The sequence below is a fragment of the Staurois parvus genome, unplaced genomic scaffold (genome assembly GCF_062004578.1).
Source record: "Staurois parvus isolate SC_StPar_1 unplaced genomic scaffold, SC_StPar_1.0 ptg000886l, whole genome shotgun sequence".
Classification (NCBI taxonomy): domain Eukaryota; kingdom Metazoa; phylum Chordata; class Amphibia; order Anura; family Ranidae; genus Staurois; species Staurois parvus.
In genome coordinates this window covers 1,079,026-1,151,114 of record NW_028318682.1, presented here as the reverse complement: position 1 = coordinate 1,151,114, position 72,089 = coordinate 1,079,026, and the positions used below count along the sequence as shown (strand labels likewise).

General features: G+C 41.4%; 1 long non-coding RNA gene across 1 annotated transcript; it reads left to right on the top strand.

Moving 5' to 3' along the window:
* The first annotated feature begins 40,361 nt into the window (after positions 1 to 40,361).
* LOC149442425 (uncharacterized) lies at positions 40,362 to 63,303 on the top strand. Its single transcript, XR_016307190.1, has 3 exons — positions 40,362 to 40,610; positions 40,735 to 40,892; positions 62,853 to 63,303. It is a non-coding gene; the product is annotated as an uncharacterized LOC149442425 (long non-coding RNA).
* Positions 63,304 to 72,089: the final 8,786 nt, after the last annotated feature.

Below are 72,089 nucleotides of genomic sequence, written 5' to 3'. Positions count from 1 at the left end.
TCAGTAGAGAAAGGGTAAGTAATTACTATCTTCATGATATGGGTACTGTAACTGTTATGTGCTAATTTCTCTTTAACCACTTCAATACCGGGCACTTTCACCCCCTTCCTGCTCGGGCTAATTTTCAGCTTTCAGGCCTGTCACACTTTGAATGACAATTGCGCGGTCATGCAACACTGTACCTATACGAAATTATCAATTTTTGAGACAGATAGAGCTTTCTTTTGGTCTTTTGGTGGTATTTAAACAACTGTTTTTTTTTTTTTTTTGCTAAACAAACAAAAAAAGACCAACAATTCTGAGAAAACGTTTTTCTTATATTCTGTTAAAAAATGTACAACTTTTTCGTCTTCACTGATGTGCTCTGAGGCTGCACTAATGGGCACTGATAGGCTGCACTGAAGGGCACTGATGAGGCTGCAATGATGGGCACTGATGAGGCTATACAGATGAGGCGGCACTGATGGACATTGATAAGCTGCACTGATGGGCACTGATAGACACTGATAGGTTGCACTGATGGGCACTGATAGGTGGCACTAATGGACATTAATAAGCTGCACTGCTTGGCACTGATGGGGCTACACTGATAATCAGGGCACTGCCGTCTATAGACGACCTCCCAGAACTAGATGACCATGCTGTAGCCGTCTTTTGGCTATGGCGCAGTCAGAAAGTGGTTAAACCCTACAATTTAAACTAAATGTCCTGGTCCCTGACCCTAGCACCAATGTAACCCTTAAAGGGTTAGTTCACCTTTACCAAAAACAGGCAATCCAAACCTGCATAGGCAGTTTTTTTGGTAAAGGTGAAATAACCGTTTAAATTAAGCCCTAACACTAAACTTATTTCATATATTTACCTCATCCTGTAGTGGAATCCGAACACTTTTCCTGAAAGTCTGCACTGAGAACCACCGATCTATACCTCATCAAGCTTTTTAACAGTTAAGGTATGATGCATATGCAACAATGATGTCATTAATTGAACTTCAACCATGGAATCACATTCAAAGATTTCCTCATTGCAGCTAAAACTAATGTTACCTCTGCCATTCTGTGTTTTGATGTTGTTACACTGTGTTGGAGTTGGAAGGAAAGCCTACATAGCCATGTTAATCCAGAATTACATAGTTGGCACAGTCAACAAAGTGCCCACTCATAGAAATCCTTACGTTTCCAAATCCCAGGGATGAGGAATAAGAAGGAGGCATGCAAGAACATTTAACCAAAAACCCTCTATAGCCTTGACAACTCAAAATGATGTCTAAATGGATGGATACCAAATATCCTGCTGTACAGATGCCTAATGTGTTAAATTTCCTTCTTGGCAATAAGGATTACTTGACTATAAAGTTTAAGTAAGTGTTAGAAAGAGATAGAATATTCCACTAAATTTCTGTTGAGGATAGAAATTTTATTAAATGTCAGAACTCAAAATGATTCCCATGGAGTCGTTTTATGGATTTGCAGAAATGTGCCACTTCATAGACTTAGGAATTTGCAACGTAATTTGCTAGGCGTCGGTCCAGGAAATAAAGGGTGAGGATGGCTTGTCGCGTTACATGTACTTTCTTAGGGACAGCTGAAGACGACAAGGCAAGGAAAATGTTCCACTGCCTAATCTCCATAACTTTGTGTTATGCTTGGTCACTGCTCACTAGGAAAAAGAAAGCACAATTAATTGTAAAAATAAATAATACTTATTAACAATTGCAGAATTACTGTATCTGCTTTAATAATGCTTCTTTGTATACATACTGTGAAAGTCTGAGCCACACCTCCATGTTTTCATGTGCAATTTATTAGGACTTTGCAAATGATCAGGCATCTTGTTTTTAGAACTGCTATAGTCTTAAAGCCTGATCTTCTAATACACAGCCAAGCATACAATTTGCAGCTTTTGCTGTAGTAAACAGCTGTAGTCCATGTAGTCCATGCCCCATTAAATGCTATGGACCACACTATCTATGGGACTACATATCCCATGATCCTCTTGTCCTCCTGATTAGTCCCTTGCTTCTGCAAGGATGGGGGAAGAAATAGAGTGGGCAGGGAGCCGGGATAGTTATATGCAGCTGACCGCCGATCACTGTGTCCTGCTTCGGTCCTCTTTCTCTTTTCTTTATTTTTGGCTTCCCATGCTGGCAGGAGGAGGGAGGTGTGGAGTATACAGACAGCGTATTTGCTCATATCTATCTTTTCTCAGCTCCAACTGCCTCTCATACTGCCCAGCCATGGAACATAAGCGGGGGGGGGGCAGAGGCTGCAAGTAGCCTAGGTACTACCTGCTCTGTCCACAATGTGTTTGATTACAATCCCAGCATTTCCGGGTCAATTCAAGCAAATTTCCAGGTATGAACATGGCTTGTTCTGCATTGTCTCTCTGTGTGGAGGCAGCCATTTTGGTAGAGACAGGGCTTTTGCATCCTCAGCCTCCAGAAAGAACACCAGTGAGCATCATAGTAGTGACATCATTCAATCTCACTCCTAGATTGTAAGCTCGAAAGAGCAGGGCCCTCGAACCCCTCGTGTAGTGTATTGTTACTGTCCTGTCTCATGTTATGTCCCCCTTGCTACTGTACAGCGCTGAGCATACCCTTTGGCGCTATATAAATACTGTATAATAATAATAATAAAGTGACATGTGCTTTAAAGTCAGGATCTGTAGTCACAGAATTCACAGTCGCCTTTTAAAGTTCCCCGGTTGAGGAGACTTAAGGCAGGAAAATAAGCAGGCCATGATGACGTAAGCCGCAGGGTGCTCAGGGCATGTGCAGACCAACTGGGGGGTGTCCTTCAACAGGTATTTAAACTGAGCCTGAGTCTACGAAAGGTCCCCGTGTTGTGGAAGATGTCTTGCCTTGTTCCTGTGCCACAGATAATGTGTCCTTGTGGTTCAAAGGATTGCAGACCAGTGGCTTTGATATCCCACATTAGGAAGACCTTGGAGAGGCTTGTTTTACATCAGTTACAGTTCATGGTTAGTAAATATTTAGACCTTTTGCAGTTTTCCTACCAGCCAAGACTGGGAGTTGAGGACACTATCATCCTCATGCTAAATCGCATGTATATACACGTGGATCAACCAATGAGCATGGTCATGTCTGTTTACTTCTCTAGTGCTTTTAGTACTGTCAGGCCATATCTTTTGGGCGAGAAGCTAGTAGTGATATAGATTGATGTTTCCCTTGTGTCATGGATTGTAGACTGCCAGACATGAAGACCACACTATGTGCATTTGCAAAACTGTGTGTCAGATAAGGTGATCAGTAATATTAGGGTTCCACAGGGGACAGTTCTCTCTCCCTTTCTTTTTACTGTCTATATCACTGAATTCAGCTTTCAGACAGAGTCTTGCCATCTTCAGAAGTTTTCTGATGACACTGTGGTAGTGGGATATATCAGGATTGGGAAGAAGATTGAGTATAGGACTGTGATGGAGAACTTGGTCACGTGGTAAGAGGATAATCATCTGTATTTAAATGTGACTAAGACAAAAGGAGCAGGTTGTGGATTTGAGAAGGAGGAAGGCACCTGTGTTCTCTGTCTCCATCAGAGGAGTATATGTAGTAGTATAGGATTATAAGTATCAGGAGGATGCACATAGATATTAAGCTGGACTGGAGCAAGAACACTGAGGTGCTCTATAAGAAGGACCAGAGCCACCTCTATTTTTTGAGGAGGTTTAGGTATTTTAACATCTGCCAGATGATGCTGAAGATGTTTTATGAGTTTGTGGTGGCCTGTGCTCTCCTACATGCACTTACATGCTAGGAAAGCAGGTCTAGGTTGGCTGACACCAACAGGCGCAACAAACTGATTCACAAGGCCAGTGATGTTGTTGGATTGGAGTTGGAGTATTTAACCACTTGCCCTCTGGAAGCATTTACCCCCTTCCTGACCAGGCCATTTTTTGCTATTTGGCACTGTGCTGCTTTACCTGACAATTATGCAGTCATGCAACACTGTACCAAACCAAATTTATACAATTTTGTTCACACAAATAAAGCTTTCTTTTTGTGGTATTTGTTCATCTCTGGGTTTTTTATTTTTTGTGATATAAATGAAAAAAGACTGACAATTTTGAAATAAAAAACAATATTTTTTACTTTCTTTTATAAAACATATCCAATAAATTTTTTTTTTAAAAAATTACATCTTTTCATAAATTTTGGCCAAAATGTATTCTGCTACATGTCTTTGGAAAAAAAAAATCCCAATAAATGTGTATTGATTGGTTTTCATCAGTGGTCTCCAAACTGCAGCCCAGGGGCCTGATGTGGCCCTATGCTTGCATTTATCTGGCCCTTGGGCCTCTATTCCACCAACTGACACCAATGATGATTCACCATTTCCCTTACTGATACCATCAATGGGGCATTATTCTTCTCATTGATATCAGCAATGGGGCACTATTCCTCCCATTAAAACCAATGATGGGGTACTGATGCCGGGGCATTTTTTTATACTTTCACTGGCCACAGCCCTGCCCCCCTAAAGCCTGAAGGACAGTGAACTGGCCCTTTGCTTAGAAAGTTTGGAAACCCCTGGCTTATGGGATATTCTACTGGAATTTTTATTTATTCTTTTTATATACTACTGATGGCAGTGATCAGTGACTTATAACAGGACTGAGATGCAGTTGGTAATCAGACACTAACTGATGCTGGGGGGAACTGACTAACTGCCAATGACATCACCAGTGACATTAATGCAGTGATCAGTACTAATAAAATTCACTGTCACTGTAAATAATCACAGTGGGTATGAAGGGAGCAGAGGCGGACTGACAACTCATGGGGCCCCCGGGCAATAGGGGAACATGGGGACCCTGTGTCCTTGCCCAAACTCAAACAATCCTATGAAAAAGGTACCAGGGGCATCTCATGGGGCCCCCTACTGACCCCAGGCCCTCGGGCAGAGCACGAGTTTCCAAATGGTCAGTCCACCCCGGGAAGGGAGTTAACATCTAGGGCGATCAAGGGGTTAACTATGTGCCTAACTATGTCTAATGTGAGTAATGTGTGCTGCTTTTACTAAAGATCTTGTTGTTTTATCTCCTGCTTAGCAGGGAATAAAAAAACAACAAGATCCTCTGTTACTGAACACAGCTCTGTATTGAATCACAGCACAGCCGGGCTGTAATAGGTATGTGATCCAGTACAGGAGAGCTGCTCTGCCACCGTATATGTAAGTTATATGGTTGGCAAACGGTTAAACACAGTGTTGGAGAGGAGAATGTTGTTCAAGGTATATTCCATCTTGGACGACTCCTCCCACCCACTCCACAAATATGCTGGTCAGTCTGCAGAGTACCATCAGTGACAGATTGTTACAACCACGATGCAGTACAGAGAGACACAGGAAATAATTTTTGCCTGTGGCCATCAAATTATATAATTCATTATTGTGATCTTGTGTTGTCTTTGTGGAATGTAACTGGAGTATTGAGTGGGAGTCAGTAAACTCCTTGTTTTGCCACTAAAAGTGACTGGCGCCCTGTACACATTGCTCCATTATTGCCTGAGAAATCCCCCCTGAGGTGAAATGCTAGTCCACCCTGTCCATGAAAGGGTGGAGGGGGTGTCCATTAGCCTTTGGGGGTCAGGTTGGTGCAATATATGTTTTGGGTACTTAATTAGTAAAATCTTTTGCAGGTCACACTGTTGGAGATTTTTCGTGTTGTATACACTTTAACAGTGCCTTAACGTACTTTAGAGGAGTGTGGTGGAAACAGCTGTATATCCTATCCTGGTCTCTATAACTGTGAAAAGAGAGTGACTTCTAGCAACTCTGGATTAGGAGGTGTTGATTTCCTGGATAGGTTTATCTATCTGCTTTTAGGCATGTGCAGGCAGGGGCGGACTGACAACTCATGGGGCCCCCGGGCTAAAGGGGATCATGGGGCCCCTGTGTCCTTGCCCAAACTCAAAAAAGCCTATGAAAAAGGTACCAGTGGCATCTCATGGGGCCCCCTACTGACCCCGGGCCCTCGGGCAGTGCCTGATTTTCCAAATGGTCAGTCCGCCCCTGTGTGCAGGTTATCCTCCATCCAGTAGGTAGCACTGTCCCACTTTATAGATGGGGTGGAGTCTTTAGAGGGAATTGTCCCCTCAAGGACTCTATCAGTGTCTCAGAGGTATCAGCTGTAGGACTGGATTCTGCAACCTCTGGTGACTTTTGATAGCCATCTTAGTGTAGGACCTTATACGAGTATCCGCATCATTCAAGTGCACCTGGAGCAGATAGTAGGCCAGGAACAGAGTTCCCACTTGTTATGGGAAGTAAATATCATAGGGAAAGGTTAGTGGTGAGTAGGGTCAGTAAAGGGATAACGTCTGCCTTCAGGAAACATTCCAGTATCTGGAACAAGAACATGGGGCTTTTCCTAGCAGCCCAGTTGTGCCGTTCCAGTGCACCGCCAACCACCATTCTGTTACATCCCAGTGCTTTTCCTTACTGTCATACTAATACAATATGCAAGATACTCAAAATCCCTCAATGGGTACCTTGGAGTGATTTAATGGATTCCACAGTGGTATACTTGCATCTGTATAGAAACTGTTATAACTTAAGAAGAGCCACCTACATGTTTTGATCATTTGCTAAAGTGAGGTATGTAATGTAATGAAAAAGTTTTAATTAACAATATAATGAGCTTGTTAATAAGGGGGGAAAGAAGAACCCATGGAAGGCAAAATTTAAGCAGATTAAACTTCAGTTTTAATATTGTTTTACTATTTCCATTTTTTCAAACTGGATTAATCCTTGAAAGCTGAGGGATTTTCCAACAAGGCGACTAACATCAGGCAGAAATAAACCTGATGAAATAAGAATTTGCACTCTATGTCACTTCTTTTATAGCCATTTATGCGCATTTATATTTTCTCAAACTGGTCTCCGACAGGCTACTTGGCTGCAGTGACTGAACCACCTCCTTGCCTTACCGGTTATCTAATATAAGTTCCTGTTTAGACATATTTGCATCCAGCTGTTCTGGAAATTGATGTTTTGAAGATTAAAGTGCAGCTGTCTCTGGAGATTATTTATTTATTTAAATCCTGCAATCTTCAAACATTAACTTGTCATTTTTACCAGTATATATTAAACTTTGACTTAATATTGTGTCGTGCCATAAAGGTGTCAAAGAGGCTGCAGATGTCCAATGCTGTTCAATGCTGTTAGCTGTCAGTCCACCCATTGTAGTATTGGGACAATGGGAACATCTGGGAGGGGACGGGGCAGTCTTTGACACTATCACCACCTGTGCTAGATGTACAGGTTGGGATTGATTTACTAAAGGCAAATAGGATGTGCACTGCAAGTGCACTGAAAGCGCAGTTGCTCTAGATCTGAGGGGAACATGCAAGGAAATAAAGAAACAGCATTTTTGCTTGCACATGATTGGATGAAAGAAATCAGCAGAGCTGCACCTCATTTCAGAGCTTCCCCTCGAATCTAAAGCAACTGCACTTGCAGTACACAGTATATTTACCTTTAGTAAATGAATCCCTATGTGGCAGCATTGTGCTGGTAAAACATGTTCAGTACCTCTATGGCACTAGCATGTTTGTTTTCAAGAAGAGTTAGTTCACCTTTTAAAAAAAATATAAAAAGATGAACCAGCACCCTGCAACCTCACCCTTTCCACCATCCCCGCTGCATTTACCTATGTGGGTAACCGTGGACAGAACAGAACAATTCTGATTGGCCAGTGCTGGCTCATGACAGCTATGACCAATTGGAATTGCTGTGATCCTTCATGGAAGCGCTACACCAAGAAGGGGATGAAGCATTGATTTCAAATCCCTGGCCCACTATGCCCAATGCGTGGGCACTGACAGCTACGCCATGAAGGTAAGTGCAGCGGAGACCAGGGGAGTGGGGAGGGTGTAGGGTGTTAGTTAGAACTCCATTTGTAGACCACTTTTGGTCGCAGCACATCAACTCCTGCAGCACTGGAAGGTTACCGATTTGATTGTGTGTGTAGGGGCCTCAGAGGATGGAAGATTTTAACTAGGCCCTGAGCCACCAGCACAACGGACAGTTCTCATTAAACACTACCTCCCCGCTCCCACATCCTGGTCCACCCCCCATCCCACCTGCAGCCTCCTGGAATATAACACATCCCAGGAGACTGCAGGACTGGTTTCGCAGTAGACGGTGGTCTCATACATGAGCAATATAAGACCGGTTGTGAATGATCAGGAAGCAGGGGCAGACTGACCATTTGGAAACTTGGGCACTGCCTGAGGGCTCGGGGTCAGTAGGGGGCCCCATGAGATGCCCCTGGTACCTTTTTCATAGGCTTTTTTGAGTTTGGGCAAGGACACAGGGGCCCCATGATCCCCTATTGCCCGGGGGCCCCATGAGTTGTCAGTCCACCCCTGTCAGGAAGTGACAGTTTGCTCCCAAAACCAAGATAGCGGCATAAAGGAACCTGCACCCTGAGAAGAATCAGCTGCTTAGAAGACAGGGCTGGAGCTCTTGGACTGGCAGGTATCTATTTCTTAATAGTCAAGCTGCAGTAGCTTTTCCCATTTCCTGCTGAACTTGCTCTTTAAATAGATTTGGACAACTCCTCTAAAGCCAAAAATACTTTTTTTAAAATTATTTTAAGTAGAGTAGTCCTTTACTTTGAATGACAAACTTGAAGTGAACATTTTTTTCAATGAATAAACTCTACGTACCATTTATGTATTTATACACGGTTATCATATCCCTCAATAATTGTCTCCTCTCAAGGTAAAATAAATTAAATTTAGTTGCTCTGTCTTTAATTCAGTTAATTTCTCTTCATAGTTGAGGTCCTCCATGCCCCTTATTAGACCAGTTGCCCTTCTCTATACTCTTTCCATTACATATTATACTTTTTATGAACTGGGACCAAAAGGTACACATTCAAGATGATGTCTCACTAATGCTGACAACTCTTTCCTCCATTATGGTAGACAGCCATCTGAACCTGGACAGGTAGTAAAGGTTCAGTTCACCAAAACATAAACACTGTGCATTTAAAGAGGTTAGGGTACTTTTCATCCTGACCTCCAACCGTTATCAAATACTTGCTGATATCCTTATACTGTGGTCAAAATAACCAGAGAAATGCATATGGGAAGTTTTGCTTTTCTGCTCAGTACATTAGCTTCTCATCCAGATAATGCTGTACTGCACCAGTCTACCTTAATCCATTTTTGGTAGTTCAGGGATCTGAGAACACCTGTTTGTGCTGCAGAAATGCAATTCCCAAACAGACCCACCACAGGCATCTTTGCTCTCTTCATAAAGAGAACCTGTCACATGTTAGTCCCCTTGTTATGGAAATAAAATTTAAATGAGAAAAATGTTTTAAAAAGCATTAAAAAAATTGTAATACAATAAATAAGGCAAATAATAATAAATAAATAACAGTTGTGCCACACATGTGAATGTTGGAGTGAGAGCAATAAGTCTAGGGCCATAATTCATGGTCATTAAAGACATTCTTCAGTTTGAAAAAAAAAAAATTTAAATCAGCAGCTACAAATACTGTAGCTGACTTTTAATAAAAGGAAACTTATCTTTGCAGGCATCCTGGATACCTATACTGATATGGACTGGGTAATGTGTTAAGAACGTAAGGATGCCCCATCGTTTGATGGAAATGAAAATGATCAACCTACAGAGGACTGAATTCAAAGACAACCCAAAAATCAAAGTGAAAAATATTGCAGCAGGCTAGCCCATTTTGCTGAAATTTCATTGTAGCAACTCAAAATGGTACTCAGAAGTTTGTATTGCCCCCACGTGCTTGTATGCATGCCTGACAACATCAGGGCATGCTCCTAATGAGACAACGGACGGTGTCCTGGGGTATTTCCTCCCAGATCTGGATGAGGGCATCTCCTGGACAGTCTGAGGTGCAACCTGGTGGTGTCGGATTGACTGAAACATGATATCCCAGAGGTGTTCTATTGGATTTAGGTCAGACGAGTGTGGGGGCCATTCAATGGTGTCAATTCCTTCATCATCCAGGAACTGTCTGCATACTCTCGCCACATTGGCCGGGCATTGTCGTGCACCAAGAGGAACCAAGGACCCACTGCACCAGCATAGGGTCTGACACTGGATCCAAGGATTTCATCCCGATACCTAATGGCAGTCAGGGTGCCATTGTCTAGCCTGTAGAGGTCTGTGCATCCCTCCATGGATATTCCTTCCCAGGCCATCACTGACCCACTACCAACACGGTCATACTGAACGATGTTACCGGCAGCATAACATTCTCCGTGGCTTCTCCAGACCCTTTCACGTCTGTCACATGTGCTCAGGGTGAACCTGCTCTCATCTGTGAAAAACACAGGGCACCAGTGGTGGACCTGTCAATTCTGGTGATCAATAGAAAATGACAATTGAGCTCTAAGGTGCTGGGCAGTGAGCACAGGGCCCACTAGAGGACGTCAGGCCCTCAGGTCACCCTCATGAAGTCTGTTTCTGATTGTTTGATCAGAGACATTCTTACCAGTGGCCTGTTGGAGGTCATTTTGTAGGGCTCTGGTAGTGCTCATCCTGTTCCTGCTTGCAAAAAAGAGCAGATACCAGTCCTGCTGATGGGTTAATGACCTTCTACTGCCCTGTCCAGCTCTCCTAGAGCAATTGCCTGTCTTCTGGAATCTCCTCCATGCTCTTGAGACTGTGCTGGGACACAAATGAAACCTTCTGGCAATGACACGTATTGATGTGCCACCCTAGAGGACTTGGACTGCCTGTGCAACCTCTGTAGGGTCCAGGTATCACCTCATGCTACCAGTAGTGACACTGACCCTAGCCAAATGCAAAACTAGTGAAAAACAGTCAGAAAAGAAGAGTAGGGAAAAAAATGTCAGTGGCCTCCACCTGTAAAACCATTCCTGTATTGGGGGTCGCCTCATTGTTGCCCATCTAGTGCACCTGTTGTTAATTTAATTAACACCAAAGCAGCTGAAACTGATTAACAACCCCCTCTGCTACTTAACTGACCAGATCAATATCCCAGGGGTTGAGCTTACTTGATTCTATACCCTGATTAAAAAGTGTTCCTTTAATTAATTACTCTATGCAACCTAATTTTTTTTTATAATAAACCAATATGGTAGTGTGACAAGAGCACCCCTACCTGAAAACAGAAGGTTACTAAATGATCCACGCGGAGTAATATGAATTCAAAAAATTCAGACAATACTTTATTTGATCACATAGATCATAAGGAGGTTAAACATGAGCACGGTGAACATGTCAAACAAATAAAATCATGTTAAAAAGCACTAGGCGTCTTCATTGTAGGGTCATTTTAGCAAGTAGAGCACCATATATGGCAATATAGGGTAATGGTGAGGTAATTCTCCTAGATTTCCATGAATTTCCAGCTTATATTAGAGTGAGCCATGTATACAGCAGATATATTCCCAATATACGTCAGGAACCTCCTGGTGTGTGAAGGCTGGAACACAAAAAAATACACAATGTATGTATGAGAATATAGGAGCTAAATCGCATCCAGGCCTCACCAAACCTCCCTCTACAGCAATAAGTGGACACTTCAATTACCTTCTCAGTTGTAAGACTGTCATACCCGCTTCTCAAGTATAGGGACTTCCTGGGTAGCCACCCCAAGTGAAACAAAGTTCACAGTACCAAATGATTCTGGGGATATATATATATAGAAATAAATATAAATGTATAGATCACAGGCATCAAGTAAACCCTGAAAACAAGGAACACAATATGGGTATATTACCATCAATGAAGATCAAGAAGACTCCCGTCGACTTGAAATAAGATCAGGTCCTTGATGCTTGTTCAGAGGTGCATATGGGGGTGGGAAGCCAGGTAGTCACAGTACGTAGATTCCAAACACATATAGTATGTATGTAGCAGGCCGTGAGAACCTGAGTCTATATACCCAATAAAGGGTTTCCAAAAATTACTCAATCTGAGAAAATTGAAGCGGTTTCATTAGGATATGGCTATGTCACAGCATACAATGCCTAAATAGGATAGCGTGTATATATGTATATATATGTTATCCTCTGAAGAGGATTTCAAAACATTCCCCGTGTATACAGGGTAAATTAGGCCCATATGAGATGCCTTCTTAACTCCATATATGCTCTATAAATCTAGACAGCTGTAAGCTTAAATAACTTGCCACCGGTGGAAGATATATTCCCCTAGGGGATTGCCGTTTGCGAACCGCTGTAATAGTAGCCTTATGGTAGTTTTTCAGAGGGCCTCATGCCTTCCTAGCAAGAGCTGTGACACCGCCGTTCCTTCCCACCTCATGGGCGCCGCACCCTATGAAGACACCGAGCGTAGTGACGTCAATACGTTGACGCGTTTCGTCCGCCAATCACCGCAGACTTCGTCAGAACTGGGAGGGGACTTCAGTCCTTTGCCTTATATGGTGCACTAATTGCATACCAAAGAGTCTCCACCTCGCCATCTTGTGTTGAAAGAGTATCACTACATTTGAAATATCCAAAGTGAATTAAAACACAAATATTAAATATAAATTGACTGCTGGCAATAAAAAAGGAGAGACCATATTACTGTAAATCAGATCATCTTTAAAGAGGATAATGGAGAGGAATTATTATTATAGTAATTATCATTCAAATAGGGAGACATCAAGACAGGGTTCAACTTCCTAATTTTAATATTAATCTAGTTATTATAGGAGTTTAAAATATAATGGGAATAGGAAGAATCACAGTTAGATTCATACTTTGTCCAGATAGATCCATATTTCATTCCCATATATAGTTCCCCAGTACAGGTTATAACTCAAGATATGTTAAAGGTTCCAAAAAAATTAAATTAAAAAAAACCCCAAAATTGAGTTCTGTGTTTAGTCCATATGGGACAAGTGCACCCAGGGTATAGGTCCAGAACTTTTCTTTTTGTAGGAGGACTTTATCAAAGTCCCCCCGACGAGCTGAAATATTCAGCAGGAAAATCCCTTTCACTTTCAAACCTTCTGTTTTACCCCCATGTACTTCTTTAAAGTGTTGTGCCAGTGGGTTCTCTTTCTCTCCCTTTCTTACATTCCTATTTTTGTTTCTGATATCTCTCAGATGTTCACCAATCCTAGTCCTGAGGTTCCTTTTCGTTTTTCCTATATACATCTTCTTGCATGGACATTCTATCATGTATATTATTCTGCTGCTGGAGCAATTAATAAAGCTCCGTATCTGGAATGCCTTAGATTTATCATTATTAAAGAACTGATTAGACTTATGTACAAATGGACAAATTTGACAGTGGCCACATGGGAACATACCACATAGGCCGGTCCTCCTAGTTAACCAATTTCTTTGTGGTGCCCTCTGAAACTCTGATTGTACTAGTATATCATTTAAGTTCCGAGCTCTTTTTGCTACCATTTGGGGGCTCTCCCCTACCACTCTTGCTATCTGTGGATTTTGAGTTAGTAAGTACCAATGAGAGTCCAGGGCCTTCTTGACTTCACCCCATTGTTGTCCAAATTTAGTTATGAATCTTACCGGTTGATTTACCAAATTCGCCCCTACCTTTGATTTTGATTTATTTATAAGCTCCTCTCTTGTTCTACCGAGGGCTCTTCTTTTTGCTCTTCTTAGGGTTCTGTGTGAATAACCTCTTTCTCTAAACCTCTTGTAGAGCTGAATAGATTCATTTTTATATTCAGCTTCTTCTGTACAGTTCCTTTTTATTCTCTGAAACTGACCAATGGGTATTCCCTGTTTTAAACTCCTTGGATGATAGCTATTAGCATGTAAAAGTGTATTGGCCGCTGTTTCCTTTCTAAACGTTTTAGTGACTAATTTATTTCCGTAGATAGAGATTGATAGATCCAAAAATGTTATTACCTCTCTATCTGCTGTATAGGTGAGTTTGATATTCCTATCGTTCTCATTTAGGAATTCCATAAATTTTTTTAGGTCATCTATACCTCCATCCTAAACCATCAGGACATCATCAATGTATCGCAACCATTTTATTGCATGTTGCTTATAGGGAGTGGAGGGATATACCAACTCCTCTTCCCACAGCCCTAGATGTAAGCATGCAAATGCCGGGGCCCAGGGTGCTCCCATGGAGGTGCCACATATTTGCTGATAGAAGGAACCCAGAAACTGAAAACAGTTATGGGTCAGCATAAATTCCAACAAATCCAATATAAATTCATTTTGAGCCTCCATTTCAGGGAAATATGTCTCCAAAAAGTGGGCCACAGCTCTCCGTCCCCAGATGTGTGGAATAGAGGTATATAATGATTCCACATCAATGCCCACCAGAAGTGCATCCTTAGGTACTTTTACATTTAGAATCTTTTTCAGTACATCTCCCGTATCCCTCACATAGGATCTGAGTTCCAAGACCAGATCCTTAATTAAATCATCTACAAATTTACCTATTGGTTCCAACGGACCTCCGATAGCCGATACTATAGGGCGTCCCGGTGGTTGAGTAGGGTTTTTATGTATTTTTGGAATTACATAAAAGGTGGGGATGTTATAAGCATCAACTGTCAACATGTCACATTCCTGTTTAGTTAGTAAGTTTGCTTCACGTGCCAATTCCACTTTTTTATTTAGGGCAACCACAAGTTTGGGGAAAGGATTATTCTGTAGTTTACGATATGTATCCGGGCTCTTCAGCTGTCTAAGTACCTCCTTTTCATATTCCACACTCTCTAGTAATACTACATTTCCCCCTTTGTCACTTTTTTTAATCACAATGTTTTTAGCATTCTTAAGTTCCCTAAGGGCTGTTCTTTCACCCCTAGTAAGATTATCGGTGTTCCTCATTGTCCAGTCTATCTTTCCAAGATCATCATGTACTAGATCTAGAAAAGTACTTAGCCATTTATTTTCCCTAATATTAGGCATTCTTTTAGATGGAGTTTTAAGTCTAGTGTGTCTTTTCCACTTATTTGAGACATCCACCTCCCCAGTCTCACCACTTATGGGAGTCTCCTCAAGAAGACTAATAAGATCACTTAGTGCCTGTTGTTCCATCTCTGAGTTAAGGTCACAGGGATTTAGTTCTTCTCTAGGTAGATATGGAATTCTTAAAAGGATCTTTCTCAGGAAAATATTTAGATCTTTATAGACCTCAAAAAGGTCCATTTTATCCGTAGGAGAAAAGGTCAAGCCTTTCCGTAGTAAATCATAATGTCTTTTTTTCAACGCAAAATTGGAAAGATTTATTACCTTAAGATCATTGGTTCCCTCCTCTAGGTTAGTCTTTACCTCTTGTGGCTTCTGGTTCGATTTTGATTGGGTGGTTTTAGGACAGCTATGATACTTCTTTCTTCCTTTGTCCCATTTATTTGTTTGTTTGTCTGTTTTAGTATCCCCTGATTCTCGCCAACCGTTTTTTCCTCTAAAAAACTGACAGATCTCTTATTACTTTCATCATCATCTTCGCTCATTGACGAATATCGTCTATTGTTCCTAGAGAAATGTTTTTTGCGTTTTGATCGACTCCTTCCTCTGCTATTTGTTAGATCAAATATCTCGCCTTTCTCCCAATCCTCTAGATCTCTTCTAAATTTTTGTTGTTTTGTAAATTTCAGATTTTTTTGTATTTTTTCTATCTCTTTTCTAAGGAAGTCATTATGTTTATCAAACTCAGGATCGTTCTTCAGGGGATCAAGTGATTTTGCACTCTCATTAATTTCATTAGAGAGTTCATTCAATTGAACCTTCTCTTCTTCCACAATCAGTCGCATGATCTCTATGCCATGCTTTATACAGGCCTCTTTCCACCTTTCCAGAAATCTGGGGGTGTGAAGATGTTCAGCTGGAATTACTCTTTCCCTTAATCCCCTAGGAACAATTCCTCTCTCTATATACGATTCAAGGGACGTAATATCCCACTTTCTATTCAAATATTTGGTAGTAAGCTTCTTATGTAGTTTAAACCTAGTCTTGATGTCTCCCTCATTTCCCTCTACCTGAGGGTCTAAATTCTTTGTGAATGCAGATCTAATTTCAGCATCCATCTCCTCATTGATCTGATAGGCCATTTCCCCCCCTAATATTCTCCCTTCCCTCGAAAGGGAGGGGAATACAACCTATCTTATGGATTTAGTCAAAGAATATTAATTATCCAGCAGTCAATGTACACCGTGCATATGTTTAAGTAAAATCAAAACCTCCAAGGTGGCAGAACAGGTTATAAGAACCTTTCAGAGAGTATGTCACAAAAATAGAACAGAAACAAGCCACCTGAAATGACACGAATAACTGGTGTCATTATCACATCTCCGACTCACTTGTATAAGTGTGGATCCATAAACCCAGAAAATGCATACTAAACCAATATGGTAGTGTGACAAGAGCACCCCTACCTGAAAACAGAAGGTTACTAAATGATCCACGCGGAGTAATATGAATTCAAAAAATTCAGACAATACTTTATTTGATCACATAGATCATAAGGAGGTTAAACATGAGCACGGTGAACATGTCAAACAAATAAAATCATGTTAAAAAGCACTAGGCGTCTTCATTGTATTGTCATTTTAGCAAGTAGAGCACCATATATGGCAATATAGGGTAATGGTGAGGTAATTCTCCTAGATTTCCATGAATTTCCAGCTTATATTAGAGTGAGCCATGTATACAGCAGATATATTCCCAATATACGTCAGGAACCTCCTGGTGTGTGAAGGCTGGAACACAAAAAAATACACAATGTATGTATGAGAATATAGGAGCTAAATCGCATCCAGGCCTCACCAAACCTCCCTCTACAGCAATAAGTGGACACTTCAATTACCTTCTCAGTTGTAAGACTGTCATACCCGCTTCTCAAGTATAGGGACTTCCTGGGTAGCCACCCCAAGTGAAACAAAGTCCACAGTACCAAATGATTCTGGGGATATATATATAGAAATAAATATAAATGTATAGATCACAGGCATCAAGTAAACCCTGAAAACAAGGAACACAATATGGGTATATTACCATCAATGAAGATCAAGAAGACTCCCGTCGACTTGAAATAAGATCAGGTCCTTGATGCTTGCTCAGAGGTGCATATGGGGGTGGGAAGCCAGGTAGTCACAGTACGTAGATTCCAAACACATATAGTATGTATGTAGCAGGCCGTGAGAACCTGAGTCTATATACCCAATAAAGGGTTTCCAAAAATTACTCAATCTGAGAAAATTGAAGCGGTTTCATTAGGATATGGCTATGTCACAGCATACAATGCCTAAATAGGATAGCGTGTATATATGTATATATATGTTATCCTCTGAAGAGGATTTCAAAACATTCCCCGTGTATACAGGGTAAATTAGGCCCATATGAGATGCCTTCTTAACTCCATATATGCTCTATAAATCTAGACAGCTGTAAGCTTAAATAACTTGCCACCGGTGGAAGATATATTCCCCTAGGGGATTGCCGTTTGCGAACCGCTGTAATAGTAGCCTTATGGTAGTTTTTCAGAGGGCCTCATGCCTTCCTAGCAAGGAGCTGTGACACCGCCGTTCCTTCCCACCTCATGGGCGCTGCACCCTATGAAGACGCCGAGCGTAGTGACGTCAATACGTTGACGCGTTTCGTCCGCCAATCACCGCAGACTTCGTCAGAACTGGGAGGGGACTTCAGTCCTTTGCCTTATATGGTGCACTAATTGCATACCAAAGAGTCTCCACCTCGCCATCTTGTGTTGAAAGAGTATCACTACATTTGAAATATCCAAAGTGAATTAAAACACAAATATTAAATTTAAATTGACTGCTGGCAATAAAAAAGGAGAGACCATATTACTGTAAATCAGATCATCTTTAAAGAGGATAATTTATACCTCACCAAAAAAATGGGTATTATAATGTATTTGTGTGCACTAAAATTAATTGTATCGTATTTTCTCCTAAAAATATGCATTTGATAAAGAGTTGTGCAAATATTGTGTCACATAAAAATATCCAACTGCTACCATTTTATTCTATAGGGCCTCTGTAGCACTGCCTCTGTGCCAGGTTGACAAGGCAAAGGAGCGAAGCGATGATCCTAGATTGCTAAATCATATTATGGCATGGAGGAATGGGCTCCCTCCAGGCATACCTGCCCTAGTTTATCCATTGTTATAAATGCTCCAATATGGAGACACCCAAAGATTAAAGTTAAGACCAAACGTTACAGAGGGGCCTTGACCAGGCAGTGCAGCTTTTTCATATCTTTGCAAATGTGTGCAAACTAAAATTTAACACAAATTGTTAGACAGTGTTACGTCATGATGTAAGTGTTCATAGTATAATTGTGCCCCTTTGGGACTTCTTCCCTAGACCTTTGTGAAGCAGGATTGAGCTGTCAGCTATACCCTGGAAATTTAGAGCTAAGGGGGCCAAATGAAGAAATTTTTGCCAACTTTGATGAGCACTAGTGGAGCAGTTATTAAGGAAACTTAGCTTGTGACAGGACAGTTGTGAATGCTGAAAATCTGTTTGTTGGAAACAATATAAGTAGTAAAGGAACCCTTGTTAAGCAAGTGCCCTCCAGTCTGGTCATATTGTCTTCCAAGGAGATCCTGTGTGGGAAGACAATTGGTGACAAGCACTGTGGAGGGGATTTCATTAATTGGTATCTGCCATGACTTGGTTAGCTACCCTGTGGTGTCTTGGAGGCTCCAGCTTTAAATACTTAGAGATCATGTTGTGGGTCCTGGGGTGTGAGCTCCCCCCCTTCCTCAGTGACCAAGTTTATGGAGAGTGCCGAGTTCAGACACGCAGTCTCAGACAACCTTAAGCTGAAGCATTATTACATATATCTTGTGTCTTAAGGGGTTTGTGGTATAAGTAAATCCCCATTACATATAAATGTGTCTCCCCCTCATTCATTCTTACAATGCAGTGCTCTGCACATATGTGATTTATTGCTAGGACCAAGCACTGACACATAGGAGGGGAGGGTGGTAATACGTTACTAAACCCAGGACAATGCATTCAGTATATCTGGTCTCCCACAGTACACAGAACATGGAAATGCAATTATTTTAATAAATATAAACTGCTAAATACTTTTTCTACTCAGCAGTTAGAGCAGTCTTGTGACTTCTATCAGTATCCAGATGAGCACTGGTTAAAGCTTGTAGGAAGAGTTTTCATTTTGCTCTAGGAGGATGCAGAACCCCTGACCTCTGTCTGGATAGTGCTGATTGGCCCTGAGCTGATCACATACACTCTCCCAAGAGAAAAAATAACTTCTCTAGCACATGCACTCTCCCAAGAGAAAAAACGAAAAACCTCTCTAGCAATACACACCAAACTGAGCATATGCAGAGTGACTCGAAACGATATGTCTTATCAGGAAGTAAAAGGGGGACATTGGAAGAAGGGGAGGATCAGAGAAGTCAGGGTCAAACAGCCTTTTCACACAATGCAGAGGATTAACCCCCTAGGTTCCACAGTGAGTATAACAAGCATGCTTTACTTCATATACAGACTGATTTTACTGTTGTGGGTTTAGTAACACTTTAAGTCTGTATTTGGGTAGTATCCTTGAGGAGAAATGGAATGGACAACAGGAGTGCCAAAGATATGTGGCAACTGCAAGGTTACTATTATTTGTGTGATCCTTTGATGGGTTTATGCTAAATATTGAACAAGGCGGTGAAAATTCCAACCAATGTGTTCACTGATTCAAGCCCAGACCCTTCTCTGAGTCCATTGCATCCTCTCCTACCCACATTGGTGCATGAAAGGGATGCATTAAAATACAGAACCATGTGACAAGAGTCTGCAGTACTGTCTAGGTTTGTTGTGGTAATTCTATAGAATTAAGCTGGTAAACTAAATATATTTTCTGACTTTAGCACAGCTACAGAGTTTCCCAGATACCATGAATAGTTTGCTGAAAATTTCTGTTTTGCACTATATGCACTATATACTGATTACTTTTACTGTCTTGTGTATCTTCCTTCTATGATGCCACAGGTAGTCTATGTGATGGATTTACAGAGCTGGTGGGTGGTTGTGGAGATTCCAAGGTGCATGTTTTAGAGGTTAATGAAGTGAGATGAGCTCAGTGTGAAAGAGTCATCTTAGGACAGGTGAGACAGTTGGAGACTGACAGAGGAGAGACTGACAGAGGAGAGACTTGGAGAAGCCCGGGTCAAGTTACAATCTTCTTCGGTCATGTTACAATCTTGTACTCCTAAATATGCAACTGCATACTTCAGACATGCGTGTGTTGGCTAAGGAACACAAGTTTATTCAAGTGGTAAGGGAAGCTGTTGTGAACTGTCTAAACATTTCAAATGAATTTTTTTGAGAGATATAATTAACAAGCCGAAAGTGGAACAAAGCTCTGACAAACCTTTTTTGCCAGAATGGGAAGGGTTAAGACCTTTAATATGTAACTAAGAGATAACCTCCCTGAAATCAGAGACAATGTTAACCAGGACAGAAAGTGCAACTGAATGTTGAAGTGAGCTATAAAACCCAACAAAGGATTTAACTTTTCCTGGTCTTAGCTAAAACTAGAAGAAAACTGGAGTTAAAACCTTAAGCTGTGCCCAAAAAAATCAAGTAGAAAGCAAAGGACTGGTTAAAGGTATTGCCAGTGGGCTCTTTGCAGCTAAACTTTTCCCCTTTACTGGCAAATCATGCTTTGTTGTGTACTGTGTCTCTGTGTGGAGGTGGTCATCTTGGTAGATGCAGGAGAGGTAGAACACAGATCCATAGAACTGATGAAGCAGGAGTAGGAACATCCTTTCACTGCTGGTCAATAGGTATAGCTTCCTCTCCAGCAAGGAGAACAGTGAACAGCACAGCAGTAATCTCAATCCAAAATCTCATGAGACTAGCAGTCAGAGGCACAGTGCCTTAGATGATTTGCCAGGACATATGAACTGCACTGCTAACTTTCAGAAATTGAAGACTAAAAGTAAATATTTCAGGACATTGTTTAAATAACATCTCTTCCTCATGTATCACCGATTTACTAACAGACATAGCAAACTGGATGTCAAACCACTTCCTAAAACTCAATCTATCCGAAACTGAGCTCATAATTTTTCCTCCCCAAGTGCCTCTTCCCCTTATTTCTCAGTCAGGATCAATAGCACCAATATCAACCCATCCCTGCATGCCAGAGTGCTAGGGGTAACCCTGGATTCTGAACCACCCTTTCAGGCCCACATCCGATCCTTGTCCAAATCATGCCGCCTCAACCTCCGCAACATCTCCAGAATATGCCCCTTGTTAACCAATGATACCACAAAGCTCCTAATTCATTCCTTGGTTATCTCTCACCTCAACTACTGCAACTCCCTCCTCATTGGCTTACCTTTACATAGACTATCCCCCTCCAGTCCATCATGAATACTGCTGCCAGGCTCATCCACTTTACCAACCGTTCAGTGTCTGCTACCCCTCTCTGCCAATCCCTTCACTGGCTTCCACTCGCCCAATGAATAAAATTCTAAATACTAACAACAACTTAAAAAACCATCCACAACCCTGTCCCCAGCTACATCACCAACCTGGTCTCAAAATATCAACCAAACCGCACTCTTTGATCCTCCCAAGACCTTCTGCTCTCTAGTTCCTGTGTCATCTACTCCCATGCTCGCCTCCAGGATTTCTCCCGAGCTTCTCCCATCCTATAGAACTCCCTACCCCAATCTGTCTGGCTATCTCCTAATCTATCCACCTTTAGACGATCCCTGAAAACCTTTCTCTTTAAAGATACATATCCTGCTTCTAACTAGTAAATTGCATTTAATTTCCTACATCAGCTCACCCCCCCCCCCCCACAGCTATTACCGGTTGTATCACTCAACCCTTCCTCCTAGATTGTAAGCGCTAACGAGCTGGGCCCTCTGTTTCCTTTCACACCAAATTGTATTCTAACTATAATGTCTACCTTCATTTTGTAAAGCGCTGCTCAAACTGTTGGCGCTATATAAATCCTGTATAATAATAATAATAATAGATGTTTCCTGTAAGATAGCAAATCTTCAGGCTTTGGGTTTACATTAAAATTTAATTGTTTACTTTGTGATAGCTTGTGTACAGGTATTTATTAAGATTAATATTTTTTAATATGTCACATTCAGAGGGCCACTGTGGATGCAGATATTCACTATAGTAGTTTGTGCTACAGCACTGTGGTGTTCTGGGTGCTGCTGGAGCACCTTGCCATCTGTACACTGAACATAGGGAGTAGCCTGTACCTCTGCTATTGAGCAAATGTTTTGTATTTCTTTCAGTGAATATAAGATATGCTCTGATTGGACAAAGCACAGGGCAGAAGCGGATGATGTCACAATCATCACCTTGTCTAACTAGAAAAATCCTGGAGTTCAGCTTTAAAGTGCACATCAACTTTTTATAGTGAGTTCAGCTGAAAAGGGTAGGTAAGCGTTCCGGGAAATCTGCTTATAATCCTAAATATCCATTAAAAAAAGATATAAAGCCCATTTCCAGACATTTTAACGTTAAAAAAAAATAACACCAGAACAGGAACTAAAGGAAATGCAATTACAGAGACAGGGAAACAAACAAAACTCAACCAGAACCCAACAGTTTTATCCTTTCCCAGCTCTCCTGAAACATGTTTTTGTTGCTTTCTCTAGCTCTATTGGAGAGATTTACCATGCCTTTCTTTCCCTCTAGACCAGGGGTGTCCAACCTTTTGACTTTCCTGGGCCACATTTGAAGAAGAAGAGTTGTCTTGGGCCACACAAAATAAACTATCAATAAGGAGAGCTGATGAGTAGAAAAAGTCAGGCAGATCACAAGTTAACGATCACTGATATAAATAATGTATCTATTTGATTAAAGCGGTTGTAAAGGCTCAAGGTTTTTTACCTTCATGTATTCTATGCATGAAGGTAAAACACCTTCTGTGTGCAGCAGTGCCCCCAGCCCCCTCAATACTTACCTGAGCCTAGGGGCAGACTGAGCATTCAGGCATTGCCCGAGGGCCCGGGGTCAGTAGGGGGCCCCGTGATAGGCTCACTGGGCATGATTCACTAAGCGGTATCTTACTGTATCCGAGTATGCGGTAGGATACCACATAGCATTTAAAAAAAAAAAACGTTGAATTCAGCAAAAATGCTACTAAAATACCGCATGAGTTATTTTATCAACTCATGCGGTATTTTAGTACTGAAAACCATGCGTTCATGTTTCAGTTGTCAGTGGGGTTCTCCACTGACAGCTGAATGTAAAAGAAAGAATTGCCGGCACTTAAAAAATAATTTAAAAATGGAGTGGGGTCCCCACTCCATCCATACCAAGCCCTTCGGGTCTGGTTTGGATTTTCAGTGGAAGCCCCACACCAAAATTTAAAAAAGTGGTGTGGGGGTCCCCCCAAAATCCATACCAGACCCTTATCCGAGCATTCAGCCTGGCAGGTCAGGAAAGGGGCGCTGCCCCTTCTCAACCATACCAGGCCACATGCCCTCAACACGGGGGGGTGCTTTGGGGCACAGGGGGCTCCTCCCCAAAGCTCCTTCTCCCCATCAAGGGCCTCTTCCCCACAACCCTGGTCGGTGGTTGTGGGGGTCTGCGGGTGGGGGCTTATCAGTATCTGGAAGCCCCCTTTAAGGAGGCCCCCAGATCCCACCCCCCAGCAGTGAGATGACCGGAAGCCAGCGTCAGAATGGATACTTTTTTTTTTCTTCGGGTAGCGGCAGTGGCAGCCATCGTGATTGGATCTACTTCGGGGGACATTCTTTTATTTTTCTTCTTTTAATAAAGGACTTGTCAAAGCCTGTCTCCTGTCTTTTTTCACACTATACTTTTTTGTGAATGGGTAGCGGTACCATGTACCCCGTACTCATTCACATAGGGGGGGCCGGGATCTGGGGGCCCCCTTGCTAAAGGAGGCTTCTAGATTCCGATAAGCCCCCCACCCGTAGACCCCTACAACCACAGGCCAGGGTTGTGGGGAAGAGGTCTTTGTCCCCATCAACATGGGGACAAGGAAGGTGCTTTGGAGGGGAGAACCCCCTCAAAGCACCCCCATTTTAAGGGAATTTGGCCTGGTAGGGTTCAGGGGGATGTGGGGGTTCCCCTCAAAACCCATATCAAACCCGAAGGGCTTGGTATGAATGGAGTGGGAATCCCAGAACGTTGTTTTATTATTTTTTAAATTTTGTTTAATGCCCTGTCTATGCAGCTGAGCTGCAATATGTAGGTGGGGTGTTGTGTGGATGTGGTTTTGGCTTTAGTGTAGGCTGAGACACAGGGGGCCTCATTATCTCTTATTACCGGGGGCCCCATGAGTTGTCAGTCTGCCTCTGCCTGAGCCCCATCCAGATACAGCAATGTGCATGACAGCCCCGGCTGTCCCGGTTTCTGTCTCCTCATTGGCTGAGACAGCAAGTGGGAGCCAATGAGGAGAGAGAAGGGGCAGGGCCAAGTCATGGCTCTGTGTGTGAATGGCACCCAACAGAAAGGAGGAGCCAGGAGAGCCTGTGGGGGACCCAAGAAGAGGAGAATCCAGGCTGCTCTGTGCAAAACCACTGCACACAGCAGGTAAGTATGACATGTTTGTTATTTTACAAAAAAATAATGAACATTTAGTATCACTTTAACCTCCCTGGCGGTATGATTATTTCAGATTTTTGGTGCTGAAAGCGGTACCATTTTTTTGCATGGAAATATGTATTTTTTTTATTGTAGGCTGTAATTTTTAGGAAAAACTCACTGAAATCTGTCCGAACAAGAGTCTAGTAAGCATCCCGGGTATGATAAAATTTGAAACACAAAATCATAAATTATAATTTAATAAATAATCATAAAAATAATATAAAAATAATAAAAAATTTAATTCAATAATATAATCAAACCAAAAACACTGAAATGTGAAATAGAGCGCCAAGTTCGCACATTGCTGAGCTCAGTCGCAAAATCGTTTTCAGTGTCTGATGACAAATTTCCCCCACGAATCATTATCACTCAATTCTGCAAGTGGTTCTGATTTACTATCGCTGTTCTCTAGCTGATCTAAACCGCTTTTGACCTAAAGGGACACTTTTTGGACGCCGTGGACATTTCTCAGTTTCCAGGCAGAAAGAACAGACAAAATGCAGGCAGGGCGCAGGACAAAGCACTAGGGACAATATGTATGTGAAATTGGTTGAGACAGCAATGTTTTACTATGTAAAATGTAAAAAAAAAAAAATGACATTTTTTAAAATTTTTAAATTTCCCGCCGCCGGCGGCGGCGGCGGCGGCGGCGCCCGTACGTCCCGACGTCACAGGGACAGGACACAGAAGCCGGATGCCGGCATCGGCCGAAGGAGATGGCCGGGGACGCTGCAGGGGACACATCGTGGGAGCGCAGGGTAAGGTAAGTGAAGAACACTTGCCGGAGCAGTGCCGCAGGGTAAGCCCGAGTGTAGCTCGGGGTTACCGCTTTTGGTACTGAAATGTTACCCCGAGCTACACTCGGGAATACCGCCAAGGAGGTTAACTAAGCCATTTCATGAAATAATTTGCAAAAAGCTAGATCCATTTGTTGATAAGAACTAATATTTGGACTCAAACCAAAAAAAAAAAAAAGTTCTTATTCAGATGATACAGGCAATTAAAAACATGGGACAAATACATCCCTTGGTCCTCAAAGGGTTAACCCCTTTACGCTGGCATCTCCCGGCCCTTTAAGGGGTTTCTGATGCCAGGAGTCAGGGCAGGGTTTAGGGTCATGTGACTGTCACGGCAGTCACATAATCGGAAGGGTCCCGATCCCAAGGAGAGTGGGACACCGACATGTGCTAGGACCATGCAGGGCACGCGCTCTCAGCACGTTTGTTTACAAATGGTACGCAAATATGCAGCCGTTCAGCGTCAAGGCCCAGCCACTGAGAGGCCGCATATTTATGTACTGTTGGAATGAAGAGGTTAAATAGGCCATCTGGTGCCAATAAGGACCGTGGATGCGCTCCTGTGCACAAACATTTCTGCACGCAGGAATGCTCCTGGTCACCAATCTATGGAAAATACCATGCGCATACACATGCCTGCATGCCAGGCAACTCACAGCAATTCCCTGATACTTGCTCTCTAAATGAAAGCAGTGGTTTGTCTGTAGAGGCTCAACATGCTCCCTGTTGAGTCAGACCTATAGTTCTGCAATCAACAAGCAACAAAAACTTTGCTAAATGGAGAACACTAGTTAAATGAAGAGCTCTAGGCACAGTAACCCATGTTTTGACACCTATTTGGTGAGTGCTTACATCTTTGATATTAGTATTTTTTCTTATGTTTGAATTTGTCTATGCTTTTTCTTTCACAAAATTGTACAGCATTGCAGAATGTTCAGGGATACCTCAAATTTATTTAACTCAATTCAATCTATAAGCAGGTGATTTTGGAAAGGGGTGAATCATAAGACCTTTGGTCATTGCCGACATTTTACTTTAAAATTTCTTTAAAAAAAAGACTAAAAAACTGCCAAATTCTTTCTATCACAATGGATAAGATAACTTTACAACAGATGGATTTTATATTAAAAGGTAAAAATATGTATTCCCTTTGCTGTCATTTTCATTTCATCTATCAGAGATGCTCGTGTCATGGGTTGTCACCTCTTTCTTGCCTTTGCATTTAGTTTGATTGGACAGTCTTTTCTCTAAAATGTTTTCATAGAGGTTTCTGATTGACAGTCGTAATGTAGAAGTAACTCACCAGTTCATTGTGTTCTTTTACTTTGTCCATAAAGTGCATTATCTTTCTTTTCTGAGAAGTCTGCTTTCACAATGATAAGTACACACATCTTTTAAATTTAAATGTACTGTGATCCCATCAAATAATAAAAAAAAGGAGAAATCATCCCATCAAATCATGAGAAGAAAATAACGGCCAACAGTTGTTAAAAAAACCTGGAGTTGTGAACTGACTAATTTTTGAATGAAATCTCAGATCCAGGATCCCCAAGGCACAAGGCCCCAGGCGCCCAAAAATGTGATTATATTTTACCATACTAGCCGCAGAACAAGAATCTGCAAATGCTTTTTAGAAACAACCTTTCTAGGTATCCTTTATTCTAGGTTGAAATCTGCCATTGCTTTGGAGTCCCGCTATCATTCACCGTAGAAGGGCAAAGGGGCGTGTCAGTGACCGAGCTGTCAGCAGTGATTAACTCTAAAGAGAGAAGCTGTAGGGACGCTGGTGGACAAGAGGCCGTTACGGTAGAATTAGGTGTTTGAATTTCTCAATTACCGTGCAGCTGCAAGCTAAACCACATGGTTTTCCTGTTAACTAAACCACATAGCTTTCCTGTGATTACAGGGAGCATGCTTTATGTTTTTACTGTGCCTGGAGCTGGGATGTAACTGAATAACAGGTGATCTTTAATTGTTTAACTGCTTCCATGCCGCCCTATAGCAGAAATACTGCTACAGGGCGGCACGGGTGCGCAAAATCACATATATACATACGTGATTTTTCAGTTGTTGGTAGGCCTTGCCATTCGTGGCCTCGACTGTCAATCACTGGGTCCCTGTCAGTGATTACTCGCCGGCACCCGGTGATCGCCGAATATCTCTGACAGGTGAGAGACTGTCAGGGATCCGGGTATGACCAGAAATGTGTGGGAACACAGGTGTAGTCAGGGCTGGAGAGGTGGAATGGTCAGGCAGACCGTTTGGTACTGTTAAGCACCACCTGGTGGCATCTCTAGCAGCCCACAGCACGGGGTTCCTCAGGGCGCAGGGTCTAAGTCCCAATCTGCTTATTCACCAGGGCCCCTGATGGTGGGGATGAACTTGGAGCAGACTGAGACCAGGTCGCGACCCCTGAGTACATCCGGCAATGGTAGAGAGCGTCATCAGAGGTGTGCGGGGAAAGGAGCCTGATGTGAAGAGGCTGGCAGACCTGGTAAAAGGGACAGATCCATGTGGGATGGATGGATTGTCTGGGTAGCGTAAGGCGTAGTCAGGCAGGCCAGGTCAGCAACGTGCGGGCAGCGAGGTACCGGAGGAGCAGGCAGAGAATGGTCAGGGTCACAAGCCGGGTTCAGTAACTCACAGGCAGCGCGGTACAGAGGATCAGGCAGAAGGATGTTCAGGCAAGCCAGGGGTTAAACAGGAGACGGTCAGCAGGGTCAGGAACAATGCAGAGGTCAGCAACAGAAGATTCACAGGATACCAGGTACAGGGGCTCATGGGAAACAAACACCAAGGCACTGATTGTAGGCCTGGTCCTGCTTAACCTCCCTAGCGGTATTCCCGAGTGTAGCTCGGGGTAAAATGTCAGTACCAAAAGCGGTAACCCCGAGCTACACTTGGGCTTACCATGCGGCGCTGCATAGAGATTCCCTGCAGAGCTTACCTTGTCCTTCGCTCCCGCGATGTGTCCCCTGCGGCATCCCCGGCCATCTCCTCCGGCCGATGCCGGCATCCGGCTTCTGTGTTCCGGTCCCTGTGACGTCGGGACGTACAGGCGCCGCCGGCGGTGGGAAATTTGAAAATTTAAAAACATTTCATTTTTTTCCAAATTTTACATAGTAAAACATTGCTGTTTCAACCCATTTCACATACATATTGTCCCTAGTGCTTTGTCCTGTGCCCTGCCTGCATTTTGTCTGTTCTTTCTGCCTGGAAACTGAGAAACGTCCATGGCGTCCAAAAAGTGTTCTTTAGGTCAAAAGTGGGTTTAGATCAGCTAGAGAACAGCGATAGTAAATCAGAACCACTTGCAGAATTGAGTGATAATGATTCGTGGGGAAATTCGTCATCAGACACTGAAAACGATTTTGCGGCTTTGCTCAGCAATGTGCGAACTTGGCGCTCTATTTCAAATTTCAGTGTTTTCGGTTTGATTATATTATTGAATTAAATGTATTATTATTATATTATTATTTTTTATGATTATTTATTAAATTATAATTTATGATTTCGTGTTTCAAATTTTATCATACCCGGGATGTTTAATAGACTCTTGTTCGGACAGATTTCAGTGAGTTATTCCTAAAAATTACAACCTACAATAAAAAAACTACATATTTCCATGCAAAATAATGGTACCGCTTTCAGCACCACAAATCTGAAATAATCATACCGCTAGGGAGGTTAAAGCAACTGAAGTGTACGAACTTTAAAAATAAAAAAATTATTTTTTTGGCGTTCCGTAATCTTATGGTCCTCAAAAGGTTAAAGGATGCTCTTACCATGCTCATTGCTGACTGGTCTTCAGCTGCTCCTGTGTCCTGCTTGCATCTTGTGTTTGATCTCCGTTGCTGACTCAGCTTGTTACTGACCTGACCCTGGATCCTACTTACTCTTCTGCCCACTCATTCCTGACCTGCCTATGCTTCTGTCCCTTGCTGCCCACTCGCCTCTGACTTTGGCTACCCCTGTGACCACACTTCTGTGTACAATTTGGCTCCATGTTTCCTGCGAGTGCTTGCTCTAGCTGTCATCTACATCAGCTCCAATCATTGCAGTATGTTCCTGTCTTAAGCCTGCTGGGCCACAGGTCCAGAACCTGTGGTACATTTGGAATGCCCCTTTAAGCTCGGCTGGTCCATCTTGCATAGTTTCTGTTCCTGACCCGATGTAGGAACCAGATCATCTGGGCCTGTGTCTCCTAATATAAACACCTGCTGGCACCCATGTTCCTCCTGACCATTGGCACCATCTGTTCCACCTTCAGTGAGGCCTGGACTGGAGATACAAGAGAGCCAAACCTCATCATTTCAACCTCCTATCAGGTATGTGACAAGAAGGGCTTTACCCTACAGCTTGCTTGCTGGATACAGGCTATTCTATTAAGGGTGTGGCCGCTTTCAAATGAAAACAAACTGTAAGAGCTCATGCACATGTCTGAACAGGGTCATGCACAGTAGGATGACCAGTTGTCCCTGGTTTCAGGGGGCAGTAACCAATTTTCACTTTCAAAAGAAGTGTCCCAGATTTTTTACCCCAGTAAGAAGAATATATCCTTGGTTTCTTTCAAGTTTTAATAATGGTGCCCCTGGCTCAAACAGCTGCAGGGTAATCCATTTTAGCTACAGTTCTCAGCATAAATGAGTACATCCCTTTTGAAAAGTAACATTTTAATCAATATCTCAATGAACACAAGATTGTTTACAAAACAATTGTTTAGCTCATTACAAGAAAGTAAGGTTAATAATATAACTTAAATTACAAAATCTTCAGTTTTACTCAAATTAATTGATATAAAAATGAATACACCCCACAAGAAATACTACTACATCTAGTATTTTGCATGACCTCCATGATTTGCACAGCACCAAGTCTTCTAGGCATGCAATGAACAGGTTGGCAACATATTGCAACATCTATCTTTTTCCATTCTTCAAGAATGACCTCTTTTAGAGCCTGGATGCTGGATGGAGAGTGATGCTCAACTTGTCTCTTCAGAATTCCCCATAGGTGTTTGAAGGGGTTCAGATTAGGAGACACACTTGGCCACTGAATCACCTTCACCCTTTGAAGTGGCCTTAGACGTGTGCTTTAGATCATTGTCATGTTGGAAAAGTGCACGATGGCCAAGGGCACGGAGTGATGGTAGCATCTTCTCTTTCAATATAGAGCAGTACATTTGTGAATTCATGATACCATCAATGAAATGCAGATGCCTGACACCAGCAGCACTCATGCAGCCCCACAGAAGGACACTGCCACCACTATGTTTCACTGTAGGCACCATGCATGTTTCTTTATACTCCTCACCTTTGCGGCACCAAACAGTTTTAAAGCCATCAGTTCCAAAAACATTTATCTTGGTCTCATCACTCTAGAGTACAGAGTCCTAGTAGTCTTCTTCTTTTTCAACATGGGTCCTGACATATTCTAGGTGGGCTTTTTTGTGCATGGGTTTGAGGAGAGCCTTCCTTCATGGACGACACCATGCATGCCATTCCTCTGCAGTGTACGCTGTATTGTGTCACAGGAAACAATCAGCCCAGTTTGGGTTTCTACTTCTTTAGATAACTGCAGTGAACTTGCATGGTGATTTTTTTCAACCCTTCTCATCAGAAGATGCTCCTGTCGAGGTGTTAATTTCCATGGACAGCCCGGATGTCTCTGTGAGATGGTTGGAGTTCCATCTTTGTTAAATTCTTGTTTCACTTTTGCTACAGTATTCTGTAAAGAAAAATTGACAGTATTTTGTAAAGAAATTATTTTATTTCTCAGGCCTTGTGGCATTTCTCTTCCATGTGGTGCCATTGCTGACAGCATGAAATGGCAAGGGGTTTTCTTTGTTAAGTAATGCCCTTTTATAATCAACTGTCTGCTGGACACCTGTAGTCAAATTCTTGTTAATTAGGATTTTGTTGTCTAAAATTTAGCTTTGCTCCTAAGACTTTCATTGGGGTGTATTCATTTTTGCAACATAGTCTTGAATACATTTGTGAGGGAAAAATATTTTGTGTGTGTGTGCAAATTAAAAAAATCTTGTTTGCATTCAATGGTCCGCATTTGTGGGAGTAAGTTGCAGTATAATGTGCCATAGAAAATGTTGATTCTGAAACGAAAGTAAAGGTTTTCTGACAAATCTGTTGGGGCGTACTCATTTATGCTGACCACTATACATTTCTTTAATTGGCCTGAAGCAGGAGGAGTGAGGGGAGCAGTGTGTCTGCTCCTGGCTGTGTCTGAGATTATTGATGATGTCACATGCTGATATATTATGGTCTATCTATGCAGTCCCTGCCCTGAAGACATTTCTGTGGGAGGTAAGAATATGAATTATTTGCTGCCTTCCTTTTCTTCGTGATGATCTCTTGCAAAACATATCTGGGTCTGCAGCCGGTAAGTCAACACTACAGTATAGTAAACGGCCAGAACAAGGGGGTAGGTAGGTTTCCAGGGGGAGCAGCTTCCCTGTGCATATTGTTGTAACTTGGGGGCATGGTCAGTAGGGTGTCCCCGGATTTCATTTTGTGCAAGTGTCAAGATATCAGTAAAAATGAACTCTAAACAATAAGTAAAATCAGCACTGAGAGTGCATTCAGGTTTTTTTGTCCTTTGAAGTAATTCAATTTGAATAATTGGAATTAATTAATTGACTTTTGCATTTTTTGCTTGTTTGTTTTAGAGCAGGATTAAAAAGAGATGTGCATCCCTGTTACCAGTGATGGAGGTGCCTGCATTACATTGATATCAGTGGTGAAGTGCCCCCATTTGGTTATCATCAATGATGACAAAAGCCCTATTAGGTTGCTATGAGTAGTGAATGGACCTCATTATGTTGGTATCAGTACTGTCATGTTCTTATTAGGTTGGTGTCACTGGTAATGTCAGAGGACATCAGAAGATATATAGGGCTAGTTGGGAAGGCAAGAAGACTTCTAAATTTGACAGCTCTGGCACTATTCCTGATTATTACCAAAACACTGGTGCCAATGTTTTGGGATGTCTTATCTGCAACAATTTGCTCTGATTCTAGAAGGCTACTCAGTCGCCCAATGTGAGCAGGCAACATCTAAGCTGTGGTCATTCTGGCACACATGAGTGGCCTTCAGTCTTCAAAGGCTTCTTGAAAGGCTAGAATGCTTTACATTGGAAAAACAGCTGTACACCTTCCTGGAGTTATGACCCCTCTGTACTTAGCCATCATTTCCGCCAACAAATGCACATCAGTGACAAAGAAAAGATGACCCATCAGCAAATACCTGTCTGCTTTTGCTTGGAAGGGGCTACGTATACCTTCAAGAACTTTGTTGCTCCTTCTGTGGCATCATCAAAAGTAGCAACACCATCTGCATAAGATCCAACTGCGGCATCTAGTACAATCTCATCAATGATTTACTTATCGCTACATTATCTGCCTAAGGAGGTGCTGAACCAGAGCCATAGGCAACGGATAGACAAGATGGTGTCTGTTTACCCAAACTGCTCTATGTTCTCTAAAAACATAACCAATGACCTTGTATGCAGTTTTTTCATAGCCCAACCTGGCCCAGTTCACCATGCAGTCTAAATTCAAAAGAAGTCTTTAGTGTGACAGCTGGTAATTTCATTGATAAAAGCAGCACATGTAGAAAGTCTTACTTATATAATAATGAATGAAGCTTGGTTCATACCACAGTTTTAGTCGCCTATTTCAGAGCAGATATAATAGACACTGCAATCATGTCAACTTGTCACAACAATGTGCCAGGTAAGAAAAAATAAGTATTTCTTTAAAAACTGTATTTTTTATTCACATTTATCCTCAATGCCACTCTGCTCACTGGTTGTTGAAGGTGCTACTGCTATCTCACTAGCGGCACCACTGTTGTCACCTTTGACTGCTCTGTGATCCATCCATATATATAAAAAAAAGAATTCTGCTTTTCTGCTTACTAGCTGCTGGTTCTAACACCACTAAAACTATATATACTTTACAAATAATATTTACACTGTATGTAGAGCCAAAACTTTTTTTGTGGGATAGAGTATGGAAAAGTTAAATTCCTTATCAGATTTTATTTCTTTTGCCAGTGTCCCTCACTTCCTTTCCTGGATATACAATAGGAATTAAGACAAATCTCTGGTGTCAGAATTCGAGACTTATTCCCAGTTCACATATATACATTCAATTCGCATAACAGGTAAACCAAACCAGATTTCTATGGAGCTGGTTCTAATATCTGTTGGCCGGCCACAGTGTGTTTTTAAAAAGACTCAGGTATGTTTTTCAGTCTGGTTCAGGTGCGATCTCAAGTGTCATACACTTAAAAATTCGCACCTGGATTGCACCTGAACTGCTGAACGAAACCACGCCGGACGCCTTTTACAAATTGCATTGAAAGCAGTCCCGCACATATGTGAACCCAGTGCTGTCATCGAAACATTTGTTCCAGCTGGAGGATTTTCCCTTACTTTTTGCTCTAGCAATAACTCTAAAATTCTAGATTTCCTAACACTTCTTATCTCAGTGACAGTCGTCATCAAGCTATATAGAGGGGTATTTCTTGTGCGGACAGCAATAAAAACTTGACAGAGAGCCTGACTATTCCCCATTATATACAATGTACTTCCTTTCTTGAATATGCAATAGAAAATAAGGGAAATCTCTTCAGTGTGAACAGAATTTCGTTCTTTGAGAATTGTCTTTGGTGTGTACCAATTGGAGGATTTTTCTTTTCTTTTTGCTCTGGTGACAATGCTAAAATGTTGGATTTCCCTACTCCCTCCCACTCCACATATACTCGAGTGAGTACAGATACTCAACAACATTATGGCAAGACCCTTGCGGTGGAAGAATGTACTGACCCAGAAAAAGGTCCAAATTAGGAGAGCTTACATTAACTTTAATTTCTGTAGCTCCTTTATTCAGCCCAACTCCCTCTCTCCTATGTTCAGAAAGATTTGGGATTCCAACCATATTCCAGATCGCTTTGAATCTGCTCCAGACCACTTCTTCTGGTTTCCTTCTTTCTGCCTCTGAACTCCTTCTTTCCTTCTGTCCTCCTTAAAAAAACATGACTTCCTAACTACCTGATACTGTTATTATTTAAGGGTTTTTTTGTGCCTTTGACTATATTTTGGTTGCAACATCTTTCTATTATGTTGCACTACGACAGTGGTCTCCAAACTGTGGCCCCGGGGATGTGGCCCTTTACTTACTTTTATCTGGCCCTTGGGACATTACTTCCCTCACTTCAGCAACAGTTCCTGCCACTCTATTCCTCCTAACACCAATGACGGGGCACTATTCCTCCCACTGACACCAATGATGGGGCACTATTCCTCCCACTGGCACCAATAATGGGGCATTATTCTTTCTACTGGCATCAAAGATGGGGCACTATTCCTTCCACTGACATTAATGATGGGGCACTATTCCTCTCCTAATACCAAAGATGTTGCAATGTTTATGCCCACTGACACCAGGACATTTTCTACTTCCACCCGCCACAGTCTGGCCCCCCTAAAGTTTGAAGGACAGTAAACTGGCCCTTTGTTTAGAAAGTTTGGAGACCCCTGGTCTACGATATGATGTTCTCTACTTCCAAACTGTTCTGAATAACATAAAGTTATTTGACTCAAAATTTTGGATTTCCCATCACTTTTTGTTTCTTTGACAGTGGTCATAACACCAAATAGAGGAATGTTTCTCCGTAGTGACAACAGTAAAAACATTGTGGGGAGCCTAAATGTCCTCCACTTTATTCAACACTAAAGATTACCTTTACTCTTTTAAATTTTGTCGAACTACAAAATTAAAAATAACTGTTACCAAATATTTATTTTTTTTTATCAAGAAGGACTAAACCAACAAATGTTTATGTAGCACTACCCCCTTAGGGACTGCTGGTGAATTTAGGTCCCCCTATAGTCCTGCACAGCCAGTCAGTTAGCATTTTCCACACAAACTTTCATCTGTAGACAGAAATCAGACCTTGAGCATTGGTTTTGTTATTTTATTGAGGAGATTAAACTTGGGTGGGGTAAGAGGTGCGCAAGGGAACACAAATCTGAGGACAACTTCCTGAACTATTCACAGCTTCTTTTCTCTGACACAGTCTCTGTTGGAGTGCTAGTAGTTGTACTACCCCAGATCCTAGATGAACTCCTCTTCACTCCTCCTTTCCAGCTCCATCTCACTAGGTCTCCTGGCAGCCTTCCTCCTCCAGCCTCACATCTTCCTACTTCACACTCCTCCCCCACCACCACACACCCTGCTACTTATCAGGCTCTTACACTTTTTTAAGGGAGTCCAGCCCCTTGCCAAGCCTCCTGTTTGTTATTGGCTGAGGTCCCTCTAAAGTGCAGCCAACCACTCCTCAGATCCACCCATTGTCTCCAAGGCCCTCCTCCAAAAACCTCAGAGCAGGGGGAAATTCCTGAGGGGCTGGCCTGCAAAGTCTTTCAGTCCTGACCAGAATCTGACCCCTCTGGCTATCTCACCTGAGCTGATAGCTCCTAACTAACCATCAGGGCTTAGCTCCTCCTAGCTAAACTAGAAGGGTACTACACTTATTTTTATGAATTTTGTACTGTAATTTTGCCATCGATCTGTAATAATTGTAGGCGAACTAAACCAGGACAAATTGCTCAGGTCCTTTTCTAGCTGAAAACTCTGTGACTGTGTTTTTACACCGACACTGGTCTACTTCTTACCCTTAACATCATATAGACGGCTAAAAAGCAATTATCTTGTATCACCAAATGCACATTGATCAGATAGTAAGTGTGATATTGCATTAACCGCTACACCACACAAAATCAATTGATTATTGCTGCTGTTTGCTGACTTTTGATTACAAATACACTGAAGTGCCCTGCTTATCATGCAATACTTCTGCAGTTGGTTGGACTCCTTTTCATGCTGTGTTAGAGCCAATGTGGTTTGCTGCAGCCCTTAATTATTTGGTGTGACAAATCTTATGTTGCATGGTTTGACATGAGCAAATTGGAGAAAATCTGCCCATCCAGCAGTTTGCCTGCTTTTCTTCTGAGATCTAGTTCACACTTAGGATTTGAAAGTCCTTACAGTTTTGAAAAATTTTAAAAAAATAAAATCGCAGCAAAACATGAAAGATGCATTCTTAACACAGAAAACACTTGGGTTGATATCACAATAGTTAGAGGGACTTCTATGCTGACATACAGCTTTTAGCTATAGATTTGTGTCTAGAAAAGGTTGCTTACAGCATATCTAAACCAAGAACAAACAAATATATATATTGCAGCTTACAGATCCTTAATTGTGGTGGATGCATTAGTTCTCCTTTTTTCAGTACATTTCATGTAAGTATTTAAAAATATCTGGTGATTTTACCAGAAATTAAGTGTCTTTTCATTTTTTGTGCACTGAATTGATATTTCAAACAATGTTATCACCTCTCAGCAGTTGTCATCTGTGAACTTAAGAGCACCTCCCCCTAAGTCCTCATGCACACAGGGTGTTTTTGAAGCCACTTTTAGAGCCATCACGTGTTTTTTTTACAGCTTCCAAACGCTCCTCCATGTTATCCTATGTGTCCATGCACACAGAGATTTTTTGAAGCTTTTAGTGGCAGAGGCTTTTTGGAGCTGTAAAAACCCCCCCACTGCAAGTGAAACCAGGAGCAGCAGCATTTTGGCAGAAAAAACGCTTGAGGCATGTAAATGTGTCTAAACGTGCCTAAATGCACCTAAACATGTGTTAACGCTGGGTGCATTTAGTGCTTGAGCATTAATTCATTTCAATGGCTAGAATAAATTATTTTTCTGGCCATTGAAATTAATTAATGCCCACATGCTTAATGCCTGTAAGCCCTCAAGGAGTTTACAATCGAAGGTCCTTAGCTCATATTCATACATATACTAGGGCCAGTTTAGATAGGAGCAAATTAACCTACCAGCATGTCTTTGGAGCAGGGGCGGACTGACAACTCATGGGGCCCCCGGGCAATAGGGGATCATGGGGCCCCTGTGTCCTTGCCCAAACTCAAAAAGCCTATGAAAAAGGCCCGAGTTTCCAAATGGTCAGTCCGCCCCTGCTTTGGAGGGAAACCGGAGTATTTGGAGGAAGCCCACGCAACCACAGAGAGATCATGCAAACTCCAGGCAGGTAGTGCCATGGTTGGGATTTGAACCGACACGCCTAGTGCTGTCAGGTGGAAGTGCTAACCCTTTAGCCACTGTGCTGCCTCATGGGGGGGGGGAGGTGTAATCCTTATATTCCTTGCTCTGACTGGCTCCCTCTATCTGTGCAACTGGTCCCCCTGCACCCTCCTCTATAAGGTGCTCCAGGCTGTGGCCACACAGTGACATCATCAAGTACAGAGCAAGCCCAATAGCCCTGCATTGTAGGTGAGGGTAGGGTGGGACTGCTCACAAGCCGGAGCAGAGGAGAGTGCTGGAACCTGCGGCAATGAGGAGTAAGCTAAATGTTACATCTTATTCCTCATCTCTTTGCATTAACGAGCATCTTTTTGGCTTTCAGCATCTTGTAGCTTCATTTTGTCAGTAATACATATATATGTTTCAGCCTGGCAGTTTTGTGCTGTTTAGATACAATATGATAAAATATGAATTCCCCTTCGTTTGATAAGGTGAGTTGTGTGTTCGTGTCAGCTGTATCTCCTTGTAAATCCCCCGTCGTCTTCCCCTGGCCCGGTGTCACTCGCTGAGCTCAGTCCTGCTGCCAAGAGTGATTTGCAGTGACACAGGTGACAAGATCAGTGCAGACCCTAGTGGAAATGACTGAGAATCTTGCCCAAGCAGCTTAGAAAGCAGGCATGTAAGTGATCGCCACCAAGACTGAATATATTGCAGAAAGAAAGCAACTTAAGCCTGAACAAAACAGCATACCGGGAAATATAGGCAGAAATACAAGATGGATAAACTGTAACGAACATGGATTATTTTGCACCAGGCAATGCATTACCATCAAAATCTGTATCCAGCTGGGTTCCTGGGGGTGGAATATAAAGGGAATCTATGGCAATACCTCCCAATTTTCTGAAATTATAAAAAGGGATACCTTTTAGCACACAATATGTAGAGAAAGGACACCTCCCTACCACAGCCCCGGTTAAGGGACCACAAAGTACTTTCCTGATCTTTATTTGTTCTTTTATGTTGGCTTTTCCAAATAACAAACGCAGTAATATAGAGGCTCGCCTAGAGGACAGAGCGGGTTTTGTCTGTGTCCACACTGTATAAACTGATGCTATTGGCCTGCAGTGAATTTACTGATAAATTTACTGTTACCGCTGATACCTCTCCCCTGCCAGAGAAGGTAAGTACTAGCAGGCTGTGCTTTCTAGAAAACCTGCCATTTGGACCTTAGTGTTTCTAAAGCTAAACTCCAGGCAAATATAAAAGACATAAATTAACCCAAAAGGCGAAGTTCTGCTTTAAGGCGTTGTCCCCCGCTCCCCATTGGGGATTGTCGCCTTTGGGGAGCGGGTACCCGAATTTGACAGGTACTCGCTCCCACTTCCTAAGGTGAATGGAAGAGGAAGTTGTCCTTGACGTGTGACAGGTCCCAGAAGACTTCAGGACCATTCACAAAGTGCAGAGTTACTCGCGCATGCGCAGTGGGCACCCGGCTGTGAAGTTGCAAGCTGACACAGCCGGGTGCCCACACTGAAAATGCCGGCGCCGTGGAGAGAAGACGGCCGGTGAAACCAGCCATGGTGGGGACACTGCTGGACCGAGGGACAGGCAAGTGTCTAGATTTTAAAAATCAGCAGCTACAGTTTTTGTAGCTGCTGACTTTTTTATTTAAATATATTATTTAAAGCAGGATTAAACTTAAAAACAAACATTTATTATATTGCTGCTTACCAATTCTTAGATGTAATGCCCCCTGTGCTCCTTCATCCAGATTAGGGGCACTCTAAAACAGGAGGTGCGTCACTGGCTGGATAAGAGGAACAGAGGAAAAAAGTGCACCTGTACCCAGATTATGGAGCTTAAAGCATAGCTCCCAACTGTCCCTCATTTGGAGGACTTCCTTTTTTAACCACTTTCCCTCCTGAGGATTTACCCCTGACCAGGCCATTTTTTGCATTACGGCACAGTGTTACTTTAACTAACAATTGCGCGGTCATGCAATGCTGCACCCAAATGATATTTATGTCCTTTTTTCCCCAGAAACTGAGCTGTCTTTCGGTGGTATTTGATTGCCTGTGCAGTTTTTATATTTTGCGCTATAAAAAAAAGACCAACAATTTTGAGAAAAAAAAAATATTTTTAACTTTTTGCTAGTAAAAATATTTAAAAAATCTAATTTCATCATAAATTTATGCCAAAATCCGTTTTGCTACATGTCTTTGCTAAAAAAATTAATTGGTTTACGTGAAAGTTATAGCTTTTACAAATGGCGGTATATATATTGGGATATTTTTATTTTATTTTTGTTTAAATTTTAACTAGTAATGGTGATGATCAGCGACTTATAGCGGGACTGCGGGACTGCAGCAGACATTTTGACACTGGGGGGGAACTGACTTGGTGTCACTGACATCCCCAGTGACATCAATACAGTGATCAGTGCTAAAAAACCCCACTGACAGTGTACTAATGACACTGGGCAGGAAGGGGTTAACGTGAGAGGCGATCAAAGGTTTAACTGTGTGCTGGGTGTGTTTTACTGTGGGGTGATGTCTGTGTGCTTCACTGTAAGCACACTGCTTTGGATGGCACAGTTTGTACTGAAGTATGAACCTTTGATTACAGGGCTGGAGGAAGTATGAAAGAACAGTAAGTATGGTAAGTTTACTGCACTTGTGCCCTATTGAAATCCACAAGTCTCTTTGTGTTGGAATGTATTGTTCATGTATTTTTGTGCAACAACTGCTGTACATCAGTATCAGTATTCAGTAGAGATATATTCTTCAACCAGTAGATGGCAGTGTTTATAGGTTTGTGGCTGCATCTATGATTAATCTCTTTTCTTTATAATAAAGTTCCTGTTTTCTGTTAGCAGAGAAGCAGCAGATGAAAACATGTGGACTGTGCTCTATCTGTTCTGTAGGTCTATATATAGAAGCTATATCCATGGTGGCAAACGGGGCTTGTAATATTCATTGATCTTTGTAATTGAATGACGCAGCTGTATGGACAGACATGCACAGCCATGCTGAATTTAGGAAACTAACAGGAGCCTGCAGGGAGAAGAACCCCCAGCGGTTTGGCGGTGGAAGGCTGAAGATTGATTATGTTTCACGCTACATCCTAAGTGTAGGTATTTTTAAAACATTGTTAGAAAGCTGGAATTAGCTTTTACAGCTTTGCTTAGAGTATCTAAATACTTTTGTGTGCATCGTCTGGACTCAAATTATTTTTATTTTTTAATTGCATGCAGTATAGGTAACTTATTGGATGGGGAGGAGACTTGAAAGTAAAAGTCAAACTGCAGCAGAGAAAGATCAGATCCTTTCTCCTACTATACAGGACCATGCTCTGTAGCAGAGCTGTGCAAACCTCAGGACTGGATGGCCTGAAATACAAATCAATTAGCAGGTAAAACAGTTCTTAAGTTTATATAATATGTATGTCATCTGTGTACCTAGCTAGGCAGGACCATGCTTTGTAGCAGAGCTGTGTAAATCGCAGAACTGGATGGCCAGAAATACAAATCAATTAGCAGGTAAAACAGTTCTTAAGTATATATAATATGTATGTCATCTGTGTACCTAGCTAGACAGGACCATGCTTTGTAGCAGAGCTGTGTAAATCTCAGGACTGGATGGCCAGAAATACAAATCAATTAGCAGGTAAAACAGTTCTTAAGTATATATAATATGTATGTCATCTGTGTACCTAGCTAGGCAGGACCATGCTTTGTAGCAGAGCTGTGTAAATCGCAGAACTGGATGACCAGAAATACAAATCCATTAGCAGGTAAAACAGTTCTTAAGTATATATAATATGTATGTCATCTGTGTACCTAGCTAGACAGGACCATGCTTTGTAGCAGAGCTGTGTAAATCTCAGGACTGGATTGCCAGAAATACAAATCCATTAGCAGGTAAAACAGTTCTTAAGTATATATATTATGTATTTCATCTGTGTACCTAGCTGTTTGTCTGGAGTATAACTTTAGGTTTTCAATCTCTTCCTCTGCCACTGCAGCAAAAGCCTTCTGACATTGATTGAGCTCTGCATGGAAAATATCCGTATACTGTTTATTTAAACAAATGTGCTTTTTTAATGTATTGGCTGTCATTTCCTGGCACATACTTTTTGCATTGTTTTTCTGTTTTGACAGCCTAAATCTTATGTATCACTAATGACTATTCTCAGCTCTTTCTTCTCTAGGAGACTTCCGGGAATAGTTGACTCTGGCTAAAATCCAGTGTTGTTATGTAAATGACACTTTATGCAGGTTTAGTTATTTAAATTTATTGGCAGAATGCAATTTAAGTGAAAATAGAGTTCTTTGGAAAGAAAATTAAAAACAAAGTTTGCCAACAGTAAGATCTTCTTAAGTAATCCTAAAACTGCAGTAAATAGGCAGAGAAAGAGAGATGGGGGTAATTATGCCAGGGTAAGAGCAGATTGATAATGTATTACAATGATAAAGTAGAAGTCAACACAACGTTTTTTTTTAGTCAACACATTTTTTTTTTTACTATTAGTTTTAGATAGAGAAAGTAAAGGTTAAATCAGCCTTTCTAAACCTTTTTACCATGAAAGAACCAATACTTTCCAGGTCTCAAAAACCACTAAAATAGTTACAGTATATCTACAGCTCAAAACACATTAGTCAAACCACACTTTTGCTCAGTAAGAGAATGACTTCCTTGCAGTGATAGTGGAAAGAATGCCCTGTTGCACTTATTGTCTTTGAAAAAAAAAAAATACTAATTAAAATGGTAGTCTGTGAGAAAAATGCCAATTTCAATGGTTGTTAGGGAAGGGCCCCCATACACTGGGGCACAGAAAGAAGAATTCTCCTTACATTGCTGGTCAGTGGGGTCAGTCATCCCTTGATAGTGAACATGATCATTGGTGGCAGTGATTACTTACTTGAAAAATAGGAGGAGAAGCTCCACTGGTCCCAATCTGATGAGTTCAACCATGTGGTGCTGGTGCTAGAACTATGAAGGCACCGTCAGACTGAAAATCAATCCATTGCTGCTCATTGTGCAAGGAACTCCTAGCAACCTCTGGAGGAATCCTAATGTTAAAGGAACCCTGGTTGAGCAAAGCTAAGTTAGACTGTAAAGATCAACAAAGGTGACTAACACAGTATATACTGTATTTTTCCTAGGTGTATTATTAATGGAACATTAAACTGTTAAATAAATAATACAGTATGCTAACAAAATCTGAGATCAGCACAATGACATTAAAATATGGCAACCAAAATGAAAACCTCCTGTTGTCAGTCTGCACATTTCCAGTTCATTAGTGTATAAAGTAAAGATCAGTTAGTTGGGGTGCTGAAGGATGCGATGTGGGGTCTGTGATGTTGTGGGTTTGTCTTTAGTATAATTAGTAGGGTGGTTTAGGGAATTGGGGCTAATTCATGGGAGGGATTGTTGATTACTGAGGTAAGGGGGTGGGGTGTATTTCATCTTCAGAGGCAGGTATGTTGAGTAGTAAGCACATAGAGTCACGAATCGCTAAAAATGGCGTATTGCAGAAATAGTAAAACAGTACAAACAGGCCTGACGGGGAGGCTCAACCGACCGGGACACTTACAACAGTTCAGAGAAGAGTAAGCAGGGTGTAGATTCAAAGCTGCCGAAAGCATCTGCCACAAGAAGCGCAGCCTGGCTGGTCCAACATGAAGGGAAGCTTCGTGGCTTCCCTACTCTACCAGAACCTTACCTACCACTAGTCCTGTCCCTGACAGATGGGTGACGTATCCCTACACTAGCCAGTCACATAAAGTGCACAAAATCCTGGGGGGCAGGGACTTAAAAAAACTCTTCTTGATCTGCCAGGGTCACCTGGGTCCAGCACATCCAATTGGATCACTGCTCCAGGTGACCGAGGAAACCATAGAGAAACCCAGTTTCTCCCAACTTTCTCCCCAAGCTGCATTGTCGCCATGGTTGAGAGCCACCTGCAGTGGAGAATATAGACTGCACCTGCCTACAGGTATGGGGGAAGCGACACAAGGGAATTTTGAGTGGGTGGGATAGGGGCAGGGGGGTATTTACCACAAGGCAAACAAGGTATTTGCCTTGGGAGGCATTTTTCAGGGGGGCAGCACTAGCCCCTGGAAGAAGGGACTGAAGAAGGGACACACGTGGCATGGGGATCAGGTGGAATCCCAAAGAGGCTGTGGGCTGCTTGACGGTATATGCAGAGCCCGACTCTCATTCCCGAGGATGTCTGGAGCTGTGAAGGTAAGTGTCTTTCTCTCCCTCACCGGGTGGGGAAGGCGGTGTATGGGGGCAATGATAATGGAAGGCTCTCTCGGGTGGGGGTGGGGTCAGGGGTGTTGTAGGTCAATGTCTCAGGCTATTTCCTCCATGAGGGGGGTGTCGTTGGTTGGTGTAAGGCTCTCTCCATGGGGGGTGTGGGGGTGGCTGATTTTTGTGTTGCCTAGGGCAGAACAAAACCTACATACACCACTGGATAGGGGAAGGATACAACCTTGGTTTATGTGAAGGAGGGTGGGTGGCAGAAGGTGACCAGTGTCCTTGGCCACTCTCCAGAGAGATAGTGATGGAGTAGAGGGAAGAAGAGAGGAAATAAATAAGGGGAAGGATAAATGACTAATAGAATGAGGATAGTAGGACAGGTGACCGGTCTGATGATAGTGACATTGTAGCCATTGTTGTAATATTGGTGGAGAAGAGAGCAGGGTTCAGGAATGTTAACAATACGAATTACAACAGAGTTTTTCTAAGTCTTATGTAGAGATGTAACATTTCCAGAAACACTGAAGCCATGAGAAAAAAAATGTTTTCCCTTGTTTTTTTTTCGGAAAAAATTAAAAAAATTCAGTGTGGAGTAGTTTTACCAATTGAAAGTAATTTTGTTACACTGGGAACGTGAATTGCGGTGTATATACAAGTATTTTTCTTGAAATAAAAATACAGCTTATTCAGTAAATAAACTTTCTTTTTAAAATGTTATTTTTTATTACAAATGGAAAAACAAGAATTGTATATGTTAAGAACATTTCAATTGTACATGAGAACCACCCCCTTTCTCTCAAAAGCAACAACAAAAAAAAAGAAACCATCAACATACAAATTATACATATTGGCCCATTAGCAACAAAAGGCAAATAAAAAGGTATGTAACTGCCATTATTTGTGCCAGCAGGATAAGGACTTTGGGGGATGTAAGGTCCATCTACTGTATATATTTTAGCACCATATCAAGGTTTAACTTTTGATTGGTGCTTTAAACAATACATTGAGAAAAGAAAACAGCAGAAAGAATGTTTTTGGAAAGAGAAAAGGGAAAAGCTACCTCATTTAATTCCATAAACTATTTTTTAATGTCTTTAGGGCACCTCTGGCATGCAGGGATGTGTTTTGTCATCCTTGTAGCATTTGGAAAAGATTATTTCTTCTGACAATATTTGAAAATTGCAAATTTGCTCTCAGCAGAAATTGCCCTGCAGAAATGTTTCCAAACTCTAGATGTTGGTCTCACCATTTTACTGAGAGACGGAAAAGAAAAAACTAAATTAATAGGAATCATTTAAAGTTTATAAAGATAAACCAATTTGTCAGAAGACAGAACTATCATTTACTTCATCCCAACATTCACTGAACTGTAGGAGGTACAAAATAGAGCCCACAAGAAAAATAAACTGGAGCCTTTCCACTGCAGTGCCTCCTATTGGCAAAAATGCATATTTCTCTTGTTTGAGAACTTCATTGAGAAGTACTGTGTTACATGAATTGTATTCCTGTCTTCAGCTGACAGAACTTGCAATAATTTAAGACTTTACATAAAGTCTAAAATCATTCATTAAGGTCTTCATGTGACATAGTTTGAATAACATGTCATAGATACATTATTTATTTACATGGAAAAATAAAACTGTTCTCTCCCCCCCAATGTTTCCATTTTCTTTTTACAGGACTTCGCATCTCCAGGAATGATAGTGCAGGGGAGTAGGAATAAGGTTCCTTGGGGATTGGGCGGTCTGTGATTTTTGTATAATAGTGTGAACCTGGTGCCAGAATGTTTTCAGTCCACATTATGTACAGGAGGTCCACAGTAGAGGAGACATCTGTCAGGCAGTAAGGGATAGATGTGAATTTGGTACAATTTTATTTTCAAACTTCTTTTGAGATATTATTGATGTTTGTGTCTGAATTGTAAGGTAATATCAACCTCTTAATTAATAGTGAGCAAATCTCTCAGATCTGCTTTATTATGGATTCAAAAGAATGGATTCTAAAATGTGCATTCTACTCAGAATATAGCAAGCAAGTAAAAGAATGAATGGACAACTTTGTACCATACTCCTTTTGAGGACAGTGTGTAAACACAAACTGCATTGCATGTGTGAGCATGTGTGATTAGTTAATGTCTGGATTTCATGGATGACCATACATAACCCCGTACTTGCAGGTGATACACCCAATTTGGTCATTGCTTGCATATTAATTAGCAGCAGCACCATATTGCTGCGGTCTGTTTGGAGGTACAGTATATGGTAGAGAAAAGCTGAGTATAAAAATACACAGGAACATACTGCATTCTTTCTTGTTGGCAGTGGAAATCACTTTGTGTCTGGCACCATGCAGCCTTTTTACATTGTGGAAATTTTATGTTTATACATTGTCAACCCTATTTCACACATCTGTGTTATCAGCATAAATACATCTTAACCAATAAACTTTTATTTATTTTATTGCAAATTGATTAAAAAGTAGAGGACCTAGTATCAAGCCTTGTGGTGCACCACTGATGACTGGTCTCCGTTCAAAGCAAACCCTTTGTATAACTATGCACTGATAAAAATCTTTTAGCCAACTGCATATCCACTGAAACTTTTTGAAGCTACACTTTCTTGAGATATTCATGGATGTGAGATGGACCATATAGAATTCCAGGTCTTAGATGAGGAAGTGCCGGAAATGAATTACAATTCCAAAATATGTAGTGAAGAAATAAAGACATTCTGTTCTAGAGCTAGATAACGTGCTTGAATACTGCATGGTGTAGAGAAGTGAGCAGACCGTCATGTAATATATTCTTTAGTGGTACTGTAGTTTGTTTTTCATAGTACATAATTATGCATTGTATTCCATCTGGGTTCTACCTATGAACCATTTACAGACTCTCTAGGTCAGTCATTCTCAACCAGGGTTCCATAGAACCCTAGGGTTTCTACAGATGTTGTCAGGGGGTTCCTTGAGCTGTGGCTGACTTGACTACTCATTTGATGGTGCCTGCATATTTCCATGTCCAACACCACTTGGAAGAGCCAAAGGGATGACACCAATAATCTTTTTAGCTGACTGTAAGGATGGCATACAGGCAACCACTGTAAGGGGGGGCATTCTTTCTATTGACCACCAAGGTAAGGGGCATTTTCCCAATGCACCCTGGTTGACTATTCTTAACAGGGGTTCCCTGAGACTCGAATATTTTTCAAGCGATCCTCTGTGGTAAAAAAGTTTGAGAAAGGCTGCTCTAGGTAATAACAACAGGGAAAACACAGGGAACCTATGTATATTGAAGGCTTGACATTGCAGTGATTACTGTGCTTATGTAATGTTTAAAAGTTATCCAACTGCTGCATGCATTTGGGTGCCATTATCTTTCAATGGCAGTCAACATGCAATGTGATTCTGCCGCAGTTGTCACAGTCATGTGAAGCTTGTGTTCAAATGAATGGGCTGCCCTATGTGACAGGCAGAATTGCATGAAAATCGCAATGTCAAAATCACGTAACAGGAACACTCGTTCTTGCTATGCAGTAATGTGAATGGGGCCTAAAATTGCTCTTTGCATGATGTTAAAACACACTGATTAAGTAAAGGCGAAATAAAGAAAATGAACACAAAATATCACAGTAACAACAACAAAAACAACAACAGTAATAATAGACTAAAGAGAAGCATTTAACTTTAGTCTTAAAGTAGAACTATAGGCCAAACTTTTTTTTTTCATTTTGGATAGAGTAAGGGAGGGTTATAACCCCTGTGAGGTTTATTTTTGCCCTCTTTGTCACAATAGGGAGATTTACCATCACTTCCCATAGCCAAAATAGGAAGTGAGAAGAAATCCATGCAAATTAAAAGAATCCCTTTGGGACCCCCAGGTCACCAGAACTAGTACCCTCATTGGATGACTTCCCCTCTATTACTGTTCTGGAGACAATGCAAAATTTGGTATTTTGGGTTACTTTGACTTTCAATGAGAATGGCAAACAGGACAAATAGAGAGAGTGAATCACCTTAACAGAGGCACAGACAACAATAAAAACTGACAGGTGTTCTAATTCCTCTCCACTCTATCCAAATAAAAAAAAGATAGATTTGCTTGTAGTTATACTTTAACACCTTCTCGCCCGGCCTATAGCAGAATGATGGGCGGGTGGGACACTCGACGTTGTGACTGGGCGTCATATGATGTCCTTTCAAAATGAGACTCTCATGTGGCCGCGCAGCGGCGCAATCTGTCACTGGCTGTGTCCACGGGACACAGCTGATGACGTATCACTACACCGGCCCATTGCCAGTGTCATGTGACCACTGTGACCAATCACAGCAGATCACATGTCAATTGTATGCAGTGGATGGCTTCCTGCCATGCCATCCATTGTATACAATTGCGTAGTTAGCTGTGATTGGTCAAAGCAGTCACATGATACAGACATGGCCAGTCACAGCCCATCTGTATCATGTGATCAGCTTTGCCCAATCACAGCTAATCACAACAAAAGACTGAATGAATCAGTTTCATTCAGTAACAATGATTGCAAATATCAATTAAATACATTGGTATTAGCAATCATAATGTGTTAAAAAAAGAAAAATTCTGATCACTTGCCCAGAGAAGTGCAATGTTACTATGGTAACATTGTATTGCTTTGGTCACAGTATGCTGAAAAATAAAATAGTAAAATAAAGAAAAAATAATGTAATAAAAAAAAAAATAGAAACATTTGAAAAAAAAATACAAATTAAATTAATATTATTATTATTTTTATTATTTTCACCAAAGAAATGTAGCAGAATTTATTTTAACATAAATTTATGAAGAAATGTTATTTATTTGCAAAATTTTCCCTCCCTCTTAGATTGTAAGCTCCAAGGAGCTTACCTCCTATCCCTTTTGTATTGAACTTTATTGTTGCTGTATTGTCTCCCGTTATATTGTAAAGCGCTGAGCAAACTGTCAGCGCTATATAAATCCTGTATAATAATAATAACAGAAACAAAGAAAAGTGTGCTTTCTTTTCAAAAGTTTCAGGTGTTTTTTGTTTTATTTATTGATTAAATACCACCAAAAGAAAGCTCTTGTATGAAATAAATGATACAAATTTCATATGGGTACAGTGTTGCATGACTGCGCAATTGTCATTCAAAGCGCTGAAAGCTGAAAATTGGTCTGGGCAGGATGGGGTATAAGTGCCCTGTATTGAAGTGGTTAAAATGGTTCTATCAGTAACTTTATAACATGTCACAATATACAGCATTAATCTTTTTCCAGTGACTTTGCCAAGGATAAAATAATGCCATCAGTCTGCTGCAGTAGGGAGAAAGCATCTCCTTTCTCCTAGTGATCAGACTGCAAAATTGTAACTTAGAGGTGAGTCACAAAGTGGGAGGCTGCAGCAGGAGGTTTGTGTTCACCGGACACAGCGGAATGAGAATCCTGGTAATCGGGACTTGGTGATCACGTGATCACAATGACAACAAAGCTTTTAAGAATCAATCTGATTCATAAAAGCTTTGCTTCTGTTCCTGGAGAGCTGTGATTGGTCCATAGCTCTCACATGACACATGGGGCCAATCACAGCACCCTGTACCATGTGACCAGCTGGAGCCAATCACAGATCACTATTGCATTGAACTGTCATTACCTTACAACATTCATGAAAGTTCAAAGCAAGCTTTGCATTGCAGAGCAATACAAAGTGCAAAAAAATGTAAATAAAAAAAAATCCTTGATCACAATGGTAACACTTCACTACTCTAATGAATGTATTAAAAAAGTTGTTTTTTTTCAAATTAAAAAAAAAAATGATTGAGAGAATTTTCTTTTAAAACTACTTGCCATACACCTGCCAACAATGTGCAGGTGAGCAGCGGTTCTGGGAAATGCAACGTAATCTTCAGTTGTTTTCTATTTCTGGATGTGCGTGCACCCCCCCCCCCCCCGCTGCCCCCTATGCCATCCAGGGAAGGAAGAACAAACACGGCAGCACTACATTTTACATGCACACGTTAAATTAGCACATTAAACTCTTTGATTGCCCATATTAACCCTTTGATCAGGTGTCACCCAGCCAGTGCTATCAGTACAGTGTCAGTATATAGAGTTTTTCACTAATTACTGTATTCCTGCCACTAGCGACATCAGATAGCGTCAGGGTCAGTTAGTGCCCCAACCAGCCAGGGTCAGCTAGCTTTAGATTGCACGCACACTATCGCACTCATGCTATAGGTTGCTGATTACCGCCGTTACTAGTACAGTGTTTGTACAGATCAATATATTGATCACAAATAGAGCTTTACTAGTGCCTCCTTTGTATAGTGTCCCCGAAAATGCAGAGTTAGCAGGATCAGCCCCATTCTCTGCCAGCACTAGCATTTAGCCCCTCCGTTGTTTTTCATGGAAGATTTATACCAAGTGATTGTGGGCCAAAGCAGTTTAAACGCACAACAATATATCGCCACCCAGCCAAATTCAGCTCTTGCCAGACAGTTCACATGAAAACCTATTACAGTTTATGAATTTAAAACTTTTATGGGCCTAACCCTCACCACGGGCATTACAAAAAATAATGAATTGCGGTCATATTGATCCACAGAGCCAATTCATTGTATGTTCTCTGCTGCTACATATATGCCCAACATGGACCAGCAACGTACTGGTACGTCGCTGGATTTTGAGTGGTTATGCTGAGATGATCAGCTACAGGCATCATCCTTGTATCGTTTTCTTCAGCTAGTGGTCGGCTTTCATATAAAAACAATCCTAGCTGCTATTTAGCCTCTGGAACGCTTTTACAAGCAGCGGGGAGGGACTCCCCCACCTCTCCTGCCACCTTCCAAGGTTTTCTTGGACTCTCACGTCCCACCAGGGAACCCAAAAATGCAGCCGGAAGTTCCACTGGCTGACAATAGAGCTGATCGGAGACTGGAATGCCACCAATCATCTCTATACTTTAAGAGACCGAAAGCTGCAAACATTTAATTCATTCCCTGTGATAACAATAAAAGCGATCAAGAAAAAAAAAAGGAAAGGGACAGTGTAAAAGTTATAAAAAAAAGCAAAATAAATAATATAAAAAAAAAAATTCATCCTCACCCCTGTGTTTGCGTGCAAACGCAAGCGGCGGTCCCATGGCTATATGTAAACAGATATTGCACCATACATGTGAGGTATCACTGCGAATATCAGATCAAGGGCAGTAGTTCTAGTACTAGAACTCCTGTGTAAATCTGAAGTGGTGACCTATAAAGGCTTTTAATGCATCGCCTATGGATATTACAAATTTATGTAATTTGTTGCCATTGCACGGGCGTGCGCAACTTTAAAGCATTTCATGTTTGGTATCCATTTACTCAGTGTAACATCATCTTTTATATTTTATCAAATGATTGAGCAATATATTGTGTTTGTGTGCATTAAAATTCTAAAAAGTGTGATTTTTTTTCCCCAAAAAATTGCTTTTGAAAAATCACTGCACAAATACTATGTGACATAAAAATGTCAACACCCACCGTTTAATTCTCTAGGACCTCTGTTTTAAAAAATATATATAATGTTTGGGGGATCAAAGTAATTTTCTAGCAAAAAAATTGTTTTTTTTTTTTGTAAACAAAAAGTGTCAGAAAAGGCTTGGTCTTCAAGTGGTTAGAAAAGTGGGTGATGTGTGGCACAAGCTTGTAATGTTGGCCCTGAAATGCCAAGATAGTAGAAGCACCCCCCCCCCCAAATGACCCCTTTTTAGAAAGTAAACACTTCAAGGTATTTGCCAGGAGAACTGGTGAGAATTTTGCAGATCTCTCCAAAACTGTGATAGGTATTGAGGAAGTGATATGAGGAAATATGCCCTTTGAAAGCCTGAAGATGGCCATGGGATTTTGTGTGTGTGTATGTGGCTAGGCTGTCAAAAAGTCTCTCACATGTGGTATCCCCATATTCGGGAGAAGCAGCATAATGTGTTTTGGGGTGTAATTCCACATCTACCCATGGCATGTGTGAGCAATATATATTTCACTGACAACTTTGTGTAAAAAAAAAATGTTTTTTGTCATTTTCCAAAACTTGGTGGTAAAAAATAAAATGCTTCATGGACTCAACATGCCTCTCAGCAAATTCCTTAGAGTATCTAATTCCCAAAAATGGGTCTTTAAGGTTTTTTTTGTACTGCCCTGGCATTTTAGCACTTCAAGAAATGTGATAGGCAGTCAGAAAGTAAAAGCTGCGTAAATTCCAATATACAGTGCTCAGCATAAATGAGTACACCCCAACAGATTTGTCAGAAAACCTTTACTTTCCTTTCAGAATCAACATTTTCTATGGGACACTATACTACAAAATACTCCCACAAATATGGGCCATTGATTGCAAACAATGGTGGTGGCAGTGTCCTTCTGTGGGGCTGCATACGTGCTGCTGGTGTCGGGGAGCTGCATTTCATTGATGGTATCATGAATTCATAGATGTACTGTGCTGTATTGAAAGAGAAGATGCTATCATCACTCCATACCCTTTCTTTCTTTCTTCATGTTCATTTGAAAATTATTTACCAGCAAATCAATAAAGAAGAAAAAAACAGAGAAAAAAGAAAAACGCACGCACACGCGCACACGCGCACACGCGCACACATGCACACTGTATATAGACATACTTTCTTTCCTTTCTTTCTATTTATATTCTCTATGTTTAGCCTGGTACATAGTCACAGAACAGAATTATAACTAGAGAGGAGAAGAAGGGGTAACTACTGAAGACTTAGAAAGATGGAGAGCACATTATTAATTTGGATAAAAAGGAATTAAAATTAAAATTGCCCTTAAGGTTTGTCTGTGTTCCGATAATTACATTTTACTCAGCAAAGGGATGATTGAAATGATTACAACTTGGTTAAAATCAAGTGTGTCCTGTAATGTTTAGGAAAGGGGAAAGTATTTGAGAGTCCCTCCTCCCTGGCAGACAGAGATCAGGCACAGATAACCTTGCTTGTACCCGATAGAGCTGTAATCAAAAAAGCATTATTCCTCAACAGCATTGCATTAAGTAAAAAATCATGTTTTCATTCCAGTTTATTTGAACTTTTTTCCCAAAGTTTTTAAGTTTAAAAATTCATGTTTAATATTGTTTTTAATTAGTGCTATAAAACCATTATTTTACAAATAGGCATGTAATGCATAGTACATCCATGACAGTTTGCAGAGCTTGCTGGGTTTTATTTATTTATTTCAGGTACTTATATAGCGCCCTCAATTTACGCAGCAGCTTACATATATATATTGTACATTCACATCAGTCCCTAACCCTCAAGGGGTGTACAATCTAAGGTCCCTAACTTACATTCATACATACACATATTAGGGCCAATTTAGACAGGAGCCAATTAACCTACCAGCATGTCTTTGGAGTGTGGGAGAAAACCAGAGTACCCGGAGGAAACCCACGCAGGCACAGTGAGAACATGCAAACTCCAGGCAGGGTTCTTTAACCTTATTCTCTTTATCTCTCTCTCTCTCTCTCTCTCTCTATATATATATATATATATATATATACACACACAATACATATACGAAGGGTGTTTGAGGACTTTTAACCACTTTTAACCACTTGCCCTCCAAAAGGTTTACCCTCCTTCCAAGCCATTTTTCTGCGATATGGCGCTGTGTTACTTTAACTGACAATTGCGCAGTCATGCAAAGCTGCACTCAAATGAAATATATGTCCTTTTTCCCCACAATTAAAGCTCTCTTTCAGTAGTTGATTGCCTCTGCGTTTTCTATTTTTTGTGCTATAAACAAAAAACGACCTACAGTTAAAAAAAAAAAACATTTTTGACTTTTTGCTATAAAACATATCCAGGAAAAAATTTTAAAAATCAAACTTCATCATAAATTTAGGCCAAAATGTATTCTGCTACATGTCTTTGCTAAAAAAAAATCCCACTATGTGTAAATTAATTGGTTTACGAGAAATGTATAGAGTCTACAAATGGAAGTATATATACTGGAGTTTTTTTTTATATACTAGTAATGGCGGTAATTAGCGACTTATAGTGGGACTACGGGCATTCTGACACTGGGGGGGAACTGACTAACAGCCACTGACATCCCCACTGAAACTAATACATTAATCAGTGCTAATAAAATGCACTGACACTGTACTAATGACACTGGGCAGGAAGGGGATAACATCTGAGGCAATCAAAAGGGTAACTGTGTGCTGTTTCACTACGTTGTCTGTGTGTGCTTTACTATGTAAGCATGCTGGTGCTGACGGGAGAGATCTGTATTGTTTACATACAGGCCTCTCCAATGTCAGTGTTCCTCAGCGATCGCCAGGTGTCAGCGGGGAATCTCCAATCGGGACCTGCTGATTGACAGCTGTAGCCGCAAATGGCAGCATGGGTAGGGTGGCACACGCATGCCCCCTACCCAGAAATAGAAAATCATGTATATATACGTTATGCTGTGCAGCCCTACAGCCCTGTAGCAGTAGTTTTGCTGTAGCGCGGTTGGGAAGCGGTTAATTTTACAGGTCTAAAAAGGGATGTTAGCGTGGCGGTACTACACACAGTAGTAAGTGGCAAGTGTATCCTATTACTGATAGGCGGCGCACGTGTTGTGGGCCAGTCCAGAGACCGTTAATCAAGATGGCAGACAACAGTGTTAGTGCGTGCATGGAACAGCGTGTGGTGATGACGTTTCTTGTGAACGAAGGCGTAAAAACCGTGGCTATCCACAGAAGACATCAAGCACAGTACGGTGATGAGACATTCAGCCCCAGTAAGACATTTGAATGGTGTAAACATGTCAAAGATGGCTGTACATCCGTCAGTGATGATCCAGGCTGTGGTGGTTCCCAGCCCACAGTAGTCATTCCTGTGAACATCAGCTTGTGAAACGCCTGATCCTGGATAATTGACGCATAACCTGTCGTATAATTCCACAAGAGACAAATCTTTCTGTTGGAACGGTAAACACAATAATTAGCATTTTCAAAAAATTAGCACACACTGGGTGGCAAGACAGCTTGACTGCCAGAATCAAAAGGAGCATCAAAGCAATGGTGGCATGCAGACTCACCACAAGTGATGTTATTTGGAACAAATGTGGTGTTATTCATGTGAATTTTCTACCCCGTAGTGCCGCTATTAACAGTGAATATTACTGTCGTGTCCTGAGTGATGTGCATACACGTCGGTGGAAAAAACAGCCTGGTTTGATCACTAAGGACGTCCTGTTTCTCCAGGACAATGCACAAGCTCATACTGCTCACCGCACTAAATTCGCAACTCGGCTGAGAGGTATTTCCACATCCTACTTACAGTTTGGACCTCTCTCTGAGTGATTTCCACCTGTTTGGACCCCTAAAAGAGTTCCTCAGATGTCAGCATTTCATCACTGATGATGGCTGTCCTAGGATAGTTCAGGTGTACTTATAAATCTTTCTATGCCAAAGCTTTCCAGGCATTAGTTAAACGCTGGGAAAAGTGTATAAATGTAGCAGAGGAGTATGTCGAAAAGTAAATGCAGTTTCTACTCCTTGAAATGTATATTTTTATTATATAAACTCAAAAGACCCAGTTTATATATAATATATAATTTATATTTTTATTATTAATAATAATAATAATAATAATAATAATCTTTAACCTTGAATCTAATAAATAAGATATATGCAAAAATAAATTGTATGTTCCTGTGAAGATGGTTGGATAATATTGGGTGGAATAAAACTAGGTAACATGGCAGGAAATTTTATCTGAGATACACTATATTGCCAAAAGTATAGGGACACCCCTCCAAATAATTGGATTCAGATGTTTCAATCACCTCCATGGCAACAAGTATATACAATCAAGCACCTAGGCATGCAGACTGCTTCTACAAACATTTGTGAAAGAATGGGTCGCTCTCAGGAGCTCAGTGAATTCAAGCGTGGTACCATAATATGTCCACCTGTGAAATCTCCTTGCTACTAAATATTCCACTGTCAACTGTTTGTGGTATTATAAAAAAAGTGGAAGCAACTGGGAACAACAGCAACTCAGCCAAAAAGTGGTAGGCCACGTAAGTTGACAGAGCAGGGTCAGCGCATGCTGAAGCGCACAGTGTGCAGAAGTCGCCAACTGTCTGCAGAGTCAATAGCTAAAGATCTCCAAACTTCGTGTGGCCTTCAGATTAGCACAACAGTACGTAGAGAGCTTCATGGAATGGGTTTCCATGGCCCAGCAGCTGCATCCAAGCCTTACATCACCAAGTGCACTGCAAAGCATCAGATGCAGTGGTGTAAAGCACACCATCACTGGACTCTAGAGCAGTGGAGACGTGTTCTCTGGAGTGATCAATCACGCTTCTCTGGCAATCTGATAGATGTGTCTGGGCTTGTTGTTTGCCTGGAGAGTGGTACTTGCCTGATTGCATTGTGCCAAGTGTTTGGTGGGGAGGGGGGGGATTATGGTGTGGAGTTGTTTTTCATGGGATTGGGCTTGGCCCCTTAGTCCCAGTGAAGGGAACTTTTAAGGCGTCAGCATACCAAGACATTTTGGACAGTTTCGTGCTCCCAACTTTGTGGGAGGGAATAGTTTGGGGATGGCCTCTTCTTGTTCCAACATGACTGCGCACCACTATTATTATTATTATACAGTATTTATATAGCGCCAAAGGGTATGCTCAGCACTGTACAGTAGCAAGGGGGACAGAACATGAGACAAGACAGTAACAATACACTACACGAGGGGTTCGAGGGCCCTGCTCTTTCGAGCTTACAATCTAGGACAAAGCAAGGTTCATAAAGACATGGATGAGCGAGTTTGGAGGAAGGAACTTGACTGGCCTGCACAGAGTCCTGATCTCAACCCAACAGAACACATTTGGGATGAAGTAGAGCAGAGACTGCGAGCCAGGCCTTCTTGTCTGACATCAGTGCCTGACCTCACAAATGTGCTTCTGGAAGAATGGTCAAACATTCCCATAGACACACTCCTAAACCTTGTGGACAGCCTTCCCAGAAGAGTTGAAGCTGCAAAGGGTGGGCCAACGCAATATTGAACCCTACGGACTAACACTGGGATGCCATTGAAGTTCATGTGCGTCCCAATACTTTTGGCAATATAGTGTATATGACCTTGTATGAATTCTTTATTTTCCAGAGCTACTCTTTTTCTAGTTTATAATGCAATGTTATGTTTTATGAATTCATCTAGCCATCTTCCAGTGCGTATCTGTTTGTAGCAGTACAAAAAAAGACAATTAATAAAGTGCTATGTGCTTAAAAAAAAAAAAAATAATAATTTAAGTCATTTACGACCATCTAATCCTGTATATTGCCTTTTATACCTTGTTGTATCTGTCATGACATATGTAAATAGATATATATTTTACATAAAATCTCTGACTTGTACCTGCTGTACAAAGTGCCACATTAAAGTGTTTTCTGCCAGCAGCTAAGTGCCTCTCGCTGGAAGAGGTTAATGCGTTTCATAACTGAGGATACTGTCTGGTAATCATGCAGTTACTTACTTATGGGTCTGGATGCTCATAAAAATGCATTATGATACAATAACACCTAAATGAACCCATGGACAGGCGCCGTCCTTTTTTTGTGCTGCATATTAATACAAGTTAATAGAAGCTGCAAATGGTGTCTCGCAAGGTAATACAAAAATTGTCATATCGCGTTTGTTATGTGAGATGACCATGAACTGAAGCTAATTGGTTTTGTCTGCAATAACTAGCACAACATGTCATATTTTATCAGGCCGCGGGAGATAATAACAAGCGCTCACTTGCCTCGTCTTTGCAGCGGACGGTGCATGGCGACTTGTGTTTGGCAGAAGGGCGCGTGGTGTCAGAAAAGTCACCCCTGAGATGTTTGACTCCTCTGGCTTTATGTCTTTAGAATTGTACCTGTAGGATAGGACTGTCAATGTACATTTTAGAGCCCATGTTGGTTGCGCTTATTAAATGTTGTTTCGAATTATATCGAATTATATCGAATGCATGCTGTTGCTTGAGAGGCTTTAAAAAGATTTCTTGACTGGCATTTTAAAACAATCGACACTATCATTTATTATGACATCAACCCCCTTTAATTTTTGGGAGAAAACACTAAATAAGGAAGAGATATGGTCTAAGTGATGGATTTACAGAAGAAGGACATCTACAGAGATCTAGAAAGTTAAAGTGGAACTAAGATCTCTCAGTCAGCATTAAAGTGTTACTAAACCCACAACAGGAAAATCAGTCTGTATATGCAGTAAAGCATGCTTGTTATGCCCACTGTGGAACCTAAGGGGTTAATCCTCTACATTGTGTAAAAAGGTTGTTTGATCCTGTCTTCTCTGATCTTCCCATTCTTCTACTGTCCCCAATCAATCTGCTGATAGAACGGAGCCTTAGGGGCAAGCTGCCCATGCTCAGTTTGGTGTGTATAGCTAGAGAGTTTTTTTTTTCCTTGGGAGGGTGTATGTGAGCAGCACAGGGCCAATACGCACTGTCCACACAGAGGGTCAGGGGTCATGCAGCCTCATAAGACAATCAGGAGAGAAAGAAAACTCCTCCGTGCTCTGCTGGACACTGATAGAAGTCACAAGACTGCTCTAACTGCTGATGAGAAAAAGTATTTAGCAGTTTATATTTACTAAAATAATTGCATTTCCAAGTTTTGTATACTGTGGGGGACCAGATATATTGAATGCAGTGTCATGGGTTTAGTAACACTATTTGTAATCCTTATACTGTTAGCCTTAGTAAATGAATATCAAAGTAGATAATAATTACTTGTTTTAAACCTTTTTTACATGCCTTAAGTTTCTTCCTGGTTTCTGGCCTAGGCTAAACTGATATTACACATCCCCGACATCCTCATGACCCCCTCATAGAGGAGATGAGGAGGGGCTTTGTCAACTAAGCACACCCGCCCTATGGATTCCAGGAAGTAAATGCTACATGAATCATCTGCCTTCACTCAAGATGGCCACAGCCAGAAATGCAGGGGGGGGGGGGTTCAAAGTGATTTCTAAACAAAATAAAGCTTGAAGACATGGATGGATGGGGAAGTTTGCTTTAAATATTAAAAATTAATTACCACTTGCCACATTGCCACAGCAGATTTACAGCGGCAAGTGCTGGCACAGTCACATATTTACGCGATTCAGCCTGCTCTGACACTGAGTTACTCTGATGGCAGGATGTAAAAAGAATTAAAAAAAGAGAAAAGTTAAATAAGATAAAAAAGAATATGATGACGCTGTGCTTTTCTTAATTTCTCAAAAAAATTGTGTCCGAAAAATGACAACTTCCAAAAACTCGCCATGCCTTTTGCTAAATACCCCAGGCTGTCTATAGGCTGGTGCAGTATGTTTTCTCCACCGTAGGTGGCACTCAATTCGAGTGGTACCACAGTCTGGAGAGGAAGTCCAAGGGAAACATGTTTTTTCTATGGTTTCTTGGGTCAATGGCGCAAGGTTCTGGTTGGCTACACAGTGGCCATGTGACTCTTGATGGTTATCTTGGGTAAGCAGGGTCTATTTAAGTCCCTGCCCCCGGGGTTTGGAACACCTTTGTTTGAGTGACTAGTGTAGGGAAGGAGACCCCGTCTGTCAGGGACAGTAACTAGTGGTAGGGATAGGTTCCTGACGAGGAGGGAAAGGCTACGGACGCACCATCTACAGAAGCCTCCCATCCTGGGACCAAACTGGCCAGGCCACACTTCATCCTCTAAACAGACGCTGTTGGCACCTCTCCTTAGTTGTATCTGTGACTGTATTGAACTGTGATTCCCTGAGTGGCACTCTTTAGCTAGCTAGCTGTTGGCATTCTGCTGAATACAAATTTAAAATTTTGCTACAACCAGGCTCTGTGTATTTCCTGCTAGCACCCCGCTGCACCTCCCCACATGTCTACTTTCCAAAAGGTGGTCTTTATGGGATATTTGTACTGTCCTGCCACTTTTGGCTCTCAGATAATGAGACCAGCTGACAGTACATTAGGATCTATCAATTTTCAAATATACTGCATTTACCATAGTTTGTAGATGCTATAACTTTCACACAAACCAGTTGATATGCATTTATTGGGATTTTTTTTTTTACCAAAGACTTGTAGCATAATACATTTCAGCCTAAATTTATGAAGAAATTTGATGTTTTTTATTGGATATGTTTTATAACAAAAAGTAGAAAATATAGCTTTTTTTAAATTTTTTCTGCCTTTGTTTTTATAATAAAAAACTAAAAACCCAGTGGTGATCAACTACCACCAAAAGAAAGCTCTATTTGTGTGAAAAAAATAACAATTTAATTTGGCTACAGTGTTGCATGACCACACAATTGCCAGTTAAAGTAGCACAGTGCTGAATAGCAAAAAAATACCCTTGTCAAGAAGGGGGTAAAATCTTCCAGAGGGCACATGTTTAAATGGCATTTTCAGTTTGTGGTGCTCAGATACAGTTTAGTTCCGTTTTAACTCCAAGCAAACTGCTTAGACCCTGTTCACATCTATCCATTTCCGCTGTCACACATTTTTAATTTTTTAATGTGCAATTTACATTTTGGGGTTTAGCCAATGATGAGGATTTTCCTGTAATGAGGAACTATGCTTTCTGTTTTTTTTGTGTCTGCAGTTGAGGATGCATGACTGATTTAAACTGCTGAAAAATATGAAAACCCTAACTGGAAAAACAAATGGGGTTTTAAGAGGCACCATACCATGAAATAAATGTATATTCAAAGAAAAAACACAACTTTATTGACAGAGTTAAAACCACAATTGTGGTTGTGAAATCTGAGCAATCACAATGCTCATCATAAAAAGCATGTAATGCTTATAACAAACAGGTTCAACACATAACATTACAGGTTATGATCTTAGGTAACATAAGAACCATAGTTAACATGTTAGCTCCGAATTGGTACTTTGACTATTTCTCTGACACGTTCCGTGGGGCAATAGTCCTCTTCCTCAGGGAGATATAACATATGATTCTAAAAATATATAAACAAGGCCAAAAATGAGCATACAGCATACTGAAAGAAAATAATATTATTTATACCAAACAACATTTTACATTTACCCAATGATGACATCAATACATTTGTAGAAAGCTAGGAAGAACCATGAATGTTGGATCCAAGAATGAGGGGTCCCTCAATCAGAGGCGCAGAGGTGCGCCAAATGGACAAAGCCGCATATCCATAATTAAACTGAAAAAAATCATCAAAACATCCAATTGTTTATTGTGTCCCATACAAACATCCCCTATAGGTAGACATGGTGTCAGCGCCTGTGGTAGTGAGCTCTTGTTGATACTCAACTTGGGGTTCCTCAGGGCGTGGAGTCTAAGCCCCAGCCTGCTTCTTCACCAGAGCCCCTGATGGTGGGGATGGACTTGCAGCAAGCTGGGACCAGGTCGCGGCCCCCAGTTACGCCCTGATGAGGTTGAGGAGACGGCTCGCAGGAGCAAAGTATAATGGGAGGAGACAAATGGAATCCGATAGGCTAGACAAGGTCAGAACAGGCAGAAAACAAGCACAGTCAGAGAATGAAGCCGGGGTCAGTACACGAGTAGTCAGTATAGGATTCAGACAGTAGTAACATAAGGGAGCTCCAACAACTAGGAAGTTGCTCAGGCAAAGTGGCCTAGTCTGAGCATGTCTTATAGAGACAGGCAAACATAGAGGCAGGCCAGGAAGTGATGGAAGGGAAGGAAATAAAACCCAGAGAACAGCAGACGATGCCCATAGGTGAGCACAGACAAACACACATGAAAGAGATGAGGAACAGCACTGCAGCAAGGAGGTAAGAATACACAAACAAGAAACTGCAGGCTAACTTGCGACACGTGGTACATGGTATCATTCAAAGAATCCCAATGTGTCAGATTCTTTGCTCTTGAAAGAGTCCACTTAGAACCTAGAGGTGGCGATTGGGATCATCATATCCTTCACAAAGAGGCTAGATGGATACATAATTTGGCTGCTACACAGCCCCCTGGTTTGAATGATTCATTAAGTTTTAAACCATTTTTGCCCTAGATGATGTATCCTTTTTTTTTCAATACGGGATTTGGCACCATTAAAACCTAACAAGGGGTGAGATTTTATTATGGGTCTTCCTCTCCCCCTCCCTCCATTACTATTTTACACTGCTGTTATTTTAATATTATAATATAATATAATATATATATATATACTGTATATATATATACTCATATATGCTTTATGTCTAGTAATTTTTTATATATTCAGTACAAAAATGCCATTTCTCATCATCCTGAGGGTATGGAGCATATCTAAGAAATGCGTAGAATAATAAAATAAAATTAAGGCGCCCTTTGTTTACTATATTAGCAGTCCAATGGGGCCATTTTTTTTTCAACAAAGTTTATTCACCCACTTTTTTTCTATAGTGCTCTAACAAATTGATGCACTCATTTTCAGCTTTAGTCCCGGCTTCCGGGAGCGTGTATGAGATCTAGGAAGACCCTGGAAATTAGCATAGCCACCCCATAGACTGAGATGTTCTTGGTACGCAGTTCTAGTTCTCCTCTTCAAGACAACGGCACAGAGAAAGATATGAGCAAACATTTCAGCAAGCTTGTGAGTGATGTTACCACACTGGATTTGATGGCTCTTGGGTGAAAAGACATATCAATATTGCTACTTTTTCAGGTTTTCTCGTTCAATATATTTATTGAATAATAGTTTTCAAGAGTTACCACAATGCTTCAGTTTCTTTTTTTAATTTTTTTATTGGATTGGCTTGAACTTTTTTGGAGATGCTTTGCATCTTGTGTTTGTGACTGGCATTGATAAATATTTAATTTTGCCATGGAGAGGATAGGAGGTGAAGCTGGTTAGGGAAATAAAGTTGTGTTTGAGGCTTTTCTTGATTTTGTTTTTTTTTTTTCATTGTAATGATTTTTTTGTTGTGTTGTTGCTTCTTTATATTGCTTGAGGTGCTGAAAATTCAATAAAAAGGAAGAGAAAAAACAAGTAATAAAGCGTAAAAGATAATCATAATATACTGTAAATATACTGTAACAAAAGTTCTTAACATCACTAAATTTAACTGTATCTCTTTTTTATCTCTCTCTTTTTTTTTTTTTACTTCCCAGCACAGCGTTTGTTGATAAGCAGATTAGCTATTCTGTGGATCCAATTGTCAAAATGACTGACGGCAGCTCAGCGAAGCACAACAAAAGCCAGAGAGGACCGGGCTCTGTGAAACTTCATCACCAGTATCCGTGTAACACATAACACATGCCATATTATCTGCTGCTGTTAGAGCTGTCGGAGCTGAAAAACAGATAAATCATTGTAGTAGATATAAATTATGTAACTTTGGGAGGCATCTATTACATTGAAGAATCACACATCTTACATCTAAGTCTTAAAGCAGCCTTTATCAAAATTTTTCTATGTGGAGGAACCTTTAAAATAACTTTCAGATTTCAGGGAACCCCTGCTATAAACTACTTTATCTACAGCTCATGATACATTCATGTGAAGGCTAAGCTGACATATAAGAATTCATTATAAGAATTAATAAAATAATACAAAATGTGATTTACTTGGCATATTTGACAATCACGTTTATAGGATAAAATTTTCATTAGTAGCAATAAAATTAAATAAACAGTAATATGACCAGAAAATAAAGCAGTATTGTTTCCCTGGTGGTCAGTGACGTGTCCCCTAAAAATAAGTGGTCAGTGAAATGTCTTCTTACATTAGTGGTCAATGAAGTGTCCCCTTTTATTAGTGGTCAATGAAATGTTCCCTTTCAGTTGTGGTCAGTGAAGTGTCCCCTTTCAGTAGTGGCCAGTAAAGTGTTCCCTTACATTGTTGATAAGTGGAAGAGTCTACTCTTATATAGGTGGCCAACTCCTATACACAAGTGGCCACGTAAGTGTTCCCTTACATTGTGGTTAGTGAAGACGTATCCCCACACATTGATGGCCAGTAAACTGTCCCCTTACATTGGTAGTCAGAGAAGTGTCCCCTTACGTGGTGGTTAGTGCAGAGTTGACCCTTTAGGCTTCTTTCACATAGGGCAGAATTAATTTGAATCTGCTTACTCAGTGGGGGATCTGTCCACTAATCCTCCACTGAGTAGATTGGAGTGGATGGATGACAGGTCCATGTCCGCTCCGCTTATGTAGACTGAACACAGATGCAGACCTCTCTGCTCTATAGGCAGTCAGATGTAAATGGACTGGCTGTACATTTGCAACTGACTGCCCTTTATTCCGATCTGCTTATATGGAAGTGGAACGGATCGGATAGGATTGGAGGTAGGTGGGTGTTCCATCGGTTGCTTCCATATGCCGCAATGTGGCATTGGTACAGTAAGGGCTTTTTCCTGGCATCTTGACCATGCAGCTTATTTTTGTTCAAGTATCGTTGTATTATGCTCCTTGAAAAAAAACACCATCTTTTTTCCAGGGCAGTCTGTATTTCTCCTGAGGTTACCTGTGGGATTTTCTTTGTATTCTGAACAATTCTTCTGGCAGTTGTAGCTACAATCTTTCTTGGTCTACTTGACCATTGCTTGGTATCAAGCAATCCCTGAGTTTTCAAACTTCATAAGTGATTGAACAGTACTGACTGCCATATTTAAGGCTTTGGATATCTTTTATATCCTTTTCCATCATATAAAGCTCCATTACCTTGTTACGCAGGTCTTTTGGCAGTTCTTTTCTCCTCTCCATGGCTCAGTATCTAGCCTGCTCATTGCATTCGCATGAGAGCTAACAAACACAATGATTATTTATAAACAGACACTAATTGTAATTTAAAAAGCAATTGCCATTTTAATCTGTGTGTCACCTTGTTAGTCTGTACCAAGGCCAAGCATTCCAGGGGATGTAAACTTTTGATCATGGCCATTTGGGTGATTTCTGTTATTATTATGATTTAAAAAGGAGTCAAACAACTATGTCGTAATAAATGGCTTCATATGATCAATATCCTTAAAAAAGACAGATTTTTGGCAGGATCAGTCATATTTTCAACATTAATGACAAAATTTCAATTTTGCAAATTTTTGACCACAACTGTATATCTTGTATTGTAATATTTTAAGTTCTATCAATCCTTTGATTGCATTGAATCACGACACAAAGCACAGGTTTAATACCTTCATTAATCTGCCATATTACATTACACTTTCCAGAAAATTACAGCTCTGCAGTTTGAAAAGGAAAGGTAATTTTTAATAATATTCAATTACAGTATGACCTGTGTAGCAACTGTATATGCTATATTACATTTTTTTTTCTATTTTTTTCCCAGTGGAGTTACCCTTATAAGAACCTGAGTTTTCAGATATATATTTTTATATATTAGCCTCCTTTTATCCCATATATAGCAAAACTCAAACTGGCTGATGATGGAAGGGCAATACTAGAAACCAGTCAGGTTCTGCAGCAGTGCATGTGAATTGACAGAGAAGATTGAACTCATTGTCCACTTATCAGACGGGGGTGTGTTTATGATAAAGCTGTGATGCTGGTCGTAGTGAGCTGTCCTGACTGGCATGGGTTTCTGGCTCATAAAACTGGCTGAACAGAATTACCCTGCAGCATGTGAACTGGTAATAGTGAATGTTCCAGGTTCTTCTGCTACACTAGGCACTGTGGGTGGGTTCACTCGTACTGCACACAAGGTATCTTTGCTGTGTCATGCCCATCAATGCCCAATTCCCTTTCAGGGAAAGTCAACCTTAAGGTGGTGCTCCAACCTAAAGATGGTAACACACCATGTACACTGAGCAAATAACCTGGACTCCAGTTAACCCTCTGCTCCCCTGTCAATGCACACCTTGACTGTAGCTGTTGCGTTTAGGAGGGGCATGCTGAGCCTTTGTTAACTCCACCTGTCCAGTATACTTCTGTCACCGTACTCCAGGCGACAGAATGGGGTCCCACCATGCACCTAGCGAGGACCTCATGCATGCACTTTGTCTTCTTACTCTCCCATACCTGGTGGCTAGGCTGAGGGCCACTGTGATGCTGATCTGCTCCTTTTGCTTTGAGAGATGGACCACTAGGGGCCCCAGAGACAACCCCCTCTCTACTGTAGGAAACCTCGCCTTGCACCGGTATCAAGCTTCACAACAGGCTGTTTGTACTGAATACTAGACTTTCATTACCCTTGGCAGCTACTTGCTTTACTCCGCACAATGTCAACTCTTGCACATGCTGACTTTATACCCCAATGTGCTTTAAATGAACCAAACTGCAGAAGACTATGTGAAATGTGGCGGCTGCTTTCATACACCCTTTTGAATAACTTTAGACCAGACAGGACAACCTTTCAAAACTTTACTGTAATAATTTTGTGCAATAGTTCAACAGTTCTCTCTCCTAATTAATCCTAACTGTGGTTGTGGCTGTCCCAGCATACCTGCATAGGAAGAGTCCATAAATGGCAAAGTCCAGGTTGACTGTAGTCCATGCTGACAGTATCCCGAAGAGTCTGTGTCTTCAGAGTGGACTGCAAGTCCCAGCAATCACTCTACATGATGGCATGTGGTTCCCCTTCCAGACTTTTCCCCAAGACTCAGGAAGAGAGCCCCAGGGATCCAAGCCCTTGTCCATTTTACATTCCCACAAGACTGGTGTGTTGGACCCAGAAAATTCCATGAACCTAGCCCAGGGAGGGCAGCCAAGGCATTAACCCCTTTCCCCAGCTAGGGCGGCTAAAGCTAGCTGACTTACAGTAGGCAACCTGCCTACAAGCAAGTCTAATGGTTTCCATTTGTATAGTAGCTATTTATCCAGCTGTTCTTTTGAAGCTCAGCTTAAAAAAACTATCCATAATGCAGCTGAATATGATTGAAATGGAAGAATGACTCAGGCAGTTTGCATAAATTTATGATATATTACGGCCCACAAGTATGCACACATCAGAACGGAATTGAGTTGTTTATAAATATTATTACAGAATCAGCTCTGAAAGTCTGTGCTGGAACCACTCCATTATAGTAGGATAACTCAACTTTCAAACTAAAAACAGTACCCAAAATAAAAAACATAGTCATGGCATTGCAAAAAATTAAATTTATTTTAAAAATATGAAACTCAATTAATTATTAAATATTAAAATGTGATATAATTTTTACTAAATTAAAATAATTTCAGTGGTATTTTCCATATTTTATTTTAAATCTGCAGTTTGTATTAAAATATTAGCTGATGATCCTGCCATTAAGGTTCACATTGGGGCACTTCCTACTATAGGGTTCCAGTGCTCTGTCCGTGTCTCCCAATTGTACTCCTGTATTGTCACCCTGGCACATAGACTGCAGGTTGGTGTTTTAACCCACATTAACCACTTGCCCTCCTGAGGATTTACCCCCCCCCCTTCCTGGCCAGGCCATTTTTTGCATTACGATGCTGCGTTACTTTACCTGACATTTGCGTGGTCATGCAATGCTGCACCCAAACGAAATTTACGTCATTTTTTCCCACAAATTGACCTTTCTTTGGATGGTATTTGATCGCCTGTGCGTTTTTATTTTTCCCGCTATTAAAAAAAAAAGACCGACAATTTTGAGAAAAAACCTTTTTGCTAGTCCAGTAAAAAAAATAAAAAAAATAAAATTTTGCCATAAATCTAGGTAAAAATGTATTCTGCTACATGTCTTTGATAAAAAAAATCCCAATACATAAATTAATTGGTTTAGCATTATAGTGTTTACAAATGGTGGTATATATACTGGGATTTTTTAAAAAAAGTTACTGGTAATGGCGGCAATCAGCAACTTATAGCGGGACTGTGGTGGGCATTCTGACACTGGGAGAAACTGCCTTGGTGTCACTGACATCCCCAGTGACACCAATACAGTGATCAGTGCTAAAAAAAAGAACTGACACTAGGCAAGAAGGGGTTAACATGAGGGGTGATCAAAGGGTTAACTGTGTGCTGTTTTACTAAGTGCTGTGTCTGTGTGCTTCAATGTAAGCACACTGCTTTGTATAGTTGTCCTATGCACAGCCATCCAAAGCAGTGTGCACAAGCTGACAGGGAGAAGAACTGATTTGTTTACAAACAGTTCTCCTCCCCGCCGGAGATGCTCAGCAATCACCGGGCGCCAGTGAGTAATCACCGGCTGTGACCCGGTGATTGACAGGCACGGGTAGGGTGGAAATGCATATGTGATTTTGCGCATCCGTGCCACCCTGTAGCAATATTTCTGCTATAGGGTGGTCAGGAAGCCTAAGCATGCATGGTCCACTGCTATCCCCATAAGGAAACCTGTTCTGAGAAATGCTGTAACATTCAACCTTCGGTAGTAACTAGTGAGTGAAGTGGCCACTTGTAGTTTCCTTCGCATGTTTGTGTGACAGAATGACAATAAATGAGTCAAAATGGGAGAGAGGACAGCGTGTTGTCACCCAATAAAAGAAAGTGCCTAAACAAGGATCTTGATGGCAGGATCATCAGGTGCTATTATTTGGCATATTTCAAACTATAAAAGTCACTTTTTAAATTCTATTATCATGAAAAATGTGTAGCACTGTCTTACCAGAAGGTGGTTAGGGCCTCCCAGGTGGCTTGGTGGGTTAGAAATTGGGTGCCAGTCATTTTAGGAAGTTTAAGAGAGTTTATTAAATGACCAATGAACTCTGGGTGAGAGAGGTTAGGGCACAGGATACCCCAAAAGACCAAAATGCAAATTCCGAATCTCTTATCACAGTTAATACAGCTGAAAAGACCTTTAAGACAAACTGGCACTATGTACACTTTAGAATGTAAAGCAGCTTCAATGTAGTACACATCTCTCTCAACAAGCCACCAGAATTTCCAGCAATGCCCACCAGTGGTAGCTTCTACCCAGCTCCCCCAGGATAGTCAGCAGAGGAAGGTTCACCCTTGGTGCTCCTGTCTAGATGCCCAAATTGACATCTTCTGAATATACCCCCCAGCAAGGCGGTGCAAGCCTCTTCATGCCCTAAACTCAGGTTTTCCTTCTCTTTGGTTCCTTTTCTGTTGAGACTAAACAGTACATAAGGAAGGTGGTACATTTCATTGGATTATTTATAGGGCTGTCAATTAGATACCAGGAACTCCCAGGATATCTTTCTAGTTCATTTCTGTTAATATTTGTAACTGTTATTGGAGCTTCTTGGAGAACTATCAAGTAGGGCTTAGGCTGACTACAGTTTAGACTAGACACCACTGCCTAAAGCAGAGTTCCTACATATGGGAATTTATTGATTGGGTTTACTTATAAAGAAGATGTAGAAGCCGCCAGGTGGGCATGCATTTTGGGGGCCTGCTTATACAAGAGAGTAAGTGGGAAAACTTTATTCCGCCTCAAGAAAGGATATGCCTCTTCTACTTTGTACTACTTCTACTTTGGCCTTTCTTTTGACCTCCACTATCCCTCCTAATATAACCATCTCCACCGCTAGGGAGCAATGGAGATGCTGATTGACAGGTTAGGTTTTTATCAAGAAAGAGGTAGCCTAAATTAAAGGAACAGGTCCATGAGTATAGAACGTAAGTAGAGTGGGTTTTATTCTCATCCAAGATTTGGGTCAACAGTTAAAGGAAAGGGGAAAACTGAAACCTGTATTTTTGTGAAATAAAGTACAATAAATACCATCATAACTTAATATCAGACTGATTAATGTGATATTTCAATAAGTTTCAGATTCTCACTAAGTCATCTTAGAAAATCTTTTAAATCCCTTAAAATGTTTCTGCCCGATAAATCTTAGGTTTGTGCTCTATGCCTGAACTATATTTGCCACAGTACATTAAAATATATTATTCTGTGGCTAGACACTAATTTTTATAGCCCCATCGGAGACACAACCAGCTGTGAACCTCGACCTTGTTTCCTTCTTGTCTGTACAATCACAGGCTGTAACTTTCATTGCTGCCTCCTTGGTCCTTTCCAATGAAGTGAAACAATTAATTAAAAACTGAATTATATCATACCAGCAGGAGAAGGGTGTTAATTGAAAAGTAGTTTGTATTGTACATTTACAATGATTCTCAGATTATCTGACATATTAATGGAGTATAAGAATGCTCATCTAAAGGATATTTTATGCATGCCTGCCTAGATGAAACCACCTTAAAGAATCATTAATGCCTGAGTGTTCAGGAAAAATATATGTTAGTATGATTCTGCAAGAAGATTGTTTGTGTAAAGGAGCTGAGAGAGAGAGGGGGGGTGGGAGAGAGAGAGGAGAGGGGGAGAGAGAGAGGAAGGAAGGGAGAGGGGGAAGAGAGAGAGGGGGGGAGAGAGATAGAGGGGGAGAGAGGGGGGAAGAGAGGGGGGGAGAGATAGAGGGGGAGAGGGGGGGAGAAGAAGAGGGGGGGAGATGGGGGGAGAGAAGAAGAGGGGGGGAGAGAGATAGAGGGAGAGAGAGGGGGCGGGGAGAATGAGAGAGGGGGGGGGATGAAGAGAGGGAGAGGAAGAAAGAGAGAGGGGGGAGGGAGAGAGAGAGGGGAGAGAGAGGGGGGAGAGATAGAGGAAGAGAGGGAGAGGGTGAGAGAGAGGGGGAGAGGGAGAGAGAGGGAGAGGGGGGGTAGAGGAAGAGAGGGAGAGGGGGAGAGAGAGGGGGCGAGGGAGCGAGAGAGGGAGAGAGAGGGGGGGAGAGGGAGAAATTGGCTTCATGTAAAAGCTCTTTGTGCTTGTCACATATGCAGGATCTTCTTCCTACTCAGTAGTGCTTCACTTCTCTATCTCAGTACAAGTCTATGCTGTCTGTTTATAAAAAAAAAGCCTCAGCCTTCACAGAAAAGTCAGGAATAATACCCATAATGTTTACAATATGTGTGAAATGTCAGTTTCTGTTTGTTGTCTTTCACAGGGAGAATGTAGCATTCCCTAACATTTGATCCTACAAAAAATGGTCTTAGGAACAACCAGTAGAGTTAAAATAGAACCACAGACAAATAATTTTTTTCCATTTTGGAAGTGAGAGGAAATCCCTGCAAATTAGGCAACCCCCTAGGTCACTTGAACTAGTGTCCCCATAGGAAGATTTCCCCTCTATTACTTTTCTGGGGACAACCCAAATGTTGAAATTTTTTTTAAATTTCATTTTCAATGATAATGGTAATCAGGACAAATAGAGAGGGTGAATCTCCGTAATGGGGACACAGACAGCAATAAAAGCTGGCAGGTGTTCTAATCCACCTCCACTCTATCCAAAGCTAAAATAAAGTGTTGTCTTTAGTCATACTTTAACCGCTTGCCTACAGGGCACCTATACCCCCTTCCTGCCCAGGCCAATTTCCAGCTCTCAGTGCTGTCACACTTTGAATGACAATTGCGCGGTCATGCAACACTGTACCCATATGAAATTTTTATCATTGTTTTGTGACAGATAGAGCTTTATTTTGGTGGTATTTAATCACCTCTGGGTTTTTTTTTCTTAAACAAACCAAAAACCACTGAAAATTTTGAAAAAAAAAGTTTTTTCTTAGTTTTTGTTATAAAATTTTGTAAATAAGTGATTTTTCTCCTTCACTGATGTGCGCTAATGAGGCTGTAGTGATGGGCACTGATAAGATGCACTGATGGACACTGATAGGTGGCACTGATGGGCACTGGTAGGTGGCACTGTTGGACATTGTCAGGCATCACTGATGGGCACTGAAAGGCAGCACTGATATATGGCACTGATTGGCATTGATAGGTGGCACTGACTGGCACTGATGGGTGACACTGAATGGCAGCTCAGATGGGCACTGATATGTGGCATTGATGTGGCACTGATGGGCACTGGCATGTGGCACTATTCAGCACTGGCAGCTGGCACTGATGGACACTGGCAGTTGGCACTTCTGGGGCCACACTGATCATCAGGGCACACTGATCATCAGTGCCCTGATGATCAGTGTACATGTCCCCTCCGCAGAATGCCGATTACCGGCTCTCCTCTCTAGTTGTCAGCGTGACAGCTCGAGAGGAGAGAAATGCCGATAACCGGCAATTCCGTGTTTATATGTGATCAGCTGTGATTGGACACAGCTGATCACAAGACCAAGCCGACATCTTCGTCTCTTTCCATGGATCGGTGATCAGCTGTGTCCGAGGGACACAGAGCACCGCCGATCGCCACTCTGCGCGCTCACTGAGCCGCGCATGCGTGGTGAGAATGGAAGGACGTCAAAAGACGGCCTATCAGAACGAGAGAACCACCTTGCGCCGGTCATTGGACTATATGGCAGGCGGGAGGTGGTTAAAGAGCATTCAGCCAGTAGAGATAATAGCTTAATACTATAGACTAACAACATTTCACTAGTATAGGAATAATATGGGAGGGACCTCTGCAATGTGTACATACTGTATGGAGATACAGATGTACCTCGGTTTACGAACG